Source organism: Crotalus tigris, unplaced genomic scaffold (genome assembly GCF_016545835.1).
Source record: "Crotalus tigris isolate CLP2741 ecotype Arizona unplaced genomic scaffold, ASM1654583v1 scf7180000018306.2785112, whole genome shotgun sequence".
NCBI lineage: Eukaryota > Metazoa > Chordata > Lepidosauria > Squamata > Viperidae > Crotalus > Crotalus tigris.
The window spans coordinates 1,755,914-1,826,099 of NW_024096934.1; the positions used below are offsets into that span (position 1 = coordinate 1,755,914).

Genomic DNA, 70,186 nt, shown 5'->3' on the forward strand with positions numbered 1-70,186 from the left:
AGGCAGGTCCCAGGGGGTGGCTGGGAGAGGGCAAGAAGTGCCGGGATGAGGATGGGGGCTCCAGACTACCATCCCCAGCAGCCCTAAAGAGTGGAAGAGTGGGGAATGCTAGGAGTTGCAGTTCATCACCATCTGGGAAAACATGACTCTCCAAAGATCCTTCCTTCCTTCCTTCCTTCCCCCTTCAATCTCCTTCCTTCTCCATCTCCTTCCTTTCCCCTTCAATCTTCCTTCCTTCTTTCCATCTCCATCTCCATCCCCTTCAATCTCTCTCTCTCTCTCTCCTTCCTTCCTTCCTTCCTTCCTTCCTTCCTTCCTTCCTTCCTTCCTTCCTTCCTTCCTTCCTTCCTTCCTTTCCCCTTCAATCTCCTTCCTTCTCCATCTCCTTCCTTTCCCCTTCAATCTTCCTTCCTTTCTTTCCCCTTCAATCTCCTTCCTTCTCCATCTCCTTCCTTTCCCCTTCAATTTTCCTTCCTTCCTTCCCCTTCCCTCCCTCCCAACATTTATCAGCAAGGAAGAGTAAGTTTCTCCAGCAAGCGTTGCTATATTATTTTTGTGATTAATCACTATGATTTAGTTATGTTCAATTCATAACAATGAAAATACACCCTGCATATCAGATATTTACATTACGATTCAAAACAGTAGCAAAATTACAGTTATGAAGTAGCAACAAAAGTGATTTTATGGTTGGGGGTCACCACAACATGAGGAACTGTATTAAAGGGTCGCGACATTAGGAAGGTTGAGAACCATGTTCTATACAAACAAAATCTAATGAGTAAATGAAACTGATATATTCCTTTTGCCTTCAGCACTGTACATTTAAAAGGGGGTGAAGTAGTCATAACTTGAAAAAGGCTTGCTAATGAGGGAACAATGGCAACCCAATAGATAATACACAATTCTGCTTTCTATCCTGCTCAGAAAGCATATTGAATATTAGTCTATGGAGATTCTCAGTCATCCTTAAAAGACAAAGGCCACCCTTTTGAAGACAGCAAAGTCCAGATTTTGGACAGAGAAAACTGCTGGTTTGAAAGAGGGGTCAAAGAGGCCATCTATGTCAAAATTTAACAGCCCTGTCTCAACAGAGGGGGAGGGATAGGACATCATTCATCTCCGGTCTACAACAGTCCTTTCAGCAGTTCCAGGAAGGCTCCACACGCATTTGCATTACTCAGGTGACCCTGAGGACACAGATAAGCCTCCAGGTAGCTTTAATGATTTGCTGAAAGAATGCAAATGACCAGTTGTCTGCAAGGAGTATAAATCCTTCCATTCCCCACCATCCAGTCAGAACTGAAGAAGCTTCTTGAATGAGAAGTGAAATGTCTTCAAAGAAAAACATGAAAGATCAGATGCCTAGTGAAAAAGCACCTTTGGGATACTAAATATTCAGAAATGTGTCATAGACTTTGCTTCTCTGTTTGTGGGAATTACTGCGCCCCATTCTGACCCAATCCACAATAATGGAAAATCAAAATGGAAGTCACTATTGCCAATATTTCTAAGCAAACTGATTTCTCCCTCCCTCCCTCCCTCTCCCTCCCTCCCTCCCCCCTCCCTCCCTCCCTCCCTCCCTCCCTCCTTCCTTCCTTCCTTCCTTCCTTCCTTCCTTCCTTCCTTTCTTCAAAGATTATAGAAATATTTGAAAAGAACATGCTTACTTCTCACATATTTCAGCAATTTGTGTCATAAACCAGTTGTGCAACATGGTCAGTGTTGCAAAGGGTTTTTTTATATAAAAGTCCTTTCCCCGAAAGTAGGACATTTGTCTTGGAAAATATCCATGTTTCATGTATTCATATCCATTTATGCTATGCTCCTTTGCAACCAATGCACATTGGGATTAAAGAAATTCTTCTCCATCAAAGTTCTACTCTAATAAATTCAGCCCATGTCTACTGGCTGAGCAAGGCAGAAAGAATATAGCCCACTCGCAAAGATAAGGGGGATCTATTCTTCCTTCCTTTCCAATTTCATAAAAAATAAAGGGAGGAATTTCCCTTATCAAAATTATAATCCTTGCATGGCCAAGTGTAAATGGTGACTTGGTCTCCTTGCATTCACTGCATAATCTGACATTGTTTGTCCTTGTTGAAATGGAACTTTTTCCTCGTGGATTAATTCACACAAGATCAAACTATTGCTGGGTTGTGGTTTTTTTTGCTGGGGGTGGGGTGGGGGTTGGCTTTCATATAAATGGTTTCAACCAATGTGGAAACCAACATCTAAAAGAAACTGTGACTTACCAAGATGCGGGAACACAGCCATTGTGCATGAGAGGAGCACCAGGTTTGAGAAGACTCACAATGCCTAAACATGTTGCTTTAGATCAATATAAATCACTTTTCTGAATATAAATAAAATCCAGCCACAGGCCTTCTAATATAAAATTGGTGTTTGTAAAATGGAGGAAGAAGTATCTTCAACTTTATATGGCAATGCTTTCAGAAAAGGACTTAATAATATAAGCAGTTTTCTATGTTTCATTTCATCCTCCCAACTTGCCTAAGATCTAAGTTGAGCCAGCCATGTGATTCCTGGCACATCAACAGATTCTAAACAAAGGATTGAGCCTCACAATTACAAGCTCTACCCCAATGCTCTAACCACTAGAGCAGAGGTCCCCAACCTTTTGGGCATCAGGGACCGGTTCCGTGGAGAGAAGTTTTTCCATGGACCGGAGAATGTGTAGTTTTGTGGGCTGCCTGCATCTCGCGGATGAGGTTTTGTTTATTTGTGCAGCCCGGTTGCTGGCATGCTGCAGCCTGGTACCAGTTCACAGACCGGGGGTTAGGGATCCCTGCACTAGAGGGATGATAATAGCCCTGAAGTCCTCATAATTCTGGCCTCCTTCTATACAAATGATGTTAATGAGATTTTGAGTTCAAGAATATCAAGAGGACTCCCATATCCTTCTTATACTGTTTTTTCATGGGTACAATGAGGCCACAATATATAGTGAAAAGAAGGACTAGGAGTGACATTATAGCAGTATTCCAATATCTGAGGGACTGCCACAAAGAAGGGGGGGGTCAACCTATTCTCCAAAGAATCTGAAAGTAGGACAATGGTGGCGAACCTATGGCACGAGTGCCAGAGGTGGCACTCAGAGCCCTCTCTGTGGACACGCGTGCCGTCACCCCAGTCCTAGGCCTTCAGCTGGGTTTTATAAAACCTTTTCGCTTTAGGCCGCCACTGCCATGTGCACACACACACAAAAAGGTTCAATCAATCAGTCAATTTCAACTTCTCATGGGGAAAAAAAAGATCTTGCAAAGTTGGAATTGATTGATTGAACTTTTTAGTCCCACCCAGTCTGCCGTTACCACCACAGCCACGCCCACCCAATTGGCCACACCCACCCAATGGGCCATATCCAACCAATGGGCCACACCCAGCAATGGGCCAAACCCACCCGGCACCCAACGATGCATAAGTGGGTTTTGGGTTGCAGTTTGGGCACTCGGTCTCTAAAAGGTTCTCCATCACTGAAGTAGGAGAAGAAACAATCAAAGAAAGAACCATCCCAGAACTAAGGAGATACTGAGGAAAATTAACTGGTGGAACAGCTTGCCTTTCAGAAGTTGTGGGTGCTCCATCACTGGAGGCTTTTAAGAAGAGATTGGACAGCCACTTGTCTGGAATGGTACAAAGTCTCCTGCTTGAGCAGGGGGTTGGACTAGAAGACCTCCAAGGTCCCTTCCAATTCTGTCATTCTGTTATAGTTGTGAGCTTTTGGATTTGCACAACGTCATTAAAAAGGGTTATACACTGGGGGGTGTATTAAGAAAGTATACTGTATATCCCAACTTTGCTTAAATTTGTTGGTTTAATTTATTAGGAAGCACAACTTTACTGATGGGTTTTTGATTCAGCATGAAAATGGATCAAAAATACTTCAGCATTAAGTTAGCCTATTGTACAAATGCAGCACATGACTTTGTATTTATTTTTTATTTTATTATTACATTTATTGTGTTTTATCAATGGGAATAAAATACAAAACAGAAAAAAATATACATACAACAGTAACAACAACAAAGGGAAAAAGGGAAAAAATGTCCCAAACAGCCAACAATAAACATAAAAAAAAAATTCCACCCTGGCTGGATGCTGAAAAAAAAACCCATGAGAAATTCTCCTCCCTTTACATAATAGGTCTGCAAATAGTTATAAACTTTCTCATCCTTATTTAACAAGAAAGTTAAACAGGAGTTAAAACTGAATTGGATGTCCATTCATGTTCTGGAGATGACCAATTGATTGCTATAGTATATAAAATGTTACTTAAGATGAACCTGGAAGATGAATATGTAAAAGACTGTATGGTAAAATAAGCAATTGGGGGGGGGCATAATATAGCACTAGACAAATAGGAGAATGTATGGACAAATGGATTAAAATTTACTTTGAATTATAGTTTTGAAGAATTTTTTTAAATAAAATGACGTTTCATTGATATGTGACTCCAGATAGATTAGCTAAATATATAGAGGGACCTCTAACAAGTGTTGGAAATGTAATCAAAATCCAGGTAAATGCTATCATATGTAGTGGTCCTGCAAATATGTGAAAACATTCTGGATAAACATGTAAGGATAATGCAGAAAATACTTATGACTTTGCATTTCTGAGATTTAGTTTTTGGAAATCTGTCCCATAAAGAAAAGGAAGAGCACGATGCTTCAGTTTACATTCTCCTCTACTGACCAAAGCTTATGACCAGTGATATTGAGATGACCCCAAAATTGGTGGACCCAAAACATTGGAATCAAATTCTTCCATTTGGGTTAGTTTGTTGGGAGAGAGACTGATGAGAAAACATTTGACTTCAGCCTTGGGTGCACATTGACCTGCAAACCTGATCTTCCAAATAGCTATTTACTTGCAGAATATATGTATGTGTGCTGTTTGTTGTTGAGTTTGGTATACAATGCCTTGATTATTATATTATGCTAATTTTTTTACTGTTTTTGATTGATCAGGAGAGGTTTTATTGAATTGACCTCATCATTAGCTCCCTGTTTTTCATATGTAACATGAGTAGCGATGTAAATTTTCTAAACAAACAAACATACATTGGCTCTGAAAAAGATCACCCTCTTCTATTTGGGGGACTTGAATGACCATACATGGTGACTTGGACTTGTATGTTGAACAGATCTGCAATTACTCCTTTAGTAGTAACAAGAATTATTCCAAAAAAGCTGATCTCTAAAATCACAAAGATTTTTGAGGCATCTACTCATAGTTTCCAATTCTTCTAAGACCAATGGGGAAAAATGCATTTGTTCTTCGCCCGTCTCATTGCCTCTTTCATTTCCTGATTTCTTAGAGAATATATCATAGGATTAAGGAAAGGTGTTATTGTGGTATAAAATACGGAAGACACCTTGTCCAGACTGGCGCTGAAGATGGGGACAAGGTACACAAAGAGGCAAGGTAGGAAGAAAAGGCTGACCACTGTCAGGTGAGAGCTGCAGGTGTACAGAGCCTTCCTTCCACTCTCCTTGAAGCGACCTTGAAAGGTGCTCAGGATGATGCCATAGGAGATCAGCAAGATGATGAAACAAACCAGGGAGAGCAGGCCGCTATTGGCCACCATGAGTATCTCAGTGACACGGGTGTCAACGCAAGCTAGTTTGACTACCTGTGGAACATCACAAAAGAAATTGTCCACTTCATTTGGCCCACAGAATGGCAGCCGTAAGATCAGGAACAACTGGCTAGAAGAGTGGAGGAGGCCTCCAAACCAACAGAAGCACATCAGTCTAATGCAGCGTGGCCGGTTCATCATGGTTGTGTATGTCAGTGGATGGCAAATGGCCACATAGCGATCATACGCCATGAGAGTTAGGAGGAGCATCTCTGAACCTCCAAAGAAGTGTAAGAAAAAGATCTGGGACATACAGCCTCTAAATGAGATAGTCCTGCTTTGGGTGATCAAGTCTGTTGCCAGCTTGGGAACAACCACTGAACTCAAAGCAGTATCAAGGATGGACAAATTAGCTAAGAAAAAATACATGGGTGACCTTAGAAGGTGTGAATCTATATACACCATCGATACAATGAGGAGGTTTCCCAACAGAATACCAGTATAGCACATGGTGACCAGGACAGATAGAAGAAACTGTGTTGGTCCAGATTTGGAAAGACCCAAGAAGGTGAATTCTGTAACTCTGGAGGCATTCATGAAGTTGATAGGACCTTACAAAGATAAAAGACAATTATTTACTATTGCCATTTCCAGCATGTTTTCCCAGTAACCAGTAAAGTCAGCCCAATTTGTCATATGATACAAAGAAAAGTAATGTCAGTTTCAATATCTATTCACTAGCTGACCCTCCTGGTTCTTCCCTTAGATTATAGAGGTCTGAATTACTGTGATCCAGTGGATTCTTGATACCATAGTTCTGCAATTTTTAGTAGCTTCCTCACTGGGGACTACAGCCAGAACTTTCACTGAACCAGAGAGCAAATTCTCAACTCCCTTTACACCCAAATTTTGCTTTATTAATCCATACCATTTTGTAGGACAGAACTGGAAAATCTTTCAAAGAATTTCATATTTAGCTGATGAAGCACATTTTTCCGAAGAGATCCAAATCTTGTGTAATTTGCCTTTGCCAAACATGAAATGAAGTAAATGAGAATTATCCAGCCACATCCTGAATCTCTTCCATTAATATTTCAGAGATGTCTGGAAACTTAAAAATGAAGATCAGTAGCATAAGCAGCAGCAATATTCCAAAGTGTATGCACAGATATGATCTAAATGTAAGAAACAAGGAAATCTAGTGTAGAAAGAAAACTTAACCATCCAGTAACACCCAGTCAAGGTCTAATTTGTTCTCACTAATTTGACAAAATGACCTCAAAACTCTTAAACTGACCTCTAACATCAATTAGCAGCTCTCTGTTGTTCATTGCTCACCTACAGTATCTTCTGATTAACTATTCCCTTTCTGAAGCCAAGTGATAGAAACCCATACCTGTTCATTCCAGTTGCTAAGAGGACCTCCAAGCTGGAATAAAGGTAACACCTAAAAGTTAACATCTGGAGAGGTTCACCATTACCTTTTTTCCTCTTCAGAAAAGCAAGCAATCAGACTAACAATGAATAACACTTACTTCTCCTTTCAGCGGTGTACCAAGAAACACATAAGAAATATTCAGTGTCTTTTTATTATACCTTTGGGAAACATTCTTATGAGGCCATTTCCAGGTCCCCAGTCAGGAAAGATAATTGCAAAAGCAAAAGAAGATATGGAAAGAAAAAGATTAGATTTTATTACATCTTTTTTTCTAATATGCATCATTATATCATGATGATGAGAGTTAACGGGGAACAGTGGTTAAAAGGATTGAAAATGGGCATGGGTTCCCAGTTCTAGTTTATCTTCAACCAGGGAAGCTTATTTGATAACTTTGGACCATTTTCTCTAACAACCCAACCTCTTTCTTAGGGTTGTGGTTGATTGATTGAAAACCATGGGGGAGCACTTGAGCTCCTGTATGAAAAAATCTAGTAAATAAATTAGATGATGATGGTGGTGATGACGATGATGATGATGATCAGGAGGTGGTGGTGGTGGTGGTGGTCTCCTTTTGTTTCCCATGTTGCAGGGTGAAATGGAATTTAAATTGGCATCAGAGAAGGCTGCTGATGGAATTATTGCAATAAAATGATAATGGCAGCTCTTCAGATAATACTGAACTCTGTCCTTCATCATGTTCTGGAAACATATTTAAAATTCAGTAACATACCATACATTCGACTCCTGGCTTAGGAACAACTCCTGTATGTTTGTGGGATGACTGAGCTCTATTCTAAGAGCTTAATGATACCCACAAACCCACATTGATGGAAAATCAAGAGAGTAGATCCTGATTGCAAATCATTACTAACCAAAATATGGATTGACTTCCTTCCTTCCTTCCTTCCTTCCTTCCTTCCTTCCTTCCTTCCTTCCTTCCTTCCTTCCTTCCTTCCTTTGACAAAGAGAATGGAAGCATTTATAAGCAGTATATTGAATGCACATGGCATTCGAAGCAATTGAGCTTCTTTGTCCAAACTCGTGTGTGCATCATGAACTAGCTTGGTCAACAATGTCTAGCAATAACATGTGTCAGGGCTTTTAAAAGTCAATTCTTCTAAAAGCAGGATATTGGAATAATTTAGGATTATATCTGTATGTCATAATACATACATACATACTACATTATTTGAAATTTGAAACTAAGGTTAAAATTTGGAAGGTTTCTTCATCAGTATTCTTCTTTAACAAATGGGGTATCTACCTGCTGACTAAGCAAGACAGAGAGAGGGTATCCCATTTACAAAAGCAATAGGAATATATTTTTGCTTCCTTTCCCATTTAAAGGGAAGAGTTTCCTTTATGAAAAGCATAATAATTTCATGGCCCAATCTGAGAGGCCAATTGCTCACATTGTATTTACCGCCTAATGCTGGACTGGTGGCTCTTGTTGAAAGAGGAACATCCTTCCCAGTGTGCAGTCATGAACATGTTCATAGACACTGTTGAGCAATTACAACTGTTGAAGCTTCTTGGATGAGAAGTGAAACATCTTTTTCTTCTTCTTCAAGGAAAAAACAGTCCAGTTGCCTTTTGGAAAAAAAAAGCACCTTTGAGACGACTATGACGGGGATGACTGAGTAGCTCCATAGACATTGAGCAATTGTGTTACAGGTAGTCCTTGACTAGCAACCATTTGTTTAGCAAACATTTGAAGTTAAAACAACACTGAAAAAAAATAACCTAGGATGGTCTTCATACTTATGACTGCACAGCATCCCTAGTCATGTGATTAAAAAATACAGGTGCTTGGCAGTTGCCATGTTATTACAACAATTGTTGAGGTCATATAATCACCACTGCAATATTCCCAGCTGGGTTCCAACAAGCAAAATCAATGGGAAAAACTGGTTTGGCTTATAGCCATTTGGGACATGGAAATAAAGGAACTCAAGAAATTAAAAACTTGACTCAGTAGAAAGACAAAACAATCTGAAGCATAAGGTGAATGAGTTTTATTTTAATAAAATTAAAAAGTTAAACAATTTTAGAATTTTTCCAGCTGAACATTAGGAAAACTTATTGGCAACGCAACTACATTCTCAGTTGAAGTCCTTCCCACAAGAGATGTTGAGGGAACATCTCTGTTGAGTGGAAGGTGGAGAGTTTAATGAGAAAAGAAGTGACATTAGCCTTGGTACTCACATTGACCAGTAAACATTACCTTCCAAATAGGAAGACTTAGCAAATTATTTGCAGGCAATAATCTCTTTAATATTTTAATTGACTTATTCCATGTCTACCAACTCTTTTCCTATTTGAGTACTTACTGCTAAGGGAACAATAGCTACACATTTTTCAAAGTATAAGGCACACATGTTGTCATTAACTACAGAGTTCAATTCTACCCCAAAACACTGGATCAAGTATTATTGCAGTTTTTGTGTGTCTGCTTAGAATACAGTTACTTGACTATTGTGTTACGAGTATTTTAATTCTGTTTTTATTTGATTGAAGTATTATATTGTTTATTATGTCTTGTTCTTAGCTACCTAGAGTTCATGTACAAGATGGACAGCGATCTATATTTCCTAATAATTAATAAACAAATATTGGCTCTAAAAGAGTTATTCCTGCTTTATCTGGGAGATTAATAAATCATAGATTGGTGGACTTTACCCCTCATTACTTTTCTGGTGATAAGAATAACTCCAGAAAAGATTATCTCAAGGACCAAAAAGGAATTTTGAAACTTCTACCAGACTTTTCCTTTCTTCTGATACCAGTCCTTAAATATGAATTTCTTTGTCACCCGGCCCATTGCTTCCTTCATTTCCTGATTTCTTAGAGAATATATCATAGGATTAAGGAAAGGAGTAATTGTGGTATAAAATATAGAAGATATCTTGTCCAAACTGGTGCTGAAGATAGGAATAAGGTATACAAAGAGGCAAGGTAGGAAAAAAATGCTGACCACGATCAGGTGAGAGCTGCAGGTGTACAGAGCCTTCCCCCCACTCTCCTTTAAGCGACCTTGAAGTGCATGCAGGATGATGCCATAGGAGATCAGCAAGATGATAAAACAAACCAGGTTGATGAGGCCACTATTGGCCACCATGAGCATCTCAGTGACATGGGTATCAACACAAGCCAGCTTGACTACCTGTGGAACATCACAAAAGAAATTGTCCACTTCATTTGGCCCACAGAACGGGAGCTGCAGGACCAGGAACAACTGGCTGCCAGAGTGAAGGAGGCCTCCAGCCCAACACCAACACAACAGTCTAATGCAGCGTGGACGGTTCATCTTGATTATGTATGTCAGTGGATGGCAAATGGCCACATAGCGATCGTAGGCCATGAGAGTAAGAAGAAACACTTCTGAACCTCCAAAGACATGTAGAAAAAAGAGCTGGGACATGCAGTCTCCATATGAAATAGAGTTACCATGGGTAATCAGATCTGTTGCCATCTTAGGAACAACCACTGAACTTAGGGCAGTATCAATGATGGATAAATTGGCTAAGAAAAAATACATGGGTGACCTTAGAAGGCATGGATCTATATGGACAGTTACTACAATAAGGAGGTTGCCCATCAGAATGGCAGTGTAACACATCATTACCAGGACAGATAGAAGGAGCTGGATGGGCCGAGAACTGGAAAGACCCGGGAAGACAAATTCTGTGATTGTTGAAGCATTCATGAAGGCAACAGGACCTTATAAAGAAAAAATACAGTTATTTAGTGTTGCCACCTCTAGCATCTTCTCCTCCTAATCAGTGATCATGTGGTACAATGACCAATGGCTTTCTCTTCAGGTATGAAAAAAATGAAGAGACCTCAATGATCCATATAGTAGAAAGAGAAATAATGTCAATTTCAGTATCTATTACCCTTCCAACTTTATTATTTTTTTTATTAATTTTTTTTATTTTCCATTTATCCAACATAATTATACAACAAAATTCACTTTGCAAAATAAAATAAATTCATAATCATAACCATAACCATAGGTGCCGCTTGCTCCCCCCCAAGCTGCATCCACCCTCCCTAATACCTTCCTTACTTCCCTCCTCTTTCTCTCCTCCCCTCACTACTCTCTTCCCCTCCCCTTCTCCTCTTACCATCCTACTTCCTCCCTTCACCTTTCTCCCCTCTCATCCCTCCCGAATACAGGAATACAGCGTAGGGGGAATGCCCAAGCAGCACCTCTCTCATAAATTACCCTATCTATATTATCCTATTTATCTACCTATTTACCCACCCACTCACCCACCCACCCACCCTCAACCCCCCCCTCACTTCCCAGAGCAGAGTACAGGGTTATTAATAACAAAATTAACAATATACAGTAAAAAAGAAAAAAGAAAAGAAAGAAAGAAAAAAAATCATACTTAGCCCTTAACTCCCCTTAAATTATATCATCATAAACAAATCTCTTATAAAACATTTACTATAAGATTTACTCATAAAATAAATGAAACTTTATAGTCCCATACTTCTTCTGAATATAATCTATCCATCTTCTCCATTTACAATAATATATCTTTCTTCTGTATGATTCTTTAAATAAGCAGAATTTTTTGCCATTTCTGCTAAATTAGAAACTTTAAATATCCATTCTTCTAAAGTAGGCAACGAATCTTTCTTCCAATATGAACCTACTAATAACCTTGCTGCAGTTAATAAATTCAACATTAAAATAGTTTCTTTATCATCTAAATCCACAAAAATACTCAATAAAAATAATTGAGAAGTAAACTTTATCTTCCTTTTAAAAATCTTTTGAATGTTCCACCAAATCATAATCCAAAAAGCCTTTACCTTTTTACAATTCCACCAAACATGAAAATAAGTTGCATCCGTATTACCACACCTCCAACATTTGGGTTGTAAGTTAGAATACATACAAGATAATTTTTTAGGATCTAAATGCCACCTATAAAACATTTTATAAAAATTTTCCCTCAAATTTTAAGCTTGTGTAAATTTAACATTTCTAATCCAAATTATCTCCCATAAATCCAATGGGATCGGTTCCTGGATATTCTGAGCCCATTTAATCATACAATCTTTAACCAATTCTGTTTCCGAATCTAATTCTATTAAAACATTATAAATTCTTTTTATATGAGCCTGATTCTGATCTTTAATCTGAGTTACCAAATTTTCATCTCCTAATGTTATTCCCTCTTTCTTATCTACAGTCCACCTGTCCACTATTTGTAAATATTGAAACCATGACTGTAAAATATTTTCTTGCCTTAATACATCTAAGGATTTTAAATGCCAATCCGAACCTGACCAAGTTAATAATTCTTTATACGAGATTTTATCAAAATTCATCCCCTTAGAAATTCCCTCAATTGCATGTCCAGGAATCCCCCAAATAGGTGTTTTATAATTTAATCTATAATAATACTTTTTCCAAACTCGAAGTAAAGCATTCCTCAAAATATGTGATTTAAAAGCCCAATCAATTTTCTTATTAAAAATTAAGCATGCATGCCAACCATACATTAAATCCCACCCTTCAAGAGAAAGAATATCCTTATTTGTTAAATTAAGCCAATCACTTATCCAAGTTAAGGTGGCTGCATCATAATATAATTTCAAATTAGGTGCTTTAAGTCCTCCTCTTTCTCAGGCATCTTGCAAAATCTTAAACTTAATCCTTGGTTTCTTCCCAGCCCAAATGAATTTATTGATACCTTTCTGCCATTCCTCCAAATTTACATCTTTTTTTAAAATAGGTATCATCTGAAACAAAAAAAGAAACTTTGGTAGAACATTCATTTTTACAGCTGAAATTCTCCCCAACAATGACAATTGCAATTTTTTCCAATCATTTAAATCCTTTTGTACTTTTGCCCATAATAATTCATAATTATTCTTATACAATTTTCCATTTGAAGCATTAAATATACTCCCAAGTATTTAAACTTTTTCACCATCTGAAAACCTGTAGATTTAACTAAAATTTCCTTATCCTTAGTTGACATATTCTTAGATAATATTTTAGTCTTGTGATTATTAACTTTAAAACCAGAAACTTTCCCATACTGTGTTATAAGTTCTAATAGACAATCAACCACTAGAGTCGGTTGTTCCAAAGTTAAAACCAAATCATCCGCAAAAGCCTGCAATTTATACTCATTCTTTTTTATCTTTATACCCTTGATTCTCGAATCTGAATCAACAAAATCTCCATTGTTAAAACAAATAACATTATTATTATTATTATTAACTTTGAAACATAAAAAACTGATGTTAGTTAGTAGTCCATCAAGTCTACGCTTTGAGATTTTTTTTGTTTTTTGTTTTCTATTTTATGTCTTTATGTATTTTTACTTATTTTAATTTATTTATTTTAATTTTTAATTTTTGTCCAATGATGGACATGTTTATCCCAAACATTTTTAAACTCAATTATTGATGATTGATCCACTACCTCCTCTTGGCCCCAAACTTCCACTATTCTTTCTACAAAGTAATAATTTCTAACATGACTTTTGAACTTCCGGTTGTGTTCTTGATTTTTGCTTAATACTGAAAATACTTTCTTTGAGAACCTTATTCACACTCTTAATATACCGTATTTTCCACTGTATAAGACGACTTTCTAAACTCTGAAAATCTTCTCAAAAGTCAGGGGTCGTCTTATACGCAGGAATATGCGGGTAGCTATTCTCTGAATTTAAAACCAATCTGCCCCCTAGTGGCCAGCCCTATTTTTTTTTTTTTACAGAAATAAACACTAACAGAACAAAGCTTTTTGCAGCAAAGGAGCTCCCATTGTGCTCATCTATAAACAGAAATTCAATATTGTACTGTATTTTCTGGCGTATAAGATGACTTTCTAAACCCTGAAAATCTTCTCAAAAGTTGGGGGTCGTCTTATAAGCCTAGTCGCCTTATACGCCGGAATATACAGTATTTAAAGGTTTCAATCATGTTCCCCATTTCCCTTCTGTCCTCAGGGCTGTACATAATCAGTATCCCCAATATCTCCTGATATATTTTGTCCCTCAGACCTTGCACCATTTTTGTTGCCCTTATTAAAAAGAATGTATAGAGGTCTGAGTTACCATGATCCAGTGGATTCTTCATACTGTAGTTCTTTGATATTTAGTGGGCTACCACTTCCCCACTGGAAATGGAGCCAGAACATTCACTGAGCTAGAGATCAAATTCTCAACTCCTTCTCCATCCAATTTTTGTTTTATTAAAATCTTTACCATTTGAATCCGATTTTAAAGAATTTCACTACCGACCAGAGACAAATGGAGGTATAAGAACCAGGTTTTAATTACTCACTAATTGTGGCAATAATTTTCGGATTCTAGTAAAATATGCAGTGTAATTCTGGGGTCCTTGGTGCTCTCTGAGCTTGGTTGTTTTTTAGCGTACGTTTCATTATCCAACTAGGTAACCTCATCAGTGCTAGAAGGGAGTTGGGTCTCTGTTTATTGTTTGCCCTGTCCGCATTGATGTGCTCTTGGTAGTTCCTTGATTAGATTGTTGTTTGATTGTTTGTCTGTACTGGTAGTTCTTTGATTTGGAACATTGTTTACTGCTTGACTGTTAGTCTAGTATCAATATTGGTGTTAATTTCTGCTTATCTGTGTGTTGACTGCTAGCAGGAGGTTTTTTTTTATTGTACACACGACTTGTGCCTTGTGTCTGGGATATTGTTCTCTGGCAGTTAACTAGGCAGTGCTAATCCTTGTACATACATTGTCTAGCTGAATTGCATATTTCTATGTCTGTCTCTCAGTCTCTCTACATCTGTCTGTCTGTCTGTCTGTCTATCATCTATCTATCATCCATCTATTTATCTATTCATCCATCTATCTATTATCTCAACATATCAAGCACTCAGTGCACTAAATAGATGTCTCACTTGCTTCTGAAGCTACTTTAGATTTTATCTTAGTAACCCATGTCACTGCTAGTAGAATGAAAGCAACCTGTCCCCTCCACATTGGCACATAAGCTACACAATTCCCACAGTCCTGCCAATTCCATACAGCAGTATAGGACATAGGCAACCCATGTGAAAATATAGCACATCCATCAACCCCATTTTAGATCTGTTCACTAAAGAGAGGTATCTCATAGCTTTTAACAGATCATAAGACTGCTATCACCCAGCATGTCAAGTTTTGCCTCACTGCTATATTTGTTTGATACCATTAAAACATTTTCCTTTCCCCTTCCGTTCTTTTCTTCCTCTTTATTTTACTTCTTTTATTCCCATTTTAATATATATTTTATGAATATATACACATGTCGGTCAAAGACCGTAACAAAGGTTTACTTGCCTATCTTCTAGACATTATCTAGACTTCATATTCCTAGTCCATATTAGTAACCAGTGTCAGCTTGCATCACAATGCTTTTTGGACTGAGCTCCCATGAGCAATGAAAGACATAAATAAGGTCCATAAAGGGGAAAAAAACAAAAGAAGAGATTATTTGACAAAAAATAATCAGATGTCTATATAATAGGAGTATTAATTACCCAGGATAGTATTAAGTAGAAAATATAAATATAGAATCTACCAATAATTATTCTCAGACTTCTTAAACACCTATCTTGGCTTGTCCTAATTTTTTCTCAGCATCCTGCCAAAATGACCTCACAAATTCTGAAACTGACCTCTAATATCCATTAGTAGGTTCTCTTTTGTTCATTGCTTACCTGTCTTCTAAACAATTATTTTTTTCTGAAGCCAGGTAGAAGACACCCATATTACTTGTTTATTCCAGTTGCTAAGAGAGGACCTCCAAGATGGAATAAAGATAAGACCTATAGTTAACACCTGGAGAAGTTCACCATTACCTTCTTCTCTTCAGAAAAGCAAGCAATCAGTCTAAAAAGAAATAACATCGACTTCTCCTTCCGACAGTGTACCAAGAAACACATAAGAAATATTTCAATGTCATGCTTTATACCTTTGGGAGAGGTTCTTATGAGGCCATTTCCAGGTCCCCAATCAAGAAAGATAACTGCAAAAGCTACAGAAGATATTATTGAAGCAAAGAAACCAGTGTTTTATATCTTTCTATCTAATATGTACCATTATGGCCAACATCATGTATAAAACAGTGAAAAATGATGATGATCAGAGTTAGTGATAATGGTTAACAAAGTTGAAAAAGGGTAGAAGAATCCAAGCTTTAGATTATCCTCAACTATGGAAGGTCATTGGGCAATTTTGGTCCATTTTCTTTAAAAAGACCAACCTACTTCCTAGGATTGTTGAGGCTGATTGGTTGAAAAAAGTGACCTATGACTGGTCCTTTCACTTATGACTGTCACAGCATCCCTACAGTCATGTGATCAAAAACTCAAGTGCTTGGTAACTGGCATGAATTTATGACAGTTGTACATCTCAGGATCATTTGATCCTTTGGAGATAAAGGGACTCAGGAAAATAAACATTTGATTGAAAAGAAAGGCAAAACAAATTGAACTATAAAGTGGATGAGTTTTATTTTAACAATACCCAAGAAAAGGGTAAACAAAATTGGAATTTTTCCAGCTGAAACTTAGTTGACCCTGCTCAGGTAGTATGTTTTTCCAGGACAGCGTCATGTTTGGGTTCTCTGTGTTTGTGGGAATCTTTAATCATTAAACTGCCATGTTGATGGAAAATTAAAATGGAAGATCATTACTACAAATAATTTCTAACCAATATACAGACTTCCTTCCTTCCTTCCTTCCTTCCATCTATAGATGTTCAAAAGTAGTATATTGATCCTTACAACTTCCTAAGCAAATGGGTTCGTTCCTTTGTCTCAATTCCATTGTGCATCATGGCTTAACCTGGTCAAAGGCCTAACTTGGTCATTGAGGTGGAGAAGAAAGATGTGCCTTTCTTCTTAAAGTCTTTCCCACTGAAAGCTGGATATTTGACTTGAAAAATATACAAATCTTCATTTACACTACACAACTTTAAGAAAAATGAAGATTGGGATAACATTTTGGAAGACTTTTCTCATCAATGTTGCTAATTAACTAATTTGACCCCGGTTTACTGGCTGAGCAAGAGAGAGAAAGGGAAGTCCCCAACCAACAGGGATCCATTGTCTTTCCTTTTTCCATTATTCATGATAAAAGAAAAGGGAATTAATTCCCTTATCAAAATTATAATAACTATATGGGCAAACCTCAGTGGTGACTTGGTCTCCTTGCATTCACCGCATAATGTTTGTTTGGTGACCCTTGTTGAAAGAGGAACTTTCTCTCTAGTTTGTATTTGTGGAATGGTTCATATATACCAGTGGTTCTCAACCTTTTTAATGCCGCGACCCCCAACCGGTCGTAAGTCGAGGACTACTCAACCGGTTGTAAGTCGAGGACTACTCAACTGGTGCAGCACCGTTTGCAGAATGGGACTTTGGGCGGGCTCAGCAGGGCAGAGACAGCCTGGACAATTCCTATTGGCTTTTGAAAGCCAATAGAATTAGACTCTATTCAAGAAAGTCTATTCTATTGGCTTTCAAAAGCCAATAGAATAAAAGGGAGTAGCACAGCTAAGGAAAAGGGGAAAAAAATGGTGCACTGTGTTGTTTGGTGACCCCCGTGAAATGATCGTTCGACCCCAAATGGGGTCCCGACCCATAGGTTGAGAACTACTGATATATACTTTTAAGCCAGGGATTCCTAAATTTAGTTAGTTCTTTCTCTATTCTTCTTTAGTTCCTCTTTTATCACTTGGGTGTTGAGCGAATTTATCTATTTATTTCACTAATCTATATAGATGTCCATCTCACCAGAAATGAATAATCACACCTCCCTTCAGGTTAATCTTCGTGTACAAACCTCCCTTAAAAATCCAAACACCAAAATGAACATAAACAGACAATGAAAACAATACAATGAAACATTGGGAAAGGTGAATTTATTTCAACAATGTACATCTAAAAGGTTCTTCACATTTCCACTGGACTAAGCCATAATGTAATAGGTTTGCTTTTGACTTTCCACACGTGAATCCAATTACCATGTAAACTAGTGTTCTTATGTTCTTATTAACATACTGTGTACATTAGTTTTATCCTTCGCTTCACTGATGAATTTATGAATCAGTGCATGGTGTGAACCTCAAATAGTTCACACTTTCAAGATAAGCTTGTTGTACAAATGAAACCCATATCCTTGTGTTTCTCAGAGACCAGGTTCTTGTGAATCCATTCCTTACAAGGGCAAGCCTTTTTAGTTAAGCCTTGATAGTTACCTTGCTCTATAAAACTTACTTCCCAAATAGGAAAACATAGTCAGTTCTTTGCAGTTCCTTTAGTTGTTTATTAGAATTATTCATCTCTCTCCTCTCTTTTGTTCTTGAGTATTTCACTTTAATCCATAAACAACTTGTTATGACTAATTCCACAAGACTTTCAGGGAACAATCAAGGGCTAAAGCCTCTCCCAAAGATGCTTTTTCAGGGAAAAAAACCTGGGCTTTCTTGTTTTTTCTTTGAAGTCCTTTTGCTTCCCACGCAAGAAGCTTTTTCGGCTCTGACCAGCTGAAAATGACCAGCTATCTGCAAGGAATATAAATCCTTCCATTCCCCACCATCAGGTTAGAGCTGAAGAAGCTTCTTGGATGAGAAGTAAAATGAAGTAAGAGCCGAGGTGGCGCAGCAGTTAGAGTGCAGTACTGCAGGCCACTTTAGCTGACTGTGTTCAGCAGGTCAGCGGTTCAAATCTCACCGGCTCAAGGTTGACTCAGCCTTCCATCCTTCCGAGGTAGGTAAAATGAGGACCCAGATTGTTGGGGACAATGTAAATATATATATACATTGCTTACTGGTGTACACTGCTTAGAGAGTGCTTGCACTTAAAGCGGTATATAAGTCAAATAAATAAATAAATAAATAAATAAATAAATAAATAAATAAATAGATAGATAGATAAATAAATAATGTCTTCAAAGAAAGTCCAGTTGCCTCCTGAAAAAGCACCATTGGGAAAGCCATGACCTGGTTGACTGAGAATCTCCATAGACATTTGGCTAAAACCACTATGAAGTGTAAAACACTCATGTTTTCACTAAAATTAGAGCTCCTATGTTCCTAAAGGAAATATTGACTCTCATATATTTGGTTGTGCTCTATCTCAGGGATACCAGTAGTCCTAGATGGGAGGTTATATGCTGAGGTTCATCACCACTGTTGTTACAATTATAATAGTAGGAACTACACTATCAAATAGGATTACCTTAAACAAAAAAAGGGTTTTTGAAAAATCTATTCATCCTTCTGCTTCTTTCTAAGACCAGTGGGAAAACGTTAATGTCTTCCTCACTCGGCCCATTGCCTCTTTCATTTCCCGATTTCTTAGACAATATATCATAGGATTAAGGAAAGGTGTTATTGTGGTATAAAATACGGAAGACACCTTGTCCAGACTGGCGCTGAAGATGGGGACAAGGTACACAAAGAGGCAAGGTAGGAAGAAAAGGCTGACCACTGTCAGGTGAGAGCTGCAGGTGTATAGAGCCTTCCTTCCACTCTCCTTGAAGCGGCCTTGAAAGGTGCTCAGGATGATGCCATAGGAGATCAGCAAGATGACGAAACAAACCAGGGAGAGCAGGCCGCTATTGGCCACCATGAGTATCTCAGTGACACGGGTGTCAACGCAAGCTAGTTTGACTACCTGTGGAACATCACAAAAGAAATTGTCCACTTCATTTGGCCCACAGAACGGCAGCCGTAGGACCAGGAATAACTGGCTAGAAGAGTGGAGGAGGCCTCCAAACCAACAGAAGCACATCAGTCTAATGCAGCGTGGCCGGTTCATCATGGTTGTGTATGTCAGTGGATGGCAAATGGCCACATAGCGATCATACGCCATGAGAGTTAGGAGGAGCATCTCGGAACCTCCAAAGAAGTGTAAGAAAAAGAGCTGGGACATACAGCCTCTAAATGAGATAGTCCTGCTTTGGGTGACCAGATCTGCTGCTACTTTGGGAACTACTACTGAACCCACCGATGTATCTATGATGGATAAATTGGATAAGAAAAAATACATGGGCAATTTTTTAAGATGTGGATCTATGTGCACCGTCAATACAATGAGAAGGTTGCCAATCAGAACGGCAGCATAGCACAATATCACCAGGACAAATAGAAGGAGCTGGATGGACTGAGACCTGGAAAGACCCAGTAAGATGAATTCAGTGACCCTGGAGGCATTCATGAAGGTGACTGGACCTTGCAAGAAGAAACAAGAAATAATTATCATTACAACTTGCTCCTACTAATCAATGAAAACATGGAAAAGTGACTAATGTTGTTTTTCTATTTGAATCAAAAGTACTCCTAAAGTCTTGTAATGCGAAGAGAAAATATTGAAATGAGCATTTTTTTACAACAGTTTGCAGCAAATCATTTCCTTCCAGATTACTGGTTTACATTACTCCCGGGGCCTTATTGTGGACTAGAGATACTGGGTATTGTGGTTCTGCAGTGTTTGCAAATTACAATTTCACACTCCAGGAAAGAATCCAGAATTTAAACTAAACCGAGCAGCAGATTCTGAAACCCTAATGCCACCATCATTACATATAAATGCTTTATGATGTCCAATATTTCATTTTGTAGCTTACCAATTCTCATTGAAGCTTCTTTTGTTAAACTGGCATTAAATAACTTTGGTGAGCCAATTTGTAACTATCTTCCCCATGCCTCACAGATGTATAGAAGAACCATTTTCTTGTAGAATATTGTATACAGTATATATGTAACACGTTATTACATATTAATACTAGCAGTAGTAGCAGTAAGTTCTAAGGGAATGAATTTGTTTTAGATTTGAAAAAACAAGGAAATCTACCAGATAAAGTAGTAGTTAACAACAGTATAACTAATAAGGCAAAAGGAATTGGGTTCATATTTAGGATAATTAATGATGATTCCTGTAGCCAACTAAGGTCCATCTAAGCCATGACTCTTTGCAAAACTCTCCCAGCTTCATACATCTATGAAAAATAGTAAGTTAGATATTGATACTCTTTCTCCAATTTTCCAATCTACTTCCACAATTTCTTCAAGGGGAATTTTTTCACCCTTTAAAATAGTTCATACCCACTTGTCCACAAGCAATTCCATTAAACATATATAGTTGCAACTTAGAAATATTTCCAAATCATGAGAAAAATTCAGGACATAGTCCTGAAAACCTGTACCCTGTATACAATCTGCTAACTACTAACCAGAGGGGAAAAAAGAGGTATGAAATTAAAATATTATAGGCCCAGTGAATAAAGCAGATTATTTTCAGATTCACGTGAAAAATTTAGTTCATGCAGTCATGCACATGACAGATTGGAAATAAGTACAATGTTTTGGTAGAATATTCTCTACAAAAATAAGTATATATTGGCAGTATAAAAACATATAGATAATGTAAATAAAGATTATAAAGATATGCAGTAGATATAAATATACACGCAGATATACAGAGGTATACATCTATTCCTTTGTATTGCAATGTAACTGCAGTATTAAAATATTCTGTGCAACAGTCTCTCTCTCTCTCTCTCTCTCTCTCTCTCTCTCTCTCTCACACACACACACACACACACACACACACACCCCTATACCTATGATATTTCTGTGATTCACAGGGCACTAGAGAGACTTCTTCATCTGCAGCATCCATATCCATTTTGTTCCCTTGGGTGTGTATGGGGGGGATCTGTTTGCTTCCAAAGCTATCCTGAATACTAATTTAGAACTTCATTTCGAAGTCCCCATTAATACCTAGACAACATAAACCCACAGTCTTGCCAATTCCACCAAAAGGTAGGACACCTACAATCCACATTTCTTCTTAGGATAAATTTTTATGTACGCTGATCCATTCTCCGCCATTCAATCAGAACTGAATCCTTCCATATAAATCCTGCAAGGAATATAAATCTCTCCACCGAACCCAAGAAGCTTCAGAACTGAAGAAGCTTCTTGGATGAGAAGCAAAACATCTTCAGGCAAAAAAACAAAAAAAACAAAGAAAGTCCAGTTGCCTTTTGAAAAAGCATCATTAGGACAACCATGACCTGGATGACTGAGCATCTCCACAGACACCTGCAGCCCATAAATTTGATTAACAACCACAACCACCACAATAATATATGAGAAATTTGTTTTAGGTCTTCTCCCTCCAGATCATCACAAATGAATGTTATGATACCATCATAACATGGTTCCTCCCTAAGTAGATTTTTGAAGCCATCTCTCTTTCCTGGTTACTTACTGTCCATTTCTTTGGGCCAAGACATTCTTCCCTTTCTTGTTCCTGGATTTGGTAGTGTGAGATAGCACTGAACTGCATTAGGATATCTTCAGAGCTGATGTCCCTGAGTCATGAAGGAAAGCATAAAAAGAAAGAATCAAGGGATAGGAACTTCAAATATCTACCTTATTTTTTTTAAATTTTTTATTATTTTTCACCATACACCATACACCCAAACAAACTTAAAATACATAAACATAAATCTTTTCTTTTAACAGAACAGTACTATACATTTTAAGCATTCTTTACATCTTATTTACGTTTTATGTACATCAATAATTATGTCTTTTCCTTTCTCTGCTCTAGCCAATTATAACATTTATTCCAAATTTCGTAAAATTCTGTCGCCTCCTTGTCTTTTAATTCTAACGTAAGTTTATTCATTTCTGCACATTCCAAGATTTTGTACATAATCATATCATTTGTGGGAATATTTTCACTCTTCCAGCATTGAGCATATGCTATACGAGCTGCGGTCAATATGTGTATAATGATATGTTGGAGTTGTTTTTCCATCTTTAAATTTATTATGCCCCCCAAAAATAATTCTGGTTTAAAATCCATTTGTATCTCCGTTATCTCCTGTATCCAATCTCTTATTCGTTCCCAATAATTTTTTGCTTTGGGGCACAGCCACCACATGTGATAAAATGTTCCTTCTCTGATTTTACATTTCCAACACTTCGGGTCTATATTTTTATACATTTTAGCCAATCTCGCCAGTGTTAAATGCCATCTGTAAATCATTTTATATTGATTCTCTCTGTATGCAGTTGATAGCGTCAATTTGCAATTTATGTTCCATAATCTTTCCCATTCCTCTAAATTTATATTTCACCCCACATTTTGTGCCCACGCTATCATTGGCCACTATTTCTTCCTTTATCTCTAATAGGTATTTATAAATTTTTGATAATTTTGATAAATATCTACCTTATAAGAGTATCTTAAGCTTACTGTTCTGGTGTAAAGGCAAACAACTGATTTGCTACAACAATTTCAAATGAAGCATTCAGATATAGCTGCTTTTAGAACTATGGAATCTTAGTCCCAGGTTTTTTTTTCTTCTTTCCTCTCTTCTTATCTCATTTCATACATAAATCCACCTTACCAAAAGAGGCTAGAGACATATCTAAAGAACATCAACATTGGTTCTTCATTAAGGAAGAATTAAAAGAAGACATTGCATCCTTCTTTTCCCCACTGCTCCTGATCGCCACTCAACTTACTCTTCTTCTAAAACCAAGAGACCAAGATCCACAATACCTGTTCATTCCAGTCACTTAGTGGCTTCTCCCAGCTGGAATGAAGGTAACTCTAAAAGGTGATTGTCTTTTTTGTTCTTCCAGAAGTGGAAAATCAAGCACACCATCTGACAAGGGAGGGGCACCTTCTGTTTCCTTCCTCCAGGGCACCAATCAGTACGAATGAAGCATTTCAGTGACCCATTATTAGACCTTTGGGACAATGAGCTTATGAGCCTTTTCTTAGATCCCCAGTCAGGGGGAGGTAACTGCAGAAGTCAAAGGGCATATGGTTGAAGTTGACTAGGATAGTTGGATAGTTGGTAATTTTTATGGTCTATGATCTGATGAAAAAATGGATGATTGATTGATGATGATCATCATCATCATGATAGAATTGTAAGCTACCCAGAATCATTTGGTTGAGTTGGGTAACTACAGAAATGAAGGAAGGAAGGAATGATTACAACTGAAACACTGGGCTTCCTTTGTTTTTTTACAGAAGATTGACATAGTGTTACTACAGGTAGTTCTCAACCTATGACCATAATTGAGCCCAAACTTTCTGTTGCTAAGCAAGATGTTTGTCCAGTGAATTTTGCTCCATTTTAAGACTTTTCTTGCCACAGTTGTTAAGTGAATCACTACGGTGGTTAAGTTAGTAATATGGTTGTTAAGGGAATCTGGCTTCCCCATTGACTTTGCTTGGGAGAAGATTGCAAAAGGGATCACATGATCCCAGGGACATTGCAACCATCATAAATATGAGTCAGTTGCCAAGTGTCTAAATTTTGATCACGTGACCATGAGAATGTTGCAACGGTTGTAAGTGTGAAAAAAGGGTCATAAGTCACTTTTTAGTGCTATTGTAACTTTGAACAGTCACTAAATGAAAGGTTGTTAGTCAAGGACTATCTGTATAATGAGATGACATACTCAAAGCATTGGTGTTCTCATGAATGTCAATAGTATTTTCATTAGAGATCTATCATAGTCAATTTCCTGGCTTCTCTTTATGCTGATTTACCCTCTTGATGTTACTACAGTCTCTCCTCCTTGAGTTCTAGCCTTCACAGTTAATATTCTGGGGTGAGCCACAGGTTTTATCCCCTTGTTTAGAAGAACCATTGAAACCATTTCCAGTACAATCCACAGTAACAATAACCAAAATCAAAGCACCCTTTAACAGAATAACAGAGTTGGAAGGACCTTGGAGGTCATCTAGTCCAACCCCTGCTCAGACAGGAAACCCTATACCATTTTAGACAAATGTCTGTGCAGTCTCTTCTTAAAAACTTCCAGTGTTGGAGCACCCACAGCTTCTGGAGGCAAGTCATTCCACTGATTAATTGTTCTAATTGTCAGGAAATTTCTCCTTAGTTCTGTGTTGGTTCTGTCCTTGATTAGCTTCCATCCATTGCATTTGTAGCCAACATACTTTTTGTGATTTCCTGTTTGTTTGTTTATAAGTTATAGTTATAGTAGTTATAGTCAGGGCTTTTTTTCTCATAGAACGCCCAGAACGGAGTTCCGGCACCTTTTTTGGATGGAACCTTGTAGGGTAGGCAAGGCTGGTTGTATGACGTGTGTAAGTTCCAGCACCTTTTTTTTTTAAGAAAAAAAGCACTGGTTATAGTAGTAACTGTGAGAGGGACCTCAGAGTCCTAGTTGACAATCACTTAAATATGAGCCAGCAGTGTGCTGCAGCTGCCAAAAAAGTCAACACAGTGCTGGGATGCATTAACAGAGGGATAGAATCAAGATCACGTGAAGTGTTGATACCACTGTACAATGCCTTGGTAAGACCACACTTGGAATACTGCATCCATTTTTGGTCATACAATGTAAAAAAGATGTTGAGACTCTAGAAAGAGTACAGAGAAGAGCAACCAAGATGATTAGGGGACTGGAGGCTAAAGCATATAAGGAACGCCTGCTGGAATTGGGTATGTCTAGTTTAACGAAGAGAAGGACGAGGGGGGACGTGATAGCAGTGTTCCAATATCTCAGGGGCTGCCCCAAAGAAGAGGGAGTCAAGCTATTTTCCAAGGCGCCTGAAGGCAGGACAAGAAGCAACGGATGGAAACTAACCAAAGAGAGAAGCAACCTAGAACTAAGGAGAAACATCCTGACAGTTAGAACAATTAACCAGTGGAACAACCTGCCTCCAGAAGTGATGAATGCTCCAAGACTGGAAGTTTTTAAGAAGAGACTGGACAGTCATTTGTCTGAAATGGTATAGGACAGGGGTGTCAAACTCGCAACATCACTTGACGTGTCATGACATATCGTGACTTTTCCCCCATTGCCGGCAATAGGGTGGTGTGGGTTTGGCATGATGCATCCCACCCGCAGGCAGTTTGACACCCCTGGTATAGAGTTTCCCGCCTGAGCAGGGGGTTGGACTAGATGACCTCCAAGGTACTTTCCAATTACTATAATTATTATTATTATTGTTGTTGTTGTTGTTGTTGTTGTTGTTGTTATATTCCTTAGGCAAAGAAGATGGACATGTTTGAAAAGAGCTAAATTCTCCCAGCTTTCTAAGTAATTAAGTTGACTTTCTTTTTCTTAATTTCTCTTTCCCAGTTCAGTCTGGCATTGTGAGCAGTTAGGCCAGAAATGTGAAAGGTAAGTGATTTGTGCCCTTAAAAGTCCATTTTTTTTCCTAAAAGAACTGCCCGTTTATGTAATATACAGGTAGTCTTCAACTTACAGCTATTTGATTAGCAAATGTTCAGAGTTATAGCAGCACTGAAAAAAATGTCTTAGAAATAATCCTTATGACTGTTGCAGCATCCCCACAGTCATGTGATCAAAGTTCACATGCTGGCTAGCATATATTTGCAATGCTGGTTGAAGAATCCTGGGATCATGTGATCACTATTTGAGACCTTCCAAACTGGCCTCTGACAAGCAAAATCCATGGTGGGAACAGAATTTGCTTAACAACTGTCTTACTTAGTAATGGAAATTCTGGTCCCAATGGTGTCATAAGTCAAGGACTACTGTAATTGTGAATTCATCCATTCGTACTCCAAGACAATGAATGGGAGACACATTGGGTTAAATTTTGGGAAGTCTTTCTCCACCAATCTTCTCCTCCCATATGCTTGGTGAGTGTCTAATAAAAGTGCCATTGCAGCACAGCAAGGCAGGGATTGGACAACTCCCTTGTATATGCAACACTTTTATTTCATTAATACAAATCACTTTATGTCCAGGTGAGAGATGCTTAAAGTTGGGTTGTTTTGAGAATCTACCACTACATTGAGCAGTAATTTGATCCAGTAAGGATGAAAGGGGCACAGCAGCACCTGCATTTTTTACATCACATGAGAAAAGTACATCTTCCTTCCCCTGTCCTTACCACTTTCTATAGAGGGACGATCGAGAGCATCCAGTCATATTGCATTGCAGTCTGGTTTGGAAGTGTTACTGTTTCAGACAGGAAGACGGTGCAGAGAGTGGTGAGGATGGCGGAAAAGAGTATTGGCAGTTTACTCCCTTCCATTCAGGACATGGTATATAAGTGATGCTCAAGCAGGGTCCACAGAATTGTCTGGGATGCTACACATCCTCTTCACAACCTGTTTTCCTTGTTACCTTCTGGGAGGAGGCTTCATGGTACCCGAAGCAGAACATCCAGATTCAGTCACAGTTTTGTCCCAACCTTGTAATCAACCTTGTGAACTCTCAAGCTTCCTCTTTCTGCTATGTATCCAAGATGAACAGTCATTAATATGTATATGTATTTATATGTAAGGGTGTAGATATATACCTATGTGTGTATATAGCATATTTATATGTGTGTTGTGTATATGTATACTTTTGAGAGCAGGCAACAAAATTTCATTTTTAATGTGTGCCAGGGTGCCCACAGTAAAAAAAAAAGGACAATAAAGGTTGTCTTATCTTAGCACAGTGGCTCGAGTGCTTGAAATGCTGAGCACAAGGCTGGCAAGCTTGCATTTGAGACCCTCGCCATGGGGTGGGATTGAGCTCTCGTCCTTCACTCACCAAGCTCCTGCTGGGGACATGAAAGGAGCCCCCAACTGGGCGTCTCCAAGGCAACAGTGATATCATCGTCTAATACAGTGGTTCTCAACCTTTTTAATGCCGCGACCCCCAACCGGTCGTAAGTCAAGGACTACTCAACTGGTCATAAGTCAAGGACTACTCAACTGATGCAGCACCATTTGCAGAATGGGACTTTTGGCAGGCTCAGCCTGGACAATTCCTATTGGCTTTTGAAAGCCAATAGAATTAGACTCTATTCAAGAGAGTCTATTCTATTGGCTTTCAAAAGCCAACAGAATAAAAGGGAGTAGTATAGCTAAGGAAAAGGGAGAAAAAATGGCGGACTGCGTTGTTTGGCAACCCCCGTGAAATGGTCATTCGACCCCAAATGGGGTCCCGACCCACAGGTTGAGAGCCACTGGTCTAATAGTTTCAACCTGGAACTGCCTCAGTGCTTCTGACTGGAGTGCAAAATCTGGATCCAATAGGTGTGCTTGTTACATTCTGGCATTCTAGCAAATCATTTCTCCTGCTGTCACATTTAAAAGAAGGAGACTTAGGTGAAGTCTGATTTGCTGAGGGTCTCTCAATGGTTCTGATTCACCATTAATAAAGAGGTCTCAACCTTCTGGTCCTGCTATGTTGCCCAATACAAAGGGCTATAGCACTGAAATAATGAAGCATGATTACATTACAAGGGAGACTCTGTCCCTTAAGCCCTTATATCAAGGATATTTTACCTCCCTTTCCTGTCTCCTGTCCTTTCTAGATGTTCGTGGACCTCTTTTCAAACGTGTTGACTTCATGTGCAGTTTTGCAGATGATACTTCTTATATCGTGCACAGGAAAAACATGAATATCTCTTAACGTTATACAACAAACACAAGTTAAAGGGACATGAATCAGGAGAAAAATTAGGATTGGAATCGTGAAGTCAAATGAAAATTATGTTTTCTCAAAGACATTTCAACATCTCTTCCCCCCCCCCCTTGTAGTAGTGCAAAGATGCATCGTATCAAAGAATCAGTTGTGGTAATATTGAAGTATCTATTTGCACTGTCGCAATACAAATGCCACAGTGGTATACCTACCTCGACAACTTTGTTAGAAAAATCACAGATGCAATCTGGGAATTGACTCAGCAGAAACACAGGCAAAGTAGATAAATTTTATTCTTAAAGAATCAATACAGAAATATAAGATTTTTTTCCTAGTCAAACTTATGAAAAACTCCCTAACAGTCCAAACAATTGGTAAAGAAAGCATTTTCCAAAAAAGATGCTGAACTCTCCTTCACTGCATGTCTACAAGTATCTGTTTCTTTGTTTTATTTCTATAGCTGCCCATCCGAGCAGACAACTGTGGACAGCTCACAATCCAAGTAGAGACAGGATTGCCATTTGTCAGTTGTATTTTAATTAAAATTCCTGTATAGAGCTGAACTGAAATTGAACTTGGCTTATGTGAGTCCTTCCGACAACACAAATCACATGGGTTATTCCATTTACCAAACCTTGCCAACCTATTCTTTTTTCCAGTTAAGAAATAACAGGATCCAATACAGGAGAACGTTCAATAATAGAGGAAAACGTCCAACCTGTCTAGAAAGAAATGATGAAAACACTTGTATGAATAACATTTTCCAGGTTAACAGTGTATTTTCTACATTATACTACAATGGCCATTATTTCTTTTGTCCAAAGAATGTCTCCGTATGTTGTCTGCCCAGCCATGAATTCAGTACTGACTTGAAGATCAGGTTCAACTGTCACCTACATGAATGGGAACCAGAGAAGAAAATAACAGGCAAATGGAATTTGTTTCACAACTGAGGGGACCAAAACAACTCATACTTGTTCCATGTTCCCAGAAGAAGGTAAAAAAGGGCACCTCTTCTTTAACTTCCTCATTGCATTACTCATGTCTCGGTTCCTCAAGGTGTATATGAGTGGGTTGACAGAAGGTACAATTAGGGTGTAGAACACAGAAGCCACCTTGTCTGTGTGAGACCTGGAGAAAGGCACTAAATAAACAAAGATGCAAGGCACAAAGCTGATGAAGACCACAATGAGGTGGGAGCTGCAGGTAGCCAGGGCTTTGCCTCCACTCTCCTTGAAGTGACCTCGAAGGCTGCTGACAATGATACTGTAGGAAGCAAGCAAGGCAAGGAAGCATACAAGGGAAAGTAGGCCACTGTTGGCCACAACCAGCAGCTCAGTGACATAAGTGTCTACACAAGCCAGCTTAATCACCTGTGGGAGGTCACAATGAAAATTGTCCAGAGTGTTTGGTCCACAGAACGGGAGCTGGAGAAGCAAAAACATTTGGATGGTAGTGTGAATGAGGCCTCCAGCCCAACAGGAGGCAAGAAGTCTGATGCAACGTGGACGGTTCATCCTGGTCATGTAGGTCAAAGGGTGGCAGATGGCCATGTAACGATCGTAAGCCATGAGGGTTACAAGGAGCATCTCAGAGCCCCCTATTAAGTGGATAAAGAAGATCTGGATCATACAACCCATAAAGCTGATGGTCCTGCTGTAGCTCACTAAATCTGTTAAAAGCTTGGGTGTAGCCAGTGAGCCCAAAGTAATATCAAAGAGAGACAAGTTGGCCAAGAAGAAGTACATGGGTGACTGAGAGAGGTGGGGTTCTCCCTGCACTGTCACTGCAATAAGGAGGTTGCCCACCAGACATATTGTATAAGCAGCCAAGACTAATACAAAGAGAAGAAGCTGGATCGGCCGAGAATTGGAATGACCCAAGAAGATAAACTCTGTAACAGTAGAATCATTGAGGGCCATGAGTAGACCTGGAAGAAGAGAAAATGACATGTTTTGTGAATTTGGAGACATCAGCAGAAACTAGAAATTCTTCTTGGAATATGATATTTGCAGACAAAATATTTCACTTTAGCTCTTGTAGACATTAAATAAGCTCCATACCAATGGTGATAGTCAGATCAGAAACTCAGTGGAGTTATACAAATCATGCATCATCCCATCTGCAAATTGGTGACCTCACAATCTGTAAGACAATGGATAATCATCAGTGTCCCTCCCTTCTTTTCTCTTGATCACCGACTGTACAGCTGAGTTGAGTTCAGCTATGTGATACCATCATCGTCATGTTTTCCCACTTTCACTTGCATTGTGCCACTCTGACCATAATTTCATCATCTATCTAACTATTGCAGATGGAGATAAAGTGGGGAAGTCAGTTATATAATTATGCTGCCTGCTGATCATGTTTACCTGTGTGAGTCTCCATCAACTTAAGACAGAGTGAAGCATTACGTTTTTCCTCAGGTTGAATAATGAAGCATGTGGATTTCTAGTCTCCAACATGAATCATTCTGATCTTCTCATACACAATTTTTAGAGAATCATTGATAGCCCATGACCCTCTGGATAGCATTCTAAAATGTAGATGGGGTCATGGCAAAGACAGAAGTAAGACCCCAGAGCAACAACTAAGCTGGATTTAACTGAATTTGCATTTCTGTTTTAATTACATTACATTAAATCAGCCAAGTCATTAAAATGAAATGTTCCCTTTGCCATAATTTGTTCTCCACATTATCTATAGTTTCTAGACAATATAAAGAATTTATGATTGTTTAGAGGCATTTTCTATGTTAGCATTTATTTATCTGGTTTCTTCTACCACAGAGAAAGGTAGTATTTTGGAATGGGCAGACCCAAGCTTTTCAGGATCCATGCACAAATCAAGACCATTTTATGTGAGGTGATTCAGGCCACAGCCCTTAGGACAATTCTGTCTGTCTGTCTGTCTGTCTGTCTGTCTGTCTGTCTGTCTGTCTGTCTGTCTATCTATCTATCTATCTATCTATCTATCTATCTATCTATCTATCTATCTATCTATCTATCTATCATCTGTCTATCTATCTATCTATCTATCTATCTATCTATCTATCTATCTATCTATCTATCTATCTAATCTCACTTTATCTTCTATCCCAGAATGGAGCAAATGGTTAACTTCTATAAGGGCAACCATAAGATCCAATGCTTCCATCAAAGGACAAAAATTGGATTCCATCATAACTCATGGAGAAAAAGAGCAGAATTTTTGATGCACGGGTGTGAAGTGTTTCTGAAATTTGCACTCTCTTAGTTCTTGTGTGGATGCCTTTCTTGAAAAATGTTTTCTTCACAAGAAGAAGAGCTCAATATCTATGGATAGAAACATCCCAGTAACATCAGGATAAGTCCCATATAAGAAAATCCATCATTTATTTATTTATTTATGAGACTTATATACCGCTTTAAGTGCAAGCACTCTCTAAGCAGTGTACACCAGTAAGCAATGTATATATATATTTACATTGCCCCCAACAATTTGGGTCCTCATTTTACCTACCTCGGAAGGATGGAAGGCTGAGTCAACCTTGAGCCGGTGAGATTTGAACCGCTGACCTGCTGAACACAGTCAGCTAAAGTGGCCTGCAGTACTGCACTCTAACTGCTGCGCCACCTCGGCTCATGACCAATATGAGAACATAGCGGTTAAAAATGTGAGACTTGCTCCCCATTCAATAAAGAGCTCACTGGGAACTCTGGAGTCCTTGCTTTTTCCCTGAACCCAATACACCTCACTGGAGGGAAATCCATTCTGAGGTAGTGGCTAAGATGCTGGGCTACAAACCAAGAGTTGTCTTCCTCTGTTAGGCATGAAAAATAGTTGGGTACTTTTGGTCAGTCCCTCTTTCTCATCCCAACCTAATTCATAGGGTTGTTGTTGTGGAGTAAATGGAAAGTGGGAGCATTAAGCACCCGCACCATCCTGAGTTTACCAAAAATAAAGGTGGGATAAACATGTAATGAATTTATAAATAAATGTTAGAAATATTTTGAGCTCTCAGGAAAAAAGGTAATTTATAAAGGAGATGACAAATGAGAGAGAAAGAGAGAAGATAAAAATGATAGATAATGATAGATAGATAGATAGATATTAGATATTAGATAAAATAGATGAATAATAGATAGATAAATAGAAAGTGATGGAGAGAGAAAATATGAAATATAGGAACCAGATCAAAATCTGGATGGCTATAAAGTTCTACTTGGATGATTTTGGCGTCAGTCATAATCTAAACTATCTCAAAAATTCTATTATGAAGCTGAAAAGAATAAAGAACCATGCATCTCATCCTGTGGCATAAAATCTTATAGGTAAATTAACATTTACTCTGGTATATGGAGTTCACAGATAGACCTCTTCATGGCTACTCCAGCTAGAATTAAAATCAAGACTTAAGTACCAGTCTCCTTTCTTGAAAGCCCATGCCTGGAACGGAGTTCTTTATTCCCAAAGTTTACTGTTGATATGGATCATTCCTTCGCTAAGGCTTCAGACAATTTCAAAAGCAGACTGTTTTTTAGAGAAGAAAAACAGAAGTTCTCCTTCAGAGAGAAGGAACAAATTAATGGGCCAAACCTTCATCCTTCTTCTTAACTTGCAATATTGACCATAGTTTAAGCATTAGCAAAAAAAGTAATTAACTCTTTATCAAAGCCTTTGGGATACCAGCTCTTGATTATATCTTAAGGGATTAAGTGACAAGTGATGCCCCCAATTAGAAGCAGTTGCCAAAATAAATAATTGACCTTGGAGAGGAGTCTTAAAGACAACTAGGTTGCCTCATGGGCTCTAATCTTTAAACTACTTACTTGGAAGTAATAATTTTGACATCAATGGGAGTAATGGGCAAATCAGTCCATTTCTTGTTCTCAATTTTCCAGTTGTTCTGGACTAACATGGAAGTCATCCCATTTCCACAATCATTGTGCCCATTTTTGTCTGGCCCTGTCTTTGCAGAATTGAGAGTGAAATGCAAACTGTTGGAACAAGTATTGATCAGACCTCTACTTTTAACCAGTTTGGTATAGAGGTTAAAGACACTAGAGTAGAACCCAAGAGATGATGAATTCTAGGCCTACCTTAAACACAAAACCAGCTGAGTGACTTTGGGCCAATCAGATTTTCTCATCCCTAGGGAAAAGAAAATGGCAAATCACTTCCGAGAAAATTGGAAAGATGTGTATCTACAGGTACCAGAAATCAGAGTGACCTTGATGAACCGCCAAAGTAACTTTTAGAATGGCAGGTGGCAGCACTAAGACTTTTTTTTTTTTTTTTTAAGGAGAGTCAGTTTTGGACTCCTGATGACTGATTGGACTAGTCCCTGCAATTTTCTTGCCAAGATTTTTCAGAAGTGGTTTGCTACTTCTAGCCATCCTTGGATGATCTCAAGAAACTAATGAGTGTTGAACCTGTTTCACATCCCAGACTGTAAACCAGACTGAGAAATTTTTAAAAATGCAAAAAGTAATGTTACATTTCTTCTATGCTGTTGCCAACAAAACTCATCCCGGAAATCATGAGAAATCAAGCTCAAACCAAGAGGACTTCCATTTTACTTCTTCCCACCAGTCTGATGTTGTAAGCATGTACTTAGAACATTGAAAGTCATGTGGTTTAAATATGAAATTGCTATTGGTAATTTATCTTGTGAGATGTTGCTTATCTAGAAACATATGTTGACGAATAAGTACATCAAGTTCTCTGACATGATTTTATATATTCAGATGAATATTGAGAGAATCCATCAAAGATGCTACACCTAAGGAAAGGAAAAGAGGTTTAGACTAAAAAACAAGCTTTCTCAGTAGTTTGTTTATTCGTGTCAGATGCATCACAATTAAAATAAGGCATACTATATTACATACAATTTAAAATATAAAATACAAGATTAAAATATGTACATTACAATTTAAAATATAAAATACAAGATTAAAATATGTACAAGATTAAAATATGTACAAGTATAAGCAGATCTCACCCAGAATCTAGCAACATTAATTGTGTTCTTTCATACTGCCATGTGTAAGGACCCACCCCACTTTGCATCTTAAGAAGACAGAACTCTTGGAATAATTCTTCCAACAGGAATCCTTTATTAAGAGAAAATGGTTGCAGGCATGCTAGACAGGACTTGGGGTCCAAGCTCTCCCATTCAAGGTTTTAAGGGGTTCCCCAGTAGTCCCACCCAATCAACCCCCCTTCCAGTGATAGTTTCAAGTATCACAATTCCACCCCGTTTCTTCTTTCTTCCGTCTGGATGGAGACTTCAGATAACTACATGAAAGGCAAATACTCTTCTTTGTTAATGCTAATGTTCTCTGGTGCTAACACTTTGAGGTTACAATAGGTTACAATAAACACACATTCAGCATTCAGCTCTTTGAAGTCTACTGAAGGAAGTGAGGGCCATAAAGCCCCTTTGTTCTCCCCCTTCTCTCCCTCTTATGGCAGAATCCAAGAAGGCAGAATTGGGAGTTTCTATATTTGATAATTAAAGATGAAATATAATTGGATTCTGACATCCGGCCCCTCTTAACAATAAGAGAGATCCACCTGAAAGAAAACACAAGTAAAAATTTAGTTAGGCTTGTTAGGATACTCTGTGTGAAACTTCTTCAATAGCTTCGGGGCTCTGACGTGACGTTTATGGACCCACTCATTTTGTGAGGCAGGGAGGTGTTTCCAGGCAACTAGGTACTGAGTTGTTCCATGATATCTCCTAGAGTCAAGGATCTCTTTTATTTCGAAGTGTTGTTCCCCCTCCACCATGATTGGAGGTGGTGGGGGGGGGATTTTTGGCCGTAGAGGTGACTGATGCTCTCTTTTCAGCAAGCTGCAATGAAAAATTGGGTGTATTTGCCTGAGGTTTTTGGGTAATTCTAATTCTACTGTTACTGGATTTATGATCCTTTTAATTGGAAAAGGTCCTATATATTTTGGTCCAAGTTTTTTACAGGGCTGTAGGGACTTTAGGTATTTTGTAGATAAGTACACCATTTCTCCTATAATGAATGGTGTAGGCTCAACCCTTTTTTTATCGGCTTGTGCTTTGTATGCCCGCCTAGCTTCATCTCGTGATTTTCTGACTATTGGCCAGGTGTTTTGTAGGTTTTCCATCCATTCTTTCAGTGAAGGGATCGTTGGTTCTTTTGGGGTTAACTCTGGCATAGGGTTGAAACTTTGGCCGTTGGCTATTTGAAAAGGAGTGTAGCCTGTGCTGGAGTGGACTGCATTATTGTAGGCAACTTCTGCAAAAGGAAGTAAGTCCGTCCAATCACTCTGTTGGAAATTTAAAAAACATCTCAAATATTGCTCAAGTACCGACTGGCACCGTTCCGCTTGACCATCTCCTTGAGGGTGGTGGCTAGATGTCAATCCCTGAGTGGTCCCTAAAGGGATAAAAATTCCTTCCAAAATGCAGACGTAAATTGCACTCCCCTATCAGAGATGATGCGTTGGGGTGCCCCGTGCAATCTGTAAATGTGCTGGATGAAAAGTTTTGCTAAGGCCTTTGCAGTGGGAATTTTTGGCAAGGGATAAAGTGCACCTGTTTGGAAAATAGGTCCGTGACTGTCCAGATAACAGTATTCCCATTGCTTTCAGGCAATTCCACTATAAAATCCATGGCTATTTCCCTCCAGGGGGCTGAGGGACTTGCCACTGGTTGTAACAGCCCTGGCGATTTCCCTTGCAACCTCTTTGCTGATGCACAGGTTGGGCAGCTGGCAATATAACTTTCTATGTCCTTTTTTATTGATGGCCACCAAAATTGCCGTTTAATTAAGTGTAAAGTTTTTACAAATCCAAAATGCCCTGCTGATTTTGTGTCATGGCAAAGTTGCATGAAAGTTAGTCTTTGAGTTGTTGGTATATATAACTTTTCCCCTACCCAAGGCAATCCGTCTCTCATTGTGCACACATGTTTGTTTTTCTGGAACCAATCATCTGTTTCCAAACTTTTTCTGAATTCAATCCCAGTTTGGCTGTCCAGTTGTGGTTTTATTTTGGCTTGGGTTCTTGTGGTTACTGGCGCTGCCAGTTGTGACTCTGCCATTATTGGTCTAGAGTCTGTGGTTCGTGCGCTGTTATATTGGGGCATGCGAGATAGTGCATCTGCCAGGAAGTTCTTTCTTCCTGGTAAATGTTTGAGCTTAAATTGGAATTGGTGAAAATGCTGGGACCAGCGGGCTTGTTTGGGATTGAGTTTCCTGGAAGTTTTCAGGGCTTCTAAATTTTTGTGATCAGTCCACACCTGGAAGGGGATTTTGTTGCCTTCCAGGAACTGTCGCCACGTGAGTAATGCCCAACGTATCCCATAAGCCTCCTTCTCCCATACGGGCCAGCGCTGTTCTGTTTCCGTGAGTTTCTTAGATGTATATGCACAGGGTTGCAATACTGCATCATCATTTTCTTGTAATAGCACAGCCCCCACTGCCACATCACTTGCATCTGCCTGTATTATGAAGGGTTTGTCCATGTCTGGGTGCCTTAGTACTGGTTCGGCAGAAAAAAGTCTCTTTAGTCTCTCAAACGCTGCTTGGCACTCCATTGTCCATGTTAGTGGCTGGCTAGGTTTTACTGAGGATGTTCCCTTCGTTTTTAGTAAGTTGGTGAGGGGCAAGGCTATCTGTGCAAATGAGGGGATGAATTGGCGGTAAAAATTTGCAAAGCCCAGGAAACTTTGTAGTTGCTTTCTTGTGCGGGGTGGTGCCCATTCTAATACTGCTCTGACCTTCTCTGGGTCCATTTCAATGCCCTGTGGGGATATGCGATAGCCTAGGTAGTCTATCCTTTCCTGGTGGAATTCGCATTTTGAGAGTTTGGCATATAGGTGAGCGGCTCGCAGCTTCTTTAAAACCGCTCTGACAAGTTTGACGTGTTCTTCTTTTGTTTCGGTAAAGATAAGAATGTCGTCCAAGTAAACAAGGACCCCCTTAAACAGGTGCTCCCTTAGAACGTCATTGATTAGTTGCATAAAGACTGCAGGGCCCCCTTGTAATCCAAATGGCAAGACTTTGAATTGATAGCACCCCATGGGGCAGTTAAATGCAGTCTTCCATTCGTCCCCTTCCTTGATTCTCACTCGATAGTAAGCTTCCCTTAAGTCTAGTTTAGAAAAAATTTTCCCTTTCGATAGGTGTGACAGCATGTCTTTCATGAGGGGCAGCGGGTATAGGTTGCTTTCACTGATTGTATTCAGGGCCCTATAATCCACGCATAAACGTAAAGAGCCATCCTTCTTCTCTCTAAAAAGGACCGGGGCAGCCACTTTAGGCTTGGCTGGCTCAATGAAACCTCTCTCCAGGTTTTTTTTTATAAATCTTTCCATTTCCTCCTTCTCCTTTGGGCTCATGGAGTATAATCTGGGTTCGGGAGTTTTGCCCCAGGCTTGAATTCAATGGTACAGTCTGTGGGTCGGTGGGGGGGAAGCTCATTCGCCCTCTCCTCACTGAAGACTTCAGCAAGGTCCCTATATTCCTCTGGTATTTCTGTTAATCTTTTTTCCTCTCCTATGGATGCTTTTTCTATTCTTGATTCTGGTAGACTCCCTTGGGGTTTTAAGTCCATAGGGTCCCCCTTCGGGAATTTGATTTCTGTCGTCCTCCAATTTACCCAGGGGTTCCATTTTTTCAACCATTCCATCCCTAGAATCATTGGGCATTCCATACCTGGGGTCACCACAAACGTTAAGTCCTCTTCATGGTTGCCCAGGGAGAGATGTATTGGCAAAGTGGCTAGGGTAGCTGGCACCCCCCCTGCTATGGATCCATCTAGCTGGCCAAATGAGATTGGTTGTTCCAGTCTCCTGGATGGGATGCCCAGATTCCCCACTAGTGTTGGGCTAATGAGGCAGCGGGTACAGCCAGAGTCTATTAAGGCTTTCACCTTCACAGCTTCGGGCATGGGGGGGATTAATATAGTCACTGTTTTGAAGATGGGTGTGATGCATCCACTTACCAGGGGTTCGCCCTCCGAGCTGTCATCTGAGGCATCCACCGGCCCTATGGTGTAGGCTGGAGTCCTTTCCCCTTGGTGAGCAGAGGTGGGGGTTTCTGCAATTTCCATCATTCTCATGGCCGTTTCTTTTGGCTTAGCTGAATACTTTCCGGGTTTGTTGATTTGGGATCTGTCTGGGTTGTGCTGGGGGGCCTTTGAGCGGCATTCTACAGCTCGATGCCCTTCTCTTCCGCACTTGAAACATCTCATTTGCTTCTTGGCTGTATCCGATGATTTCACCGGTTGGTGTGTCAGCTCAGGCGGGGGGCGGCTCCATTGTTTTCCTCGGCGGTGCCTCTTCAATATGTCGATCTCTGCTTCCTCTGCCAAGACGTACCATTCCTCAAGTCGATGTGGGTCCCCTCGGGCAGGCAAGCATCATATAGATCATAGTTTAGTCCGTCTTTGAAATGGCCAAGGAGGATGTCTTCTGGCCAATTCAGTTTGCTGGCAATGGCCCGAAATTCTTGTGTATACTCAGCCACTGGGCGTTTGCCCTGCCTCATCGTTGTTATTCTTTCACGGGCTTTGCGATCAGCCAGGGGGTCTTCAAATCGTCTTCTCAAAGAGGACATGAAACGGTTGAAGTTACTGAGTTCTGGGGCATTGGAGTCATGCAAGTTCACTACCCAATCCGCAGCTGGTCCATCCAGGGCAGATTGCACGATCCGGATGCGGGCTTTGTCGCTGGGAATATCCTGCCCATATTCCTCCATGTAGCTGAGGACTTGGGTTAGGAAAAACCCCAAGCGTGTTGGCTCCCCTTTGAATTTCACTTCCAACGGTGGACGTCTTGGAATGGATCGGTGCCTCTGTTGTGGGTGGTAGTGCCTTCCGTCCAGATTGCCATCTGTGGTCCGGTAGGGGGTGGGAGCTCCTGGATCAGTAGATGTCCCTGGGGTTGCAGGTTCCACGTCCCCCTCGGTGTCTCTCCCTTTGCGGCTCCAGGAACTGGGGCGGCCGTAGGGTTCAGTATTCTCCTCTCCTAGGGAGCTGAGAGTTCTCTTCATCAGGTCAATAGCTTTCTCTAGGATCCAGTCTGAGTACGGTGCCCAGCTTCCTCCCTCTTCACTTGCGTGCAGGGATTTCTCCATCTCCTGCTTCCATTCTGGTTGCTTGGTCCCCCGTCTCAGGGTCACCTTTCTTGATTCCTTTCCCCACTCACTTTTCTTTCCAACGCCCATCGACCAGCGAGGCTTGTGGTCCCGTGTCTCCACCACTTCTTCTCCTGAGGAATCTGGCCTCTCGGATCCCAACATCTGGCAAGGTTCCAACTGGGTCAGCGGCTCTCTTTCCAGGGAGTTTTCCCCCTCTCTTGCTCCATTGTCTGACATGGTAAATTTTGCAAAATCCCCCGGCAAGGGTCTTCCTTCCAGGTGGATTAATTTTGCAAGTCCTGTCTAATGTAAGGACCCACCCCACTTTGCATCTTAAGAAGACAGAACTCTTGGAATAATTCTTCCAACAGGAATCCTTTATTAAGAGAAAATGGTTGCAGGCATGCTAGACAGGACTTGGGGTCCAAGCTCTCCCATTCAAGGTTTTAAGGGGTTCCCCAGTAGTCCCACACAATCAACCCCCCTTCCAGTGATAGTTTCAAGTATCACAATTCCACCCCGTTTCTTCTTTCTTCCGTCTGGATGGAGACTTCAGATAACTACATGAAAGGCAAATACTCTTCTTTGTTAATGCTAATGTTCTCTGGATGCTAACGCTTTGAGGTTACAATAGGTTACAATAAACACACATTCAGCATTCAGCTCTTTGAAGTCTACTGAAGGAAGTGAGGGCCATAAAGCCCCTTTGTTCTCCCCCTTCTCTCCCTCTTATGGCAGAATCCAAAGAAGGCAGAATTGGGAGTTTCTATATTTGATAATTAAAGATGAAATATGATTGGATTCTGACACCATGAGGTCCTCAAATGTGCATTGATCAGGACACAAAGGGCAGGAATGTCACCACAGTCACAAAGGGCAGAAGTTACTGGACAGCCCCATGCAGAATGACTCTGCATCTTGTTGTACCCATGCGCAGTGAGGTGCTCATTTCTCATTGATGGCTCCACATTGTGCAATATGCTAGCCCAGATGCACAATTGGCTCCTATCCTCTTTGCATTTGGGATGGCCCTTAAAACTTTCAGAATTTAATAAACATAATGACAATGATGATGATGATTTATATTTTTCTTGTATTATTTTAATTTTTGAGCTTTTCCTTTTTTTCATTTATGCTTGTATGCACTACCCTTTACAATAAGGAAGGAGAACCACTATATTATTCTTAACATGTTAGAACTTCAATATTTAGTGTTCCTCACCATTGATAACACTGGTTGTAAATATCAGGAGTTAAAATAGCAGACCCATAAAAATGCCTGCACACAGATATAGCTAAGCACAAGCCCAGTGGACCTGGACCCAACAGATTACATCCCAGAGCTCTGAAGGAACTGGCAGATGTTATCTCAGAACCATTATACCACATCTTTCATAAATCCTGGAGCACCAGGGAAGTACCTGAGGATTGGGCTGATGTGGTTCCCATCAAGAAAGGGAAAAAAATGGACCCAGGAAACTACAGACCAATCAGTTTAACATCAATACCTGGGAAGATCCTAGAAAAGATAATAATAAAAAAAAACAGATCTGCAAACAACTAGAAGCAAATAAAGTCATAACCAGTAGCCAGCATGGGTTTGTTAAAAACAGATCATGCCAAACCAATCTTATTTCATTCTTTGATAAAGTAGACCAGTGAAATGCTGTGGACGTAGTATACTTAGATTTCAGAAAGGCATTTGATAAAGTAGACTACAACCTACTCCTTGATAAGCTAGAAAAAGATGGAACAGATAACATCACCACCAGGTGGCTGGCAAACCACACTCAACGAGTAGTCCTCAATGGCACTACATCCACATGAAAAGAAGTAAGCAGTGGGGTACCACAAGGTTCTGTCTTAGGCCCAGTATTCTATCTTCATAAATGACTTAGATGAGGGAATTGAAGAGGAACTCATCAAATTTGCAGATGACACCAAACTGACAGGAGTAGCCAGCACCTCAGAAGACAAACTCAAAAACTCCAAAAAGATCTTGACAAACTTGAACAATAGGCCCTATCCAACAAAATAAGTTTCAGTGCAGAGAAAAGCAAAGTTTTACATTTAGGCAGGAAATATCAAAGGTACGAGTACAGATTGGGTAAGACCTGGCTCAAAAGCAATAACTGTGAGAGGAACCTTGGAGTCCTAGTGGACGATCACTTGACTATGAGCCAGCAGTTTGTACCAGCAACCAAAAAAGCTAAAACAATCCTGGATTGTTTAAACAGAGGCATAGAATCAAGATCATGTGAAGTATTAGTACTGCTTTATAAAACCCTAGTACAGTGGTTCTCAACCTGTGGGTCGGGACCCCATTTGGGGTTGAATGACCATTTCACGGGGGTCGCCAAACAATGCAGTCCACCATTTTTTCCCCCTTTTCCTTAGCTGTGCTACTCCCTTTTATTCTATTGGCTTTTGAAAGCCAATATAATAGACTCTCTTGAATAGAGTCTAATTCTATTGGCTTTCAAAAGCCAATAGGCATTGTCCAGGCTGTCTCTGCCCTGCTGAGCCCGCCAAAAGTCCCATTCTGCAAACGGTGCTGCACCAGTTGAGTAGTCCTCAACTTACGACCGGTTGGGGGTCGCGGCATTAAAAAGGTTGAGAACCACTGCCCTAGTAAGACCACATCTGGAATACTGCAGCCAATTTTGGTCACCATATCACAAAAAAGGATGTTGAGAGTTTGGAAAAATTTCAGAGAAGAGCAACTAAGATGATCAAAGGCCTGGAGACTAAAACATATGAAAAATGGCTGAGGGACTTGAGTTTGACTAGTCTAAAGAAAAGAAGAAATAGGGGAGACATGATAGCAGTATTCCAGTATTTGAGGGGCTGCCACAAAGAAGAAGAGATCATATTATTCACGAAAGCACCAGAGGGAAGGACGAGAAACAATGGTTGGAAACTGATCAGAGAAGCAACCTAGAATTAAAGAGAAACTTCTTGACAGTGAGGACAATTAACCAGTGGAACAACTTGTCTCCAGAAATCCAAGGTCCCTTCCAGCTCTATTCTATTCTATTCTATTCTATTCTATTCTATTCTATTCTATTCTATTCTATTCTATTCTATTCTATTCTATTCTATTCTATTCTAAATTATAATTAGCATTTATTTATTGAACTCATTTCACGGAACTGAAATTGATTCAAATGGTGTTTGTTATATGAGTTGTGATTCCATACATCTTCTTCTTCTTAGAATATCCTTTTAATTAAAGTGGTGATAGCCCAAACAGTATTGATTTGCAAAGATGGTACAAAACATATGAAACAAAAATGTTATGCACACTACGTGTTTTGACTTTTCCAAAGATATTGGGACATCACTGCAGGAGTTAAGATGTTAAACTTGGAAACTCATGTATCTAGCAGAGTTCTGTAGGGAAAAATGAAGGAGGGAATATTTTGTTCTCTTGAGCTTTTGGAGAAAAGTAGGTCATAAACTGAACAAAAATAAAAGTAACTCTTCTTGATCTCTTCTCCAATCTCATTTATTTCTCACAAATTCTTTTATCCTATATTCCTCAGCCCCTAAACTGTCACTTTCAGAAATTCTTCATTTCTTTTCAGGACCCTGCTGTGACCTCCTTCATTTGATTGTTCCTTGGACAGTAGATGATGAGGTTCACAAAAGGCATCACAGCAGAAGTGAAGATAGTCACTACTTTCATCACAACTTTCTGCTCAGTTCTTTCTCATTTATTTTTACTTTGCACCTGTTGGACCTCTGGCAATTTCTCATCCAAGAGATACAGTAGATACAGTAGATAGATAGATAGATAGATAGATAGATAGATAGATAGATAGATAGATAGATAGATAGATAGATAGATAGATAGAGGGGGGGGAGAGAGAGATCAACCTAGGTCAGCTGGGTCCTGCCACATTTATATGAACCAAATACATCTTTATTCTTAGTTGCACATATCTCTGTCTCCTTTGTCTTCTGGTGGCTTTTCTCCAAAGGAACATTTTTTAAATAATCTTCCTGACCAAGAAATGACTAGCTACACTTTATGTCAATACTGTAAAAAACATCAGCCCCCAACATGATGAGCACTCTATCTTGCTAGATTTCTATATGTGAAAGGACATTAGCTTCACAGCTAATAGGAAGTCATGGACATTTCAGAATACTATATACTACTTTGTGTCTTTAAACTCATTTTTCTATCCACTCTGATAATGCCCCCAATTCTGAATATAATGCAAGAAAGAAAACTGTGAATTGTTCTTGAAGCACTTCACCAACAATCAAACAATCAGACTAAAATTCCATAACAAGTAGAAAACTGATTTGTCAAAAAAAGTTCATTCTGCAGATTAAACTAAAAAGTCTTCCAGTAAGAAAATATGCAAAGTAAGCATTTTTTTCACCAGTAGATTCATCAATAGCCAATAGAATTAGAAAATTACAGATAACAGAGTTGGAAGGGACCTTGGAGGTCTTCTAGTCCAACCCCCTGCTCAAGCAGGAGACCCTATACCACTCCAAACAAATGGCTATCCAATCTCCTCTTAAAAACCTCCAGTGCTGGAACACCCAAAACTTCTGAAGGCAAGCTGTTCCACTGATTGATTGTTCTGTCAGGAAATTTCTCCTTATTTCTAGCAAATAGTAATAATATTGGCAAACATTAATTTCATTGTAGACAAATAGTTTAATCTAGATCTTCCCTATTTAACTCATGCTGGGAAAGAAAATTGGTCTAGAGCAGGGTAGGCAATCTTGGCTCTTTTATGACTCGTGGACTTCAACTCCCAGAATTCCTGAGCCAGCTAGGCTGAGGGGAAAGGGAGATGTTTCCATGCTGAGCCATGCTGGTTCAGGAATTCTGGGAGTTGAAGTCCACGAGTCATAAAAGAGCCAAGCTTGCCTACACCTGGTCTAGACCAATTTTTCTTTTCAAATAAAATAGTTTTCATGCTAAATTACCACAAAGTAAGAAGTGTTGCAAATTAAGAGTGGAGTGATTTATTTAGAGTCTACTGTCATAGCCATCCAAGAGCCAAGTAGCAACTCATTTCCTTGGAACCAACTTGTCAAGGAAAATATAGGGTTTTGCACTAATTTTTGTGTGAGGCGTAATGAAGAGAAATAGGGAGGGAAATTGTATAAATCCAGAGCTACATCACATACATGTATTTTATACCATCAGGAGAGATTCATCTCATTTACATATAATCAAGCCTGATATTTCTGCCAATAATTTGTGCAATGCCTCCTTCACTTGATTGTTCCTCAGACAGTAGATCAAGGGGTTAAGAAAAGGTATAATGGCAGCATAGAAGAGTGTTATTGTCTTACTAATCTTTAAATGGCTTTCTCCAACTGGAATTAGATACATGGCTCCTACTGTGCTGTAGAAAAGGGTCACTACCAAAAGATGCATAGATATAGTATTGAAGCCCTTCCTAGAATTCCCTTTACTGGAGGATTTCATCAAAGTGTAAATCACCATGCCATAGGATAGAATAACAAATGTAACATTGCTTAAAAATAGAATGTTCACAATAATTTGGCAAATCAAAGGAGCTTTTCCAAGTGGCGGACAAGCCAAAGACAGAAGGGGAATGAGGTCACAGACAAAATGATCAATAATGTTAGATCCACAGAAGGATAACTTAGAGAGGAAAACAACAGGCGTGATGTAGCCCAGGAAACCAAGAATCCAACAAGTGGTTACCAGAATATAACAAGAATGTGGGGACATGATGGTCTGGTAGTGCAGTGGGTGACAGATGGCTAAGTATCGATCTAAAGCCATGGCTGAGAGGAAGAAGAATTCAGTGGTGCCAAGAGAGAACAAGAGGTAGAACTGGAGGAAGCAAGCATGGAAAGAGATAACCTGGTTATGGGTCGCAAGGTCAAAAAGCATGCGAGGAATTGTGGTGGTCACATAGCACATCTCCAGCCAGGAAAAGTTGCTCAACAGGATGTACATGGGAACCTGACCCAGATGGTTATCTCGACAAACCAGGGTTATAATGGTGCTGTTTTCAATCAATGTTAAAACATAAAGGATAATCAAGAAACAAAGCAGCAAGAAGCGTTTCTGCTGATCGATTCCAAATCCCAGCAAAATGAATTCCTGGACTGCAGTCCCATTGGCCAACTCCATCTGGAATCATATAATAAAAACACTATCACATAAAAATGCTTTTTTAAAAAAATTAAAAGATTTATATGTTGTTGTTCCATTGCTAAATCAGGTTCATTTCTTCGGGAACCCATGGATCATAGCACGCCAGGCTGCCCTGTTCTCCACTTGAATCTGGCCAAACGCACACCGACTATGTTGATGATGCTATCTAACCATCTTATCCTCTGCCGCCTTCTTCTCCTTTGTCTTCCACCTTTCCCAACGTCAGCTTCTTCTCCAATGAGTCCTCTCTTCTCATTTGGTGGCCAAAATATTTGAGCTTCAAAAGTTTTATCTAGTCATTATAGCCATACCTTGGGCTGTGATGTAATTATTTTATATATCATAAACCTAACTCAGTGTTGTGCCTCATATTGACAATTAAAATAATGAGGTTAGATATTCATAACAAAGTTCATTGAAGAATAGAACAGTACCATGGTGCTTGATATCTGCAGAACAAGAAACATGCTTTATGCTTTATTTATTTTATTTATATAATTTTATAACCTTCCTTCTTTTTTTGCATGTGCTATTAATTAACATAACAAACTAGGTAGCTAGTTTGCCAAAGACTTTAAAGATTTAAGTGGAAATGTCACCCACATTATAGTTCATTTATCTCTTCTTCCTACCCAATGGTTCTCATAAATAGAATTTCAAGTTTCATACCTTAGCAGAGTAAAAATATTGTTCTCTATAACAGTAAGTTCATTAGAAACATTGGTTGCTGTATATTATTGGTACTTGTCTAGAAGACTGATGCAGAATAAATCATACTGTGGATTGATAGTAGAAAGGCTCATCATGTATGTGTAATAAGTAAGAGCTCAAATATTGTAGAAAGATTCTCCCAGCTGATCTTTATCATTATCTGAAAATGGAACTTGGGAATATGCAAGGCCAATATGCAATGAAATAACATATCTTGGGAGAAAGAATTCTAATTATTATTAACCTTACCTCAAACATATCTTTTGAAGAAAATACCTAAGAAAGTTTTAATAACAGAGTTGGAAGGGACCTTGGAGGTCTTCTAGTCCAGGGATCCCCAATCCCCGGTCTGTAGACCAGCCCCGGTCTGCAGCATGCCAGAAACTGGGCCACACAAACAAGCGAAGCCCCATCTGCGAGATGCAGGCCACACATGAAATCACACCCCCTCTGGTCCATGGTAAAAATCTCTCTCCACGGAACCAGTCCCTGGTGCCCAAAAGGTTGGGGGCCACTGTTCTAGTCCAACCATTTGTTCAAGCAGGAGACCCTACACCATTCTAGACAAGTGGCTGTTCAGTCTTTTCTTAAGAATCTCCATTGTTGGAGCACCCACAATTTCTGGAGGCAAGCTGTTTCACTGGTTAATTGTTCCCACTGTCAGGTTATTTCACCTTAGTTCTAGGTTAGTTCTCTCCTTGATTAGTATCCATCCATTGCTTCATGTCCTGCCTTCTGGTGCTTTGGAAAATAGGTTGACCCTTCTTCTTTGTGGGAGCCCCTTAGATATTGGAACACTGCTATCATATCATCCCTAGTCCTTCTTTTCGTTAAACTAGACATAGCCAAATCCTACAACTGTTCTTTGTATGTTTTGGCTTCCAGTCCCCTAATCATCTTTTTTCCTACTTCATTAACTATTCATCATTCTCCACTATATATTCAGGGGGATATAAGGAAATTGCCATTTGTTTCAATATTATTCCGTAAAATGCAGCTTGATTTTCCTTGCATGACCTCTGTTCATACATTTTGCTGTTGAAATATACAGCAAAATGCATACACACACATACAGAAAGACAGAGGGCCATTGGAACTAAGGATGAGTAAGAAATTTTGATTAGAAACCCCCATTGGAACCTATTTGCAAACCTGCCAGTAAAAGATTGCAAAACGGATATACTAAATATCCTGAAATTCAAAAGATTTGTCACCTATCACTTCCAGTAGTGATTGCTTACTGGGTTTAATGGAAATGTGATGTTATGAACCAGAAATGCAAAGTAGAACTATAAGAGGTTCATAACTGATCAGTAAAGGCTTTCTCTATAATTCACGAGATCTGGTGCTATAAAATGAATTATATCGGGCATAAATTCCATTCTGAATATCACCAATAGGCAATTGCTTTGCAATGAATATAATTGCATCCTGCATCTAAATATATGATCTTGCCAGACTTTTCTTATGCTTGTAGTAGTTATGGGCATTGTTTCATCTGTTTATCCTACCTTTTTTATTTTCTTTTTTTCATGGTTCAGGGAGAACATCAATAGAAGTGAATATTTTAATTCCAGGGTTGAATTGCGGGGTTCTTTATGTTCTTTAAACATAACTTGATGGTTTTCTTGCAGATATTTCATTACCCAACTAGGATTATGGTTAGGGTTAGAAGAATGTGGGATTTGTTCTCTGTTTATATAGTATTGGTTTGCACTGTCAGTGTTAGTGGAAGTATTCTTAGCAGTTCCTTGATTAGGCTGTTGTTTGTTGTTTGATTTTTTTTTTTGTCTTAGTTGATAATTGATTGATTGTTGCTATTAACTTTACAGTGTTATTAATAAAATAATGTAAGTAAAAATTAAGCATCTTGAACTACATAGGTAGTCCTTGACACTTAGTTTAATGACCATTTGAAGTTACAATGGCACTGTAAAAAGTGATGTATGACTATTTTTCACACTTATGAACTGTTGCAGCATTCCCGTGATTTCATGATGAAAATTTAGAAGCTTGGCAACCGGCATGAACTTATGACAGTTCCATTGTTCAGCGTCATGTGATCACTTTGTAACCTTCTGACAAGCAAAGTCAATGGGGAAGTCAGATTCAGTTAACAACTGTGTTACTAACTTAACAACTGCAGTGATTCACTTAACAACTGTGGCAAGAAAGGTCATAAAATGGGGCAAAACTCAGTTAACAACTGTTTAATTTTGCAATATAGATTTTGGCTCCATTGAGATTGTAAGTTGAGGACTACCTATAATATAATGTTTTAAATTGAGTACAAATGTTCACTCGCCTATAAATGAATTTGAAATCTTATAAAGCTTATAAAACTATGCCACTGACATACACAATAATTCATAAAAAATGCCTTTGCAATGTATGAGCATAGTACCTCTATTATTTTTGAAAGCACAATAGAATTTTTCAATTCTGCAGAAAAAAATATGTCTGCCCTTTAAGAAGATACTATGAGGTGCTATGCTCATACATTGCAAAGGCATTTTTATGAATTATTATGTATGTCAGTGGCATAGATTATGACACTTTAAGAAAGTAACATACTCAAGGGTAATATACGGTATCTCCTAAATCAGGAAAAACTTATTTTTTTGACTTGCTGTTCAAAGTTCTACCTGTTATACATATTTAGGAATAACCACTGACAAACTAGTAGTAAAAGTCATAGCAATAGTATGGCTATTAATATAACTTGCTGAGAATATGCAGGAGAATGTGAAATATCTGGCAATAGACTATGTGAGCATGGGAAATGCATGTGTGGATTCTATAAACATAATACTAATATACCTTTAGCATGGTTCCTTACAACTGAGTTTAAGTGTTACCCCCCAGTTGAATTGGCTGTCAGATCTGCCTCAACTTAAATAGAAATGATCCTTGGCTCCATTTGTTGAGAAAGGTATAGTTTATTAGAGATCAAGAATATTGCAGTAGCACAAAGCCAGAACTGAGAATCCACTCCAAAATTCCTATTCTACTTTTTCCTCCCTCGTTGCCCACCATTGTCCAGTGTAACCAATCAGGCTCAGGAAAGATGTTTTCATAATGGTCAGTCTAAACCAGGGCTGTCAAACTGCCGGCCCGCGGGCCAGACGCATCATTGGGAAACCACGCCCACCCCATTGCCAGCAATGGCGAAAAAGCTCCGATATGTTGTGTGGCGTCACATGACATTGCGAGTTTGACATGTCTGGTCTAAGCCCTGTTTGGTATGTTGCTCCCTCCTTCCAACTGGGTGACCTTGAGGCAGTGTCTAAAGGAAATACAGCATCCACAGTTCATAGCAGCCTGTCACCACACAGCAGCAAAGCACAAGCAAGCATAAAGTGACAGCTGACACTGGAAGAAAGTTATACCAGCATAAAGCTTGCTCATCCTATCCTGACAAAGGAATGGTGTTGATAAATGCTGCTGACCTTATTTATAATGTACAAGGTGTCTTTGGGGCAGGTGGATTCCTGTAGTTTTACTTTTCTCCCTCACTCCTCCCATCCCTCCCACCCCACCCACCAAGCCAAACCATCCTTCTCATGAAAAATAGCTAAACAGCTACAAACTTTCAAAACACAATAAAATAATCAAGGATCAAATATGCAAACATCATAAATCAGAACAAGGCACAGAGAAAATTAGTTAAAAGGCTTCCCAGAGATTCAGAGTTTAATAAAAAAAAATACCATTCTCTTCAATTTGAAAGAAAAGATTCAAAAACCTTTCAATGGGAAAGCTTCATTTGTTTGTTTGTTTGATCTATGGGCCACCTATCTCATCTAGAGGCGATAATATCCAATATCCACTGTTTTCTGTGGGAATTAAGTGTCAGAAACATCAACAAATGCTTTCAAAGTAAAGAACTATTTCTGCCCAGGTATTCAATTCAATTTTACACACTCCATCCAGAATAATAGAAGGTATTCTTCATGCAGTCTCTCCTTTGTTATCCATTTCTTTCTTGGTGAAATACTTTTTTTTATCATAATTTTTATTAGTTTTTTACACAAACATAAGTCATTCAATAGTTGATAAACAGTGTGGTGTCTGGGTTACATTTGTAAAAACAGTCCTTAACAATTAATTTCTATAGTCTGTATTTCATATATTAATTTTGTTTACTTTCCTCTTTCCCTAAAAACATCCTTTTTTGCAAACATTGCGTTAATACAATTCTTAATATTTTAATAACTGACAATTTAGTATATATTTTTTCCAATATTCCTAAAAAATAATCATCATATTAATACATTTCTTTTCTTTCCATTCATTTGGATTTGCCTTATCATCAATCCTGTTACAGTCCTTATTTTAGTTTATTTCTCCCACCAAATTCTGAGTATTTTTATTGGTAGCAATTAATTACATTTACATTGACAGACTTGATTCTATTTTTTCCATATAAGCCATCTCACATTTTTGTGTTTCTTAAGTATTAAATATAAAAGTAAAAAGAGAGGGGAAGAGAAAGAGAATAAGAGAAAAAAATAAATAAAAAAATACAAAAGAATAGAAAAAAGCAGTTGTAACAGAACAGAGAAAAATAACATAGTACTTAAAATATATCTCTCACCTAGCTTAGTAGTATTTATTTTCTCGAATTTCTAATTCTTTTTAATCATAGTTAAAAATATATTTAATCTTTAAACATTCTGTTCAATAAATCTAGTCACCTAATCCCTTAACTCTAATTTAAAACATTTTATATGTATTATATATATTTTTCTTGAGTTCAGTCATCTTGGTGAAATACTTAAGTTATTTAAGGTATGATAAGTATTGCCATCCAGAATTGATTAAGGTGTTTCTGATCCAGCCATAACACCATCTATTAGGAGAGAACTGAAAAAGCTTCTTGGATGAGAAGCGAAATGTCTTCAAGGAAAAACAAAGAAGGTCCAGTTACCTCTTGAAAAAAAAGCGCCTTTGAGACAATCATGACCTGGATGATTGAGAATCTCCACAGACACGATTAGGAAAGTCACATATTTTGAACCAATGAGACAATCAGGAGAATATGCATTTTCTTCTGTGTATCACATGTCAGAGAGTTCATGAGTCTTAGACCTTTTATACTTTCAGACCAGTCAGACTCTTTCTTGTTCCTAAATGAATTAAGAAGAATTTGGATTTTTTTTTCAGTCGAGTTTACTGGATTTCCACTGTGATCTTTTTCAGCAGAAATCTTATCATTCTTCTGAGCAACTTGCCCAGTGCCTCTTTCACCTTGTCATTCCTCAGGCAGTAAATCAAGGGATTGACAAATGGTGTGACAGCAGTATAGAAGACTGTAATTGCCTTCCTAATGTTTGGGTGGCTTTCACCATGTGGAATTACATACATTGCTCCTACAGTACTGTAAAACAGTGCTACCACCAAGAGATGCATAGAGATGGTAGAGAAGCCCTTCCTACATCGACTTTTGCTGAAGGATTTCATCAAAGTGTAGATCACATTACCGTAGGAGAATATCACAAAGAAGACATTGACCAAAAACAGAATTTGCATGCTAATTTGCATGACTAGTGGAGCCTTCCTAAGAGGAGCACAAGCTAAGGAAAGAATTGGCACAGGATCACAGACAAAGTGGTCAATGCTGTTGTCTCCACAAAAGGACAGTTTGGAGATCAAAACAACTGGGAGAAGGAATCCTAGAAAGCCAACCAACCAACATCCAGCTATCAATCTATAGCAGAAATTTGAGGACACAATATTGGGATAACGCAAGGGATGGCAGATGGCTAAATAGCGATCTAAGGCCAGGGCTGAGAGGAAGGAAAATTCAGTGTTGCCAAGTGAGAAGAAAATATAAAATTGGAAGAAGCAGGCATGGAAGGAGATGACATGGTTTTGGGTTGCCAAATCGAAAAGCAAGCGGGGAATACTGGTGGTCACATAGCAGATCTCCAGCCAAGAAAAATTGCTCAGCAAGATGTACATGGGGAGTTGGCTCAACTGACCATCTATATGGACCACAGTGATGATGGTGCTATTTTCCACCAAAGTGAGCACATAAAGGACAATCAAGAAAGCAAAGAGCAGGAATTGTTTCTCCTGATCCATTCCAAATCCCAGCAAAATGAATTCCTGGACTCCAGTCCCATTGGTCAACTCCATCTAGAATCATATGTGAGAATTGCTATCATATAAAGATACATTTGTTATTATCTCAGATGTCTATCGGATTAGCTTGAAAGAAAAACATAAATTCATGAATGTGAACATCAGTTGCCATATTTTTCTACAAATTGCCAGAAACTATAGAGTTCTACCATATCTTCGCTAATGTCCAGCAAAGAAGATGGGCTGTTCCAATATTTATCTGCATCATATAGATGCATAATACTTTGAAAAAAGGTTGCTCTAAAGTTTAATTATAATATTTGAAAAGCACTGGGGTTTTTCAGAAGCTAGAAAGGTGTGTTTAAAGGTTACTTAAAAAAACAATATGAAACAATAACAGAACAAACATTAGCATTCAAGAATCAAGATCAACTAATGTATCAAATATCTCACAAACCTGTTTTGTCCTGTTACCAAAAACAATACCATTTGATTACAGATTATATTTCATTTGGTTAAAAAAAGGAGAAATAATTATCTGTTTTATTATGATATTTTGACTAATGATCATATTTTTTGAGCAATCACATCTGGCTTCCACCAACATTGACTCAGAGATACATTGCAGAAAACATTTGAGCCCATCCTTCCTTCGCTCACAGAAAAACGGTATTGTTCTAAAGATTTTCTAAATTACCTTTCCTTCCACGATCCCTTGCAAAATCTAACACAGCCTGAGCACAAGGTCTCCTGTCCCTCCAGGATCCCTTGCAACATCCTAACATACAGTAGCTCCCAACCCAGCCTTGTTGCTCAGAACCTGAGGCACACTCACAAATAGACCTACTGAAATCAAAGTGTACTGTATTGTACTCAAGTCAGATCCTGTTGTTTTGTCATGTGACCTCTCTGCATTGCTGGCAGTAGACGCTTAGAAATAATATACTAAATCCTCCGTCCTTTTCTAACCTTCCACAATATCCACCAGAGCAAATGCAAAAACATTCCCTTCTCACACCTCAGTAGGATTTAAGCCATTTTGGGAAGATTCTGCTCAAGGACTTCATCATAATTCAGGAAGGACAATTTCCTTCTGAGTGCCTGACATGGTCCTTTTTCCCCTTGGGAAGATTCTGCTCAAGGACTTCATCATAATTCAGGAAGGACAATTTCCTTCTGAGTGCCTGACATGATCCTTTCCCTGCAGGACCAATCAGGCAAAGAGTATCTATGGAGAGTCTCAATCATCCAGGTCATGGTTGTCCCAAAGGTGTTTTTCTAAAAGGCAACTGGACTTTCTTGATTTTTTTCCTTTGAAAACATTTTGCTTCTCACCCAAGAAGCTTCTTCAGTTTTTCAGTTCAGTTCAGTTCTTCAGTTCAGTTTCTTCAGAACTGAAGAAGCTGCTTGGATGAGAAGCGAAATGTTTTCAAAGGGGAAAAAAAAACCAAGAAAGTCCTAGTTGTCTTTTGGAAAAACATCTTTAGGACAATCAAGCAAAGAGCACAAAGGACTTTATTGTAGGTTTACAAGAGGGAAACTCCAGGTGTATTCCTGAGTGTGTGCGCTATCATGGAAATGCCCATTGTATGCACTAGCATTTCAGGTTGCACAGCCTGTTGATTATCAAAGAAAATGCTGTTTGCCCATAAAACAATATTTCTGAGGATTGTCCTGCATGTCTTCTGCCCACATTGCATGAATCCTGCTTTCTTCTGGTTCTGGGTTGTTGTTGTTGTTAATTGCGAAGTCGTGTCCGACCCATCGCGACCCCATGGACAACGTTTCTCCAGGTCTTCCTGTCCTCTACCATCTTCTGCAGTCCATTTAAATTCACACCTACTGCTTCAGTGACTCCATCCAGCCATCTCATTCTCTGTCGTCCCCTTCTTCTATTGCCCTCAATCTTTCCCAGCATTAGGCTCTTCTCCAGTGAATCCTTCCTTCTCATTAGGTGGCCAAAGTACTTGAGTTTCAACTTCAGGATCTGGCCTTCTAAGGAGCAGTCGGGGTTGATCTCTTCTAGGACTGACCGGTTTGAACGCCTTGCAGTCCAAGGGACTCGCAGGAGTCTTCTCCAGCACCATAGTTCAAAGGCCTCAATTCTTTTGCGCTCAGCCTTTCTTATGGTCCAACTTTCACAGCCATACATTGCAACTGGGAAAACCATGGCCTGGACTATACGCACTTTTGTTGGCAGGGTGATGTCTCTGCTTTTTAGAATGCTGCCTAGATTTGCCATAGCTTTCCTCCCCAGGAGCAAGCGTCTTTTAATTTCTTGGCTGCAGTCCCCATCTGAGGTGATCTTGGAGCCCAGAAAAATAAAATCTGTCACTACCTCCATTTCTTCCCCATCTATTTGCAGGAATTGAGAGGGCCGGATGCCATGATTTTGGTTTTCTTAATGTTGAGTTTCAAGCCAACTTTTGCACTCTCCTTCTTCACCCGCATCAAGAGGCTCTTTAGTTCCTCTTCACTTTCTGCCATCAGAGTGGTATCATCTGCATATCTTAGGTTGTTGATATTTCTCCCAGCAATCTTAATTCCAACTTTGATTCATCTAGCCCTGCCTTTCTCATGATGTGCTCTGCATATAAGTTAAATAGGCAGGGCGACAGTATACAGCCTTGCCGGACTCCTTTTCCAATTTGAACCAATCAGTGGTTCCGTGTTCGGTTCTCACTGTTGCTTCTTGACCCACATATAGGTTTCGAAAGAGACAAAGAGATGGTCTGGTACTCCCATCTCTTTAAGAACTTGCCACAATTTGTTGTGATCCACACAATCAAAGGCTTTTGCATAGTCAATGAAGCAGAAGTAGATGTTTTTCTGGAACTCCCTAGCTTTCTCCATGATCCAGCGTATGTTGGCAATTTGATCTCTAGTTCCTCTGCCTCTTCGAAATCCTGCCTGTACTTCTGGTAGTTCTCGATCCACATACTGCTGGAGTCTAGCTTGTAGGATTTTAAGCATAACTTTACTAGCATGTGAAATGAGTGCAATGGTGCGATAGTTTGAACATTCTTTGGCATTGCCTTTCTTTGGAATTGGAATGTAAACTGACCTTTTCCAATCCTGTGGCCACTGTTGAGTTTTCCAAATTTGCTGGCAAATTGAATGTAGCACTTTTACTGCATCGTCTTTTAAGATTTTGAATAGCTCAGCTGGAATACTGTCACCTCCACTAGCTTTGTTGTTGCTCAGATTTTCTAAGGCCCATTTCACTTCACATTCTAGGATGTCTGGTTCGAGGTCAATGACCATCTCATTGTGGTTATCTGGGATGTTAAGCTCATTCTTGTATAGTTCTTCTGTGTAGTTTTGCCATCTCTTCTTAATCTCTTCTGCTCTGTTAGGTCTCTGCCATTTTGGTCCTTTATCATGCCCATCTTTGCATGAAACGTTCCCTTCATATCTCCAATTTTCTTGAAGAGATCTCTGGTCCTCCCTATTCTGTTGTTTTCTTCTATTTCTTGCACTGTTCATTTAAGAAGGCATTCTTATCTCTTCTAGCTACTCTCTGGAATTCTGCATTCAATTGGGTGTATCTTTCTCTTTCTCCTTTGCCTTTCGCTTCCCTTCTTTCCTCAGCTATTTGCAAAGCTTCCTCAGACAGCCATTTTGCTTTCTTGCATTTCTTTTTCTTTGGGATGGTTTTAGTTGCTACCTCTTGTACAATGTTGCGAACTTCCATCCATAGTTCTTCAGGCACTCTGTCTATCAGATCCAGTTCCTTAAATCTATTTGTCACCTCTACTGTATATTCATCAGGAATATGATTTAGTTCATACCTGAGTGGCCTAGTGCTTTTCCCTACTTTTTTCAATTTAAGCCTAAATTTTGCAACGAGAAGCTCATGATCTGAGCCACAGTCAGCTCCTGGTCTTGTTTTTACTGACTGTATACAGCTTCTCCATCTTTGGCTGCAGAGCACATAGTCAATCTGATTTCTATGTTGACCGTCTGGTGATGTCCATGTGTAGAGCCGTCTCTTGGGTTGTTGGAAAAGAGTGTTTGTTATGACCATCGTATTCTCTTGACAAAATTCTATTAGCCTGTGCCCTGCTTCATTTTGTACTCCAAGGCCAAACTTGCCTGTTATTCCGGTTATCTTTTGGCTTCCTACCTTAGCATTCCAATCCCCCATGATGATAAGGACATCATTTTTTGGTGTTAATTCTATAAGGTGCTGTAGGGCTTCATAGAACCGGTCAATTTCATCCTCTTCAGCACCAGTGGTTGGGGCATAGATTTGGACTACTGTGATATTGAATGGTTTGCCTTGGATTCGAATTGAGATCATTCTGTCATTTTGGGGATTGTATCCCAGTATTGCTTTTCCTATTCTTTTATTGACTATGAAGGCTACTCCATTTCTTCTGAGGGATTCTTGCCCACAGTAGTATACCTGATGGTCATCTGAGTTAAATTCACCCATTCCTGTCCATTTTAGTTCGCTGATTCCTAAGATGTCGATGTTCAGTCTTGTCATCTCTTTTTTGACTACGTCTAGCATGCCTTGATTCATGGATCTTACATTCCAGGTTCCTATGGAGAATAAATCTTTCTGGGTTCTGGGTTAGCTGCATTAATCCATAATGTCATGTGCTCTTTATTTCCCCCAAAAAATATTTATTTCAAACCCAAGGTGATCCTGACTTGATTTCCTTTCAAGGAAACAGCAATAAAGAGTAAAAATGTTTGCATAATATATATCCAGTTCCTGGCAATGCAGGAATTAATAAGTCAAGGTTTTTTCCATTCCTATTTTAAATCCAAGTATTTTTCCTAATTCACCGCTGAAATTCTTATGAGAACAGATAGTCCTCAACTTACAACAGTTCACTTAGTGACTGTTCAATGTTACATCAGCTCTGAAAACGTGACTTCATACTTATGACCATTGCAAAATCCCATGTGATCAAAATTCAGATGCTTGGCAACTGACTCATATTTATGATGGTTGCAATGTCCTGGGGTCATTTGATCAACTTTTGTAAACTTCTGACAAGTAAAGTCAATGGGGAAGCCAGATTCACTTAACAGTCATGTTACTAACTTAACAACTCCAGTGATTCACTTAACAACTGTGGCAAGAAAGGTCGTAAAATGGGGCAAAACTCAGTTAACAAATGTCTCATTTAGCAACAGAAATTTTTGACTTAACTGTGTTTGTAAGTCAAGAATTACCTGTATTCCCCCTCTGCATTTTTACTTGTCAAAGAACAAAATGCATAAGCCTCTGTCTCCTTCAAATACAGATGGCTTACCTTATTCCCATGAGTTCAAGAGTAGACTTTGGAAATCTCCCAAGAGTAAACTATCATCAGGTGAAACAATGGAACTGAACAAGGAAGAGCTAAGCAATATCTACAGATCACAAAGTTATAGGGCTGGAAGGGGCTTTATACCATTTGAGGTCTGCCAAATATAGAACAACCATAGCCTTGTGGTTGTATCCTGAACTAAACTTTCTATGACAATCACATGCTTCCTATGGCAAAAAATAACAGGAGTTTCTAAGCATCTTTTCCAAGTAACAAAATTCATTAAAAGATATACATACATACATACATACATACATACATACATACATACATACATATATTCATGTTGCTGCAGTTCACTTTATTAAATGCAGAGTGGCTTGACAGAAGTAGAACTTAAACTGGGGAAAAATAGAGGGGAAGAAGTGGATTAAAAAGGAGGAGAAGACAGGTTAGTTATGCAGATACAAGTTACATGCAAAACAGATTACAAGTTCCTTATCAATTAACAACTGTAATGTATAAAAAAAACCATTCTGTTTCTTGAGATTTGATGTATTTGGTATCAATAATTTCTCACTCAATGGAATAGTCCTACTTTTCTAGAACAGTCAATTAGAGATATGCTGGGGGAATTAAAACTCGGGTACAGTTTGAATGCTCTGATATTAGGTCTTCATTATTACAGTTGGAAATAACTGCAAGAATAAGCATTACTTGTATTCATATCACTGTTACTATTAAAACTGTAAGAATAATATTATTGGCATTAAAGGCAACCTTACAATTAAAATTTAATGCTTCCCTGCTATTAATTTGTATAATATCTTGTTATTCCTCTTTGCCCACAGTTGAAGTTGGCCTCCCCGTTTTCACAGCTATTGATCTATCCTAACAAGTATGATTAATGCTTGATCCTGACATAATTCATTACAATTGCTTTTATTTTTCTATATAATTCCCTTCTTTCTCAAGACCCTAAACAATGCACCTTTCACCTGATTATTCCTGAGGCAATAGATCAAGGGGTTAAGCAAAGGGGCAACAGCTGAGTAGAACAATGTCATCACTTTAATATTCTCAGTACGATTTTTTTCAGTGTACCCAATGTACATTGTGGCCACAGAACCGTAAAAAATGGTCACCACTGCTAGGTGAGAAGACACCGTTTGGAAGCCCTTTTTTCCAGTGTTTTCACCAGACTTTTTTGCCAAGGTGAAAATAATCCCCACATAGGAGATCATAATGAAAAGGAAAGTGCCTAGAATTAAGGCAGAAGTTATGACATAGCAGAAAAGAGAGAGAGATTCTGGAGGATGACAAGCTAGGGCTAGAAGTCCTCCAGAGTCACAGATATAGTGATCAATAGTGTTGGGACCACAAAAGGACAACCTGGAGATCAAGGATGCAGGGGCAATGTAGTAGAGAAAGCCAGTAATCCAACAAAAAGCCACCAGGAGGAAACAGAATTTTTTAGACATAATTTGTGTGTACCGTAGTGGACAGCAGATGGCCAAGTACCGATCCAAGGCCATGGCTGAGAGGAAGAAGCATTCCGTGGTGCCAAGGGAGAAGAAGACATAAAATTGGATGAAGCAGGCATGGAAAGAGATGACCCCACCTGGGAAGGACAGGTCAAAGAGCATCCTTGGCACTGTAGCACTTACATAACAGACCTCCAGCCAGGAAAAGTTGCTCAGCAAAATGTACATGGGAAGACGAGATAACTGAGAATCTTCAGATACTACCAAGATGATGACCAGATTTTCAATCAAAGTGAAGATGTAGACCACTATGAATGAGATGAGAAGCAGCAGATGTCCTTGTTGTCCAACTCTGAAGCCAAGCAGAATGAATTCCTGCAATGTTGATGCATTAAACTGTTCCATCTAGAGCACAGTTCCCAGAGTAACAGTTGATCCAAAGTTTCCTATTTGATCATGATGCAATACATTTCTCGATCAATAATTTAGATTGTAATAAATCGGATTCCTATTAAAAGAGATAAGTTGGTTTAAGTCTTACCTGCTGTGTTTACTTTTGCTAGATATCTGTCATCCATTCATCTCCCCACCAACATCATACTGAGTTTATTTAAAAAGTTAGTATTCTGTTAGTTAGCATTTTGTATGCACATTCTTGTCTGAGAAAATATGTGTTTCAGAATCATTTCTTTATGCAAAATTCTTCAAAAGTCCCAGCGAATTCTAGCTGCCAGAGACAGTTTATCAGAAACTGAGCCAGGGTGATTCTCCCATCTTCTCCCTATTCATCTCCTACTTTTAAAAAAATAATCAACAAGACTCATTCCTTTAATAAAGTCTGTATTTTTCAAGAAACCATCCTCAACAGTCTAAACCATTTTTCAGATCTTAGTAAATCTTACTAAATCTATCTTCTAAAATTACATTATCCTATTTTGGTTTGTTAAGAAATCTTTCTGTTCCATAGCAGTGTAGGATAAGCAGCTCCAACCAGACAAGGACATGGCAAGATGTCTGGTGCTCAGAGTTTTACTTGATGGTGAAAGGGACAAAGGATTTAAGTTTGATTATATGCTTCAAATTGAACTTAAATTAGAAATTTCAGAAAGGTTGTTACAAATTTCATCCAACAAAGAAAAGCTTCTTGGGAACTGCTCTCTTGAGAGTAGATTTAATTCCATGAAAACAAAATTTCCTATGAGAATAAATAAATCAACGGAGGACAGGTTTCTCATGGGTATTTAACTTGAATAAAGATTGAAACTGGCAAGGTGGAGACCAGTGATTCTCAGGAACCCACAGACAGACATAAAACCCTTTTTGCAGAAAATTAGAAAAAACGGGAAGTTGCAACCACAACACTGGCTCATCTCACCAAGAAGATTCACCTTGAAATGGGATTCTAATGTCCCCAAATCTTTCTGTTATTGAAACAAACCTTCCCTTCTCAGCTTATCTCCAATATCCAGATTCTGCATGCTCCTTTGTTTGTTGTTGTTAGTTGCAAAATCATGTCCGACCCATCGCAACCCAATGGACAACGTTCCTCCAGGCCTTCCTGTCCTCTACCGTTTTCTGGAGTCCATTTAAGCTCATGCCTACTGCTTCAGTGACTCCATCAAGCTACCTCATTCTCTGTCGTCCCTTTCTTCTATTGCCCTCAATCTTTCCCAGCATCACGCTCTTCTCCAGTGAGTCGTTCCTTCTCATTAGGTGGCCAAAGTACTTGAGTTTCAACTTCAGGATGAATTCATCTTGAAAGCTGTATTTTTATGATCTATTTTTGAAGGCGGTCTTCTCACCATGCAATCAGCAATTCCTTTCCATCAGGCTCAGTAAGATGTTCTTGAGAACATAACCCAATATCCAGCTGACATTTTTAAGTATTTAAAACGTCCACCTCCTTTTCTATGACTTTAAAGGCTTTGCATTAGAACAGGTTTCAAAGTCAAGGTGATTTCCTCTAACCACACTTTTCTCCATGCCATTAGTAAACTGACTAGATTCACTTTCCCTCATTGAACTAAAAGGAACTTAACACAAATCCATGCGGCACAAAAAAAGATCCTTAAAAAAACTCCAAGAATGGCTTAGATATACTGTAAACAGGAATTTGTTTCTCATCTTCATAGATGGATCAGGACATGACTATGAGAGAGGCTTAGTAAAAACCTTCAAAACTACTTAACTGTTGATGAATGCATGGAAAACAAACCTGGCATAGCTAATAATGAAGGGATCATCAAGGTCAAAATTAGAAAAAGAATACCGTAATGTCACCTTTAATAAGGATTTCAGCGATGATGCCTCTCTCAAATTAAAATCCATAATGCACTCATTATCCATGCATGTATGACCCAAAATTATTGCAAAATCAAATGCAGAACTTAGATATTTATTCAGCACTGCTCTTGCACTGAATGAAGACAAAGGCATGCAATTCAGTCTCAACAAATATGCGCCCTTGGTGATTAAAGGAAGCAAATGTGTTGATGAAGATGGATTAAAGGCCAAGGTGAGTGATTGACATCCAGTGATCAGAGGCAACAAAGCTATACCGATCTATGGCCAAATCTCTTAGCCTGGCAACAGCAATGCCTGTTCTTAATCCCTAATGCGGGGTTAGGATGGATGCACATTCTGATATCTGATTTCCATCTAGTGAAACAAATGCTATATTTCTTGAAAAATGTCTGCAGGTTACTTGGGTGTTTATTATTATTTTATTTTAGCAGCTGAATATTTTTCTATCACATTTCAAATGTGACTGCCACCTGTACAATCATTCTCTCCACTTGTGAGCTCAGAAAAGTTGGCCATGTCTCAAAGGTGCTTTTTCAAAAGGCAACTGGACTTTGTTTTTTTCCTTAACAAAGACGTTTTGCTTCTCATTCAAGAAGCTTCTTCAGAAAATTGAAGAATACAAGGGGTGGAAATAATTTCCGCAAGGGGCAGGTATTCTTTAGAGGTGATGAGATAAGCATTTAACCCCTAATATATCATATGAAAAAAGAACCTATATGATTTGGATTTTATCTGTCTGTTTCTCTCTGTGTGTGTAATTTTTATTTTTCATAAAGAAAAAAAACAAATTAAAAAAGGAGAAAAGAGAGAGAAGGCAAAGAAGGAAAAAAGAGTTACTGCCCCATTATCTTTATTTTTCTTTATATTTCTGTATTTTATATTTTGATAAACTATTAAAAAAAATTGAACACAGGAACTAAATAACTTTCAACCTTCTTTTTAATAGATAACAAACTACCCTCCTCTTAACTATTCTAGAGATCCCTTCAACCCCTTATTTAATTCATATCTTTTTGAATTATTGCATCCATAAATCATCATTTCTCTTTTGTCTTCTTTCAGCAATAAAATCCTTAAAAGCTTTCTAATTATTCAAAAAGTAAGTATATTTTCTCCCTGACCAAACAGATCAGTTTTGCCAATTATGGCATTTTCACAATTCCCCCCTTGTGGAATTTGTGGGGTTTGAATATGTCTGTTGATATGGGAAAATAATATTATTTTCCCAGAAAGTATTGGTTGATCTATCCTAGAAATATCCCCAATGGAGAATCAAAACTCACACAATATACGTAGTAATAATTGACTGTAACCGTGGTGGCGAACCTATAGCACGGGTGCCAGAGGCGGCACTCAGAGCCCTCTCTGTGGGCACTTGCACCGTTGCCCCAGTCCTAGGCCTTCAGCTGGGTTTTATAAAACCTTTTCACTTTAGGCCTCCCTTCCATGTACAAAAAAAAAAAAAAAAAGTTCAATCAGTCAATTTCAACTTCTCGCGGGAAAAATAAAGATCTTGCAAAGTTGGGATTGACTGATTGAACTTTTTAGTCCCACCCAGTCTGCTGTTACTACCACAGCCACACCCACACAATGGGCCACACCCACACAATGGGCCATGCCCACCCGCCACCTGACGATACATAAGTGGGTTTTGAGTTGCAGTTTGGGCACGCGGTCTCTAAAAAGTTTGCCATCACTGGACTATAACCTTAAACACTTGGTTGCTGTTCAGTGTCACAATCTAGTTCAGTCAATAGATGGCACTAGAGCTAGTTATATATCCAATTTTGTTCTTGCTTTAAATTAATAACAATGCTCAATATTTAGACTGGTTGAATGATAGGAAATATCATGCTTGCAGAATGTGGTACGTTTAGACTGAAAGAATTTTGAACTCAGAATTCATATCTAAACTGTGAACTTCCTTCATTTCCTTCATAAAATTCATAACAATGGTAGAGTTGTTTTGTTGTTCTTGATAAATGTGTGTGTGGGGTGTGTGTGTCACAAACTCTTTCAAACATGCTTCCAGCAGCCTCTCCCTTAGGATGCTACCCAACCATAGCCTTGTTAGTTGAATCCTGACCTAAACTTTTATGACAATCGCATGTTTTTTAAAGCAAACAAAGAGAGAGAGACACACAGAGAGAGATAGTATAGAAGAATCTTTATCAAATAACAAAATGTATTAAAGGACACACATTTTCATCTACTGCAGGTCACTTTATTAGATGCATAAATTGGCTAGACAGAAGTAGGATTTAAATTGGGGAGAGGTAGAGGAGAAGGTGGGGTAAAAAAGGAGAAGACAGATTAGTTATGTAGCTACAGGTTAGGTGCAAAATAAATTACAGGTACTTTATCAATTAACAAGTGCAATATATTAAAAACAGAGTGTGTTTCTTGACATCTTCTGATATCAACTGTATCCTTTTGAAGGTTATGAGTTCAACAATTTCTTACTCAAAAGAACTATTAAAGTTAAACTTTTTCAGAATAGTCAGTTTGAGAAACTATGCAAATGAAATGTTCTTATATCACTTCCGTCTTGAAATATTACTTTGAAATAACAATTGCAAGAATCAGCATTATTGATATTAATATTTCTACTACTTTTAAAACTACAAGAATTAATATTATTGGTATTAAGGGTAATACTACTATTAAGGTTTAATGGTTCCCTACTACTAACTTTTTATGCCCCTGCAATGGTTCCCTGCTATTAATTTGTATAATATCTCGTTATTCCTCTTTGCCCACAGTTGAATTGGCCTCCCTGCTTTCACAGCTATTGATCTATCCTAACAAGTATAACTAATACTTAATCCTGACATAATTCATTACAATTGCTTTTATTTCCCTATATAACTCCCTTCTTTCTCAAGACCCTAGACAATGCACCTTTCACCTGATTATTCCTGAGGCAATAGATCAAGGGGTTAAGCAAAGGGGCAACAGCCGAATAGAACAATGTCATCACTTTAATATTCTCAGTACGGTTTTTTTCAGTGTACCCAATGTACATTGTGGCCACAGAACCGTAAAAAATGGTCACCACTGCTAGGTGAGAAGACACCGTTTGGAAGCCCTTTTTTCCAGTGTTTTCACCAGACTTTTTTGCCAAGGTGAAAATAATCCCCACATAGGAGATCATAATAAAAAGGAAAGTGCCCAGAATTAAGGTAGAACTGGTGACATAGCAGAAAAGAGAGAGAGATTCTGGAGGATGACAAGCTAGGGCTAGAAGTCCTCCAGAGTCACAAATATAATGATCAATAGCGTTGGGACCACAAAAGGACAACCTGGAGATCAAGGATGCAGGGGCAATGTAGCAGAGAAAGCCAATAATCCAACAAAGAGTCACCAAGAGGAAACAGAACTTTTTAGACATAATTTGTGTGTACCGTAGTGGACAGCAGATGGCCAAGTACCGATCCAAGGCCATGGCTGAGAGGAAGAAGCAGTCCGTGGTGCCAAGGGAGAAGAAGACATAAAATTGGATGAAGCAGGCATGGAAAGAGATGACCCCACCTGGGAAGGACAGGTCAAAGAGCATCCTTGGCACTGTAGCACTTACATAACAGACCTCCAGCCAGGAAAAGTTGCTCAGCAAAATGTACATGGGAAGACGAGATAACTGAACATCTTCAGATACTACCAAGATGATGACCAGATTTTCAATCAAAGTGAAGATGTAGACCATTGTGAGTGAGATGAGAAGCAGCAGACGTCCTTGTTGTCCAACTCTGAAGCCAAGCAGAATGAATTCCTGCAGTGTTGACACATTAAACTGTTCCACCTAGAGCACAGTTCCCAAAGTAACAGTTGATCCAAAGTTTCCTATTTGAGGCTCAGAATTGATCCAACTTTTTTTTGAAATGATATGAATTAGAGAGAGCAGGCCACAGGATTTGGAAATAGCAGCCAAAAGAAGTCTGTTCTATTGTAGAGTTGTTGGATCATGATGCAATACATTTCTCTATTAGTCATTTAGATTGTAATAAGTTGGATACCTTTATAAAAGATATAAGTTGATTTCAGTCTTATCTACTCTGCTTCTTTTTGCTACATATCTGTCATTCACTCATCTCCTCCCCCTCCCCCCATCTTCACACTGAGGTTATTTAAAAAGTTAATATTCTGTGATTTTGTGTATACATTCTTGTCTGAGAAAATGTATGTTTCAGAATTAATTCTGGTGCAGAATTCTTTAAAAATCCAAGCAAATTCTAGTGGTCAGCTGACACAGATAGTCTGTAAGAAACTGACCAAAGTGATCCTCATTTCTTCTCCCCACCAAGCCACTACTTTTAACAATTTAATCAAAAAGACTCATTCCTTTAATAAATCTGCATTTTCCAGAAACCATCCAGGACCGTCCAGACCAGGGGTAGGCAACCTCGGCTCTTTTATGACTCATGGACATAGCTGACTCAGGAATTCTGGGAGTTGAAGTCCATGAGTCATAAAAGAGCCGAGGTTGCCTACCCCTGGTCCAGACCAATCTTAGTAAATCTTATTTATCTTCTGAGATTACATCATCCTATTTTAGTTTGTTAAGAAATCTTTATTTACCATAGCAGTGCAGGATGAGCAGCTACAACCAGACAAGGACATGGCAAGACGTCTGGTGCTCAGAGTTTCACTTGCTGGTGAAGGGACAAAGGATTTAAGTTTGATTATATGCTTCATGCTGAACTTAAATCAGAAATTTCAGAAAGGTTGCTACACATTTCATCCAACAAAGAAAAGCTTCTTGGGAACTGCTCTACTGAGAATACATTTAATTCCATGAAAACAAAATTTCCTATGAGAATGGATAAATCAAGGGAGGACAGGTTTCTCAAGAGTATTCAATGTGAAGACTCAATATATAAAAGTTGAAGCTAGCAAGGTGAAGACCAGTGATTCTCAGGAAGCGACACACACACACACACACACACGAACACACAAAACTCTTTTTTTCAGCAAATTAGAAAACAAGGGCAGTTGCAACCACAACACTGGCTCATCTCACCAAGAAGAAGGTCTACATGAAGTGGGATTCTAATGCCCCTAAATCAGGGGTAGGCAACCTTGGCAATTTTTTTTTTATTGAAAGTTTTTAAAATTTTACAATAAAATACTCCCCCCCTCCCGCCCCCCCACCCCCGTCCCCCCTGCTTCCCAGAGCTGAATACAGTGTTAAAAACAACAAAAAACATACAACTTAGATGAACATCAAACAATTATACATACATCCCAAAAACAAAATTTAAATACTTTAACTCCAATACATAAAAGCAAAGATTCTAACCATTACCCTTAAACATAAATTATTCAAAAGCTAAATAATATTTTCTAATCTCAAATTTATTCTGTATAAAATTCACCCATCTTTTCCACACCAAAATATATTTCTCTTGCGATTAATCTTTCAAATAAGCCGAAATTTTTGCCATTTCAGATAAATAAGAAACTTTAAGAAACCATTCTTCTAAAGTAGGCAAAGAGTCCTTCTTCCAATATTGCCCAATCAGCAACCTTGCCGCTGTAATTAAATTCAACATTAGAATAATTTCTTTAGCATCACTATCAACAATAATGCCTAACAAAAACAATTGTGGTGTAAATTTTATCCTTCTATTAAAAATCTTCTGAATGTTCCACCAAATCTTAATCTAGAAAGCTTTTATATTTCTACATGACCACCAAATATGATAATAGGTTGCAGCCAAACAACCACATCTCCAACATTTAGACTGCACATTTGAATACATACGAGACATCTTTTGTGGATCAAGGTGCCACCTATAAAACATTTTATAAAAATTTTCTCGTAAATTTTGAGCCTGAGTAAATTTAACATTCCTCACCCAGATTATCTCCCATGTATCTAATAAAATCGGCTCATCAAAATTTTGAGCCCATTTAACCATACAATCTTTAACTAATTCTGTTTCTGAATCAAGTTCCACTAAAACACTATAAACTCTTTTTATATGAGTTCGACTTTGATCTTTAATTTGTTTCATCAAATTCACATCCTCCCTAATAAAACCCACTTTTTGATCTATTCTCCACCTTTCTAATAATTGCCTATACTGAAACCAAGAATAATTAATATTTTCTTGCGCTAATTCACCCATAGATTTTAATTGCCAATTATTCCCATCCCAATTAAGCAATTGTTTATAAGAAATACTCTCCATTTTCACTCCTTTCCTTATCCCTTCTATTGCATGCCCTGGAATTCCCCACAACAGTATTCTAGAATCTGATCTATAATATTTCTTCCAAACTCGCAATAAAGAAATTCTCAGGATATGGGACTTAAAAACCCTATCCACCTTTTTATTATAAATTAAATACGCATGCCATCCATATAATAAATCCCATCCCTCCAAAAAAAGTATATTTAAATTTGTTAAATTAATCCAATCACTAATCAATGTTAAAACCACCGCTTCATAATACAATTTCAAATTTGGCACCTTGAGTCCACCTCTCTCTCGAACATCTTGTATAATTTTGAGCTTTACTCTTGGTTTTTTCTCTGCCCAAATGAATTTGTTGATACCCTTCTGCCATTCTTCTAAATTTGCCTCTTTCTTTAGAATAGATATCATTTGAAACAAAAAAAGAAACTTTGGCAGAACATCCATTTTAACTGCAGCAATTCTCCCTAACAAAGATAGTTGCTGGCTCAGGAATTCTGGGAGTTGAAGTCCACAAGTCATAAAAGAGCCAAGGTTGCCTACCCCTGCCCTAAATGTTCCTTTTATTGAAACAGCCCTTCTCAGCTTATCTCCAATATCCAAATCCAGCATACTCCTTTGTTATACAGGCTGAATTGCTGAATTCATCTTGGAAGCTGTATTTTTATGGTCTACCTTTGAAGGCAGTTTTCTCACCATGCATTCAACAACTCCTTTCCATCATGCTCAGTAAGATGTTCTTGAGAACATAACCCGATATTCTGCTGACATTTTTGAGTATTTAAAATGTCCATCTCCTTCTCTGTGATTTTAAAGGCTTTGCATTAGAACAGGTTTCAAAGTCAAGGTGATTTCCTTTTGCCACCATTTTCTCCATGCCACTAATAAATAAACTTACTAGATTGTTACATCTCGAAACGTGAATGTTGGAATAGAGCTTTCTTGAAATTTATGATTGATTTCTCTATGTCAAAAACCTAGTTACCATCTGATTTCTTTTCTTGTGGCTTCCCCTATATTCTTTTTTTTTTAATTGAAAGTTTTTTGAAATTTTACAGAAGAAAAAAAAATCCCCTCCCCAAACCTTCCCAACCCACCCCAACCCTCCCCCAACCTTCCCAGAGCTGAATACAGGCTTAATTAAAACTTAAAAGAAATTTTTTTAAACACATGTAAACCATAAACGATTAATTACAATAGTTAAACAAATTATAAAATACTTTAAGACCAATATATAAAAAACAAAAAAATTATATCTAAACATACACTACCTATCTAGAATTTTCATTCAATCTCCATAATATCATACTTATATTATATAAAATCTATCCCTCTTTCTTTGTCATCAAACTCAAAAGTACACATATAAACATTAATTATACCATTAAAACAAAATATTCTTTTAAATACTCCTTAAATAATTAAACTTAAACTTCTTATCTAGAATTTTCATTCAATCTCCATAATCTTCTCTCCTCTTTATAAATTATTCGGAAAAAAAAAACCTAAACATTTTCTAATGTCATACTTATATTATATAAAGTTTATCCATCATTCTTTATAAACACCCTCAAAAACACACATATAAACATATAACATTAAAGTTCCCTTATACATATTTAAAACAAAATATTCCTTTAGATGCTCCTTAGATATCTAAACATACACTACCTATCTAGAAGTTTCATTCAATCTCCATAATATCATACTTATATTATATAAAATCTAATCTATCCCTCTTTCTTTATCATCAAACACAAAAATAAACATATAAACGTTAGTTATACCATTAAAACAAAATACTCTTTTGAATACTCCTTAAATTACTAAAGTTAAATTTCTTATCTAAAATTTTCATTCACTCTCCATAATCTTCTCTCCTCTTTACCAATAACCAATTCCATCCACAGTGAACTGTAATCTATCAATAACCTAAAAACAACCTATACATTCTTAATCAATCTCTCTTATCCAAGAACCTCGAGAGAAGTGCTTGGAAATCTGGCCTTAAAGGTTGCTCCAAAAAGTTTGTAGATCTTGCTTCTCCCGCTGGCTCGGAAACAAATACTTGTGAGGCTTCCTTAACATCCTTCTTCTGTTGCTCCTTTTCTTTACGTTTATATGTTACACAGGTTATCCTCTGCTCCTTCATCTCAACTTGTTGAGACCCCTCAGTCTGAAATTTCCCAATTTTCATCAATATAGGCTCTTCAGACTGCGATTCTACCTTCTTCTCTTCCAAAACTTTAGACATAATAAGTGGCGATGAACATACCCCCAGGACCGAAGTGTAAAACTCTTTTGCTTTGAAAACAGTATTAAGTCTATAACGTATCCCCAGATAGTTCACCACCATTCCAATCAGAACGTCCCATC

The 70,186-nt window shown here is 38.6% G+C and overlaps 8 protein-coding genes across 17 annotated transcripts; all 8 read right to left on the bottom strand.

Moving 5' to 3' along the window:
- Positions 1-4,026: 4,026 nt before the first annotated feature.
- On the bottom strand, positions 4,027-7,131 carry LOC120311001 (olfactory receptor 4Q3-like). Of its 3 annotated transcripts, none has more exons than XM_039350070.1 (3): positions 7,002-7,118; positions 6,534-6,780; positions 4,027-6,216 (listed from the first exon to the last, which is right to left on the bottom strand). In XM_039350070.1, exons 2-3 carry the CDS (start codon positions 6,574-6,576, stop codon positions 5,273-5,275), a joined length of 987 nt encoding a protein of 328 aa, XP_039206004.1. In that variant the 5' UTR covers positions 6,577-6,780; positions 7,002-7,118; the 3' UTR covers positions 4,027-5,272. The 3 variants fall into 3 exon arrangements, with proteins under 3 accessions (XP_039206004.1, XP_039206005.1, XP_039206006.1); XM_039350071.1 differs by having other exon boundaries at positions 6,534-6,716; positions 7,002-7,107; XM_039350072.1 differs by lacking the exon at positions 6,534-6,780 and having other exon boundaries at positions 7,002-7,131.
- A 1,915-nt stretch (positions 7,132-9,046) lies between these two features.
- Positions 9,047-16,026, bottom strand: LOC120311003 (olfactory receptor 4Q3-like). 4 transcript variants are annotated; one of them, XM_039350078.1, is made up of 2 exons: positions 16,008-16,026; positions 9,047-10,766 (listed from the first exon to the last, which is right to left on the bottom strand). In XM_039350078.1, the coding sequence occupies exon 2, from the start codon at positions 10,750-10,752 to the stop codon at positions 9,802-9,804; it is 951 nt and encodes a 316-aa protein (XP_039206012.1). In that variant the 5' UTR covers positions 10,753-10,766; positions 16,008-16,026; the 3' UTR covers positions 9,047-9,801. The 4 variants fall into 4 exon arrangements, with proteins under 4 accessions (XP_039206012.1, XP_039206011.1, XP_039206009.1 ...); XM_039350077.1 differs by lacking the exon at positions 16,008-16,026 and adding an exon at positions 15,895-15,957; XM_039350075.1 differs by lacking the exon at positions 16,008-16,026 and adding an exon at positions 15,754-15,888.
- Positions 16,027-18,949: 2,923 nt separating this feature from the next.
- Positions 18,950-23,790, bottom strand: LOC120311002 (olfactory receptor 4Q3-like). 2 transcript variants are annotated; one of them, XM_039350073.1, is made up of 3 exons: positions 23,622-23,790; positions 22,317-22,419; positions 18,950-20,272 (listed from the first exon to the last, which is right to left on the bottom strand). In XM_039350073.1, exons 2-3 carry the CDS (start codon positions 22,339-22,341, stop codon positions 19,329-19,331), a joined length of 969 nt encoding a protein of 322 aa, XP_039206007.1. In that variant the 5' UTR covers positions 22,342-22,419; positions 23,622-23,790; the 3' UTR covers positions 18,950-19,328. The 2 variants fall into 2 exon arrangements, with proteins under 2 accessions (XP_039206007.1, XP_039206008.1); XM_039350074.1 differs by having other exon boundaries at positions 23,585-23,790.
- Positions 23,791-28,773: 4,983 nt separating this feature from the next.
- Positions 28,774-33,089, bottom strand: LOC120311048 (olfactory receptor 4Q3-like). 3 transcript variants are annotated; one of them, XM_039350172.1, is made up of 3 exons: positions 32,901-33,089; positions 30,562-30,643; positions 28,774-30,428 (listed from the first exon to the last, which is right to left on the bottom strand). In XM_039350172.1, exon 3 carries the CDS (start codon positions 30,418-30,420, stop codon positions 29,467-29,469), a length of 954 nt encoding a protein of 317 aa, XP_039206106.1. In that variant the 5' UTR covers positions 30,421-30,428; positions 30,562-30,643; positions 32,901-33,089; the 3' UTR covers positions 28,774-29,466. The 3 variants fall into 3 exon arrangements, with proteins under 3 accessions (XP_039206106.1, XP_039206107.1, XP_039206108.1); XM_039350173.1 differs by having other exon boundaries at positions 32,828-33,089; XM_039350174.1 differs by lacking the exon at positions 30,562-30,643.
- An 11,613-nt stretch (positions 33,090-44,702) lies between these two features.
- LOC120311049 (olfactory receptor 11H6-like) lies at positions 44,703-46,559 on the bottom strand. The gene is made up of 2 exons (XM_039350175.1): positions 46,430-46,559; positions 44,703-45,736 (listed from the first exon to the last, which is right to left on the bottom strand). Exon 2 carries the CDS (start codon positions 45,734-45,736, stop codon positions 44,786-44,788), a length of 951 nt encoding a protein of 316 aa, XP_039206109.1. The 5' UTR covers positions 46,430-46,559; the 3' UTR covers positions 44,703-44,785.
- A 4,594-nt stretch (positions 46,560-51,153) lies between these two features.
- On the bottom strand, positions 51,154-53,537 carry LOC120311050 (olfactory receptor 11G2-like). Its single transcript, XM_039350176.1, has 2 exons — positions 53,528-53,537; positions 51,154-52,612 (listed from the first exon to the last, which is right to left on the bottom strand). Exon 2 carries the CDS (start codon positions 52,610-52,612, stop codon positions 51,644-51,646), a length of 969 nt encoding a protein of 322 aa, XP_039206110.1. The 5' UTR covers positions 53,528-53,537; the 3' UTR covers positions 51,154-51,643.
- Positions 53,538-58,097: 4,560 nt separating this feature from the next.
- Positions 58,098-60,339, bottom strand: LOC120311051 (olfactory receptor 11H6-like). Its single transcript, XM_039350177.1, has 2 exons — positions 59,851-60,339; positions 58,098-59,755 (listed from the first exon to the last, which is right to left on the bottom strand). The coding sequence occupies exon 2, from the start codon at positions 59,712-59,714 to the stop codon at positions 58,776-58,778; it is 939 nt and encodes a 312-aa protein (XP_039206111.1). The 5' UTR covers positions 59,715-59,755; positions 59,851-60,339; the 3' UTR covers positions 58,098-58,775.
- A 3,426-nt stretch (positions 60,340-63,765) lies between these two features.
- On the bottom strand, positions 63,766-66,293 carry LOC120311052 (olfactory receptor 11H6-like). Of its 2 annotated transcripts, none has more exons than XM_039350179.1 (2): positions 66,189-66,293; positions 63,766-65,626 (listed from the first exon to the last, which is right to left on the bottom strand). In XM_039350179.1, the coding sequence occupies exon 2, from the start codon at positions 65,314-65,316 to the stop codon at positions 64,474-64,476; it is 843 nt and encodes a 280-aa protein (XP_039206113.1). In that variant the 5' UTR covers positions 65,317-65,626; positions 66,189-66,293; the 3' UTR covers positions 63,766-64,473. The 2 variants fall into 2 exon arrangements, with proteins under 2 accessions (XP_039206113.1, XP_039206114.1); XM_039350180.1 differs by having other exon boundaries at positions 63,766-65,359; positions 66,189-66,271.
- Between the last annotated feature and the right edge of the window lie 3,893 nt (positions 66,294-70,186).

What these genes read in the sequence shown, in the direction of transcription:
- LOC120311001 (XM_039350070.1), bottom strand. Translation starts at nt 6,576, where the DNA reads ATGAAATTCTTTGAAAGATTTTCCAGTTCTGTCCTACAAAATG. An exon ending in CAGTTCTGTCCTACAAAATG is followed by an intron (nt 6,217 to 6,533) that starts GTATGGATTAAT and finishes TATCTTTGTAAG; the next exon opens with GTCCTATCAACTTCATGAAT.
- LOC120311003 (XM_039350078.1), bottom strand. Translation starts at nt 10,752, where the DNA reads ATGAATGCTTCAACAATCACAGAATTTGTCTTCCCGGGTCTTTCCAGT.
- LOC120311002 (XM_039350073.1), bottom strand. Translation starts at nt 22,341, where the DNA reads ATGTCTTGGCCCAAAGAAATGGACA. An exon ending in TTGGCCCAAAGAAATGGACA is followed by an intron (nt 20,273 to 22,316) that starts GTAAGTAACCAG and finishes TCTTCTTGCAAG; the next exon opens with GTCCAGTCACCTTCATGAAT.
- LOC120311048 (XM_039350174.1), bottom strand. Translation starts at nt 30,420, where the DNA reads ATGGCCCTCAATGATTCTACTGTTACAGAGTTTATCTTCTTGGGTCAT.
- LOC120311049 (XM_039350175.1), bottom strand. Translation starts at nt 45,736, where the DNA reads ATGGAGTTGGCCAATGGGACTGCAGTCCAGGAATTCATTTTGCTGGGA.
- LOC120311050 (XM_039350176.1), bottom strand. Translation starts at nt 52,612, where the DNA reads ATGGAGTTGACCAATGGGACTGGAGTCCAGGAATTCATTTTGCTGGGA.
- LOC120311051 (XM_039350177.1), bottom strand. Translation starts at nt 59,714, where the DNA reads ATGGAACAGTTTAATGCATCAACATTGCAGGAATTCATTCTGCTTGGC.
- LOC120311052 (XM_039350179.1), bottom strand. Translation starts at nt 65,316, where the DNA reads ATGGTCTACATCTTCACTTTGATTGAAAATCTGGTCATCATCTTGGTA.